The sequence below is a fragment of the Salvelinus sp. IW2-2015 genome, linkage group LG22 (genome assembly GCF_002910315.2).
Source record: "Salvelinus sp. IW2-2015 linkage group LG22, ASM291031v2, whole genome shotgun sequence".
NCBI lineage: Eukaryota > Metazoa > Chordata > Actinopteri > Salmoniformes > Salmonidae > Salvelinus > Salvelinus sp. IW2-2015.
The window spans coordinates 8,768,310-8,840,398 of NC_036862.1; the positions used below are offsets into that span (position 1 = coordinate 8,768,310).

Here is a 72,089-nt window from a genome sequence, read left to right on the forward strand (position 1 = left end):
AATTGTGAAAAACTGAGTTTAAATGTATTTGGCTAACGTGTATGTAAACTTCCGACTTCAACTGTAAATGTTTTATTACAGTATAATAGTCCAATTTGAGTCTATCTCCTTGCAAGGGACATTATCTCTAGAAGGCCACTTGAKTGTGGCTGTGCCAGAACAAATAAGCTGATTTCAGTTTTGAACTGGAGTTGCCATTTCAGARCCAATGCCAATTCTGAAAGAACAAGTTCTCTCTTTAAATTCTGATAAGTAACCCATCACTATGAATTGGGGGAAAAACATTTGTTCAAAGGATGAAATGAGTCCACTGCGGATTCAACCCCATATGAGCAGGACATTGACAGATTTGKGATAGCACAATATTATTCATTCACATGCAAATGAAGAATAACCTGACAGGACAACCTATCATTTTCACATTCTTATCAATTTAATTGAATTAAACAGGAAGGTAAATCATGAGGTTAACAGACGATATAGATTTTTTTATTATGCAGGGTAAAACATGTTTACTTCTAAGCTTTTCTGTTGACCTGCAAGAGTGTGTAAAAAAAAACACATCAAGACTTTAGCTGCGATGTTTCTGCACTGACAATTGCTAAAACATTGGAAAAATGTACATGATCAATAAAAAGTTTACAAAAAAAACATTCCACATTAGTTCTACATATTTCTTCATGTACAAAGTAATGAATCATCCAAACAATATTCCACAAGATCATGATTATTACATTATTTCTCCCTTACTGGAACGCAGCTTGCAGAGTTGTCGACTAACAACATTTTGAGACGGAAGGAACACAACACATGCAAACAAGCYAAGTAAGCTCATACTAAATCAAAATATCACAATAGAAATYGAAAACACAAGAAAATKATCRTGGTTGAACTGTCATGTGGTCTCGCACCAGCTGCATTTAAGTGTTTTCCATATTAAGATGTCTTTGCAATGAKCATGCWCACATGGCTTGGATGTTGGGACTACTGGTAGTGAGGAGCCTATGAGCAACAGAGCTGGTCTAATTTACTGACGTGTACACATCCATTATCCTTATAAAAAGGTACACATATTGAATCCTGGCTCCTGTAATGCGAGCCACGTTTCACAATGCGTGTGTGCGCATGTTTTGGTTAATCTAGCATGGGAACAAAATAATAATGAGCCTCAAATATCATGTTAAAAATAAAAAGGGTGTCAATAACCCCCATAGTGTTTATACTGTACACTGCAATCATGCTTATACACATACTGAAATTAAAAGAAAACCCCCAAATGTTAGATTTCCTTCTTTTTTTTTTACAAGATATCTTTTCAAAGTAGGTCATACATTTATGGATAGTCAAGACAGAAAGTGTTCCCCTCCCCCTCTAGAAATGTAATTTAAAACAATTGCAGTGACATGACTCTGTGCAGTATTTTGTATGAAGTAATTGTTATAGAACACTTTTGTGAATGAACATTGTGAATTAATTGAACTAATACAGCTCCTGTATTTAGCCAACAGCCTTTCTGYTAATCAGTATTTCGTAGCGGTAACCCTGACACCTACAGGGAGCGATCAGAACTTACAACACTGCAACTGGATGCACAGAAATGTAGAATCYAAGTCTTCAGAGTCAACGAAGTCGATAAATATCCATTCATTGAGTGCAATGAATATGTGAATCGYTGTCAGAAATCCATTTCAAAACAAGACATACAGGGCTCCAGAAGGATGGACAGTGTGGTTTCACTTTCTAGGTCCTTTGAGTGTCGTGAGTCACAGCACATTCCAAATAARGTTAGCTACAAGTAACCTTGAATAAGATATGGTATTATTTGTTGAAGTCATAAATACGATGTCTGTTACTGTCACCTCTCAAGTCCCACCTATCCACAATATTCCTCCCAGCCTCCATGTAGTCTTTATTAGTTTCCTCTGGGTGCTTTTATAAAGACACAGTCCCTAGTCAACCATACTGTCTCTGCTGTACTCGGGATATAGGAAGTCAGCTTTAATTAGCATATATATTCCTGGAGGCCGAGGAAGGATGGAAAATTCCTGGGAGTCTGTGGAGACAAACACAAACAAGCCATCGGGTTAGGGGAGCCGCTGTGAATCAGCAGGGAAGGGATATGATGTCCGGCAGCAYTAAAGTCAAGAAGCATTCTCATATCTCCGACTTAACAAACATGCAACGAAGCCTCGTTGGGTAACGCAACACTCTGCAGAGGAAGAGAGCTGGGATGCTTAGCGTCTGACGAGGACCCAGAGCCAGAGAACACCACAAAAGTGAGGTGATCTATGGAGGGTGTTCCCATGGCAACAACATATAGAAACACCCACGGAAGTCTGACTATATTTTCATTACATTTAAGTCATTTACCCCGCTAGGTCATTGGTCAATTTATACATGGGTATATCATGATATGTGAAATGTTGGATTCAAAAGCGTTTAAATATTTACAAATTGTTGAATTTATAGATTTGATGAATTATAGAGCTCCCAAGTTAGTTTGGGGGAGCATATTTACGCAACATAGTCTAGGGCTATACCTCAGCGGTAAGCATGTTTGAGTGTGAGTGAATAACTTCAGTATGACATTCAGCAATACAGTGCTTATTAATTCAAGCAAAATTATAACTAGTATAATTGGATCGAATATTAGCCTCAGGCCTCTATTCAATCTTTATTGCAGAAGTGCAGCGTTACATCGGGATTGACATGTAAAGGCAATGTTCCCGCGYTAGTGGAGACTGCATTCTTGGTAAAYTCTGCATTATGTCAGCTCAATTACCTTCACATTTCTATCACACAATCTGTAATGCTTCCGCGATACAGACTGAATAGATGAAGCGATAGACTGAACAGAATCCAAAATTGAAGCTTACTTAATCTAGCTCAACTTTAAATGGCCCCTATAAATGTTATGATTTGCTATAACTAAAACTATGATGAGAAAATGGTGTAAAACAYTTACAATGTATTGAAAGATAAGAACAAAATACAAACCCTGAGAGCACATAATGATATCATAGCATTGTCATCACAACCATGTTATAGAAAGGTACATTTACATTGTGTGTGTGTGTTCGCTTATATACCCAGCTGCTCCTTGCTCCTACAATTCTCCTCTCGTAGGAGTGACTTGTCCATTTCCCCAGCAACGGCCGGACTATTTCTTGTTGCCTGGGAAGGAAGAGGCATGTGGGCATGAGGTGCCCTGCCTCGGGTCAGAGGYCAGTGCCAATGCAGAAAGCACGGTCTAGTGCTCTGCATGGATGGAAGGAGAGAGAACAGAGGGGAAAGGAGAAGGAGGATGGAATGCTCTATGGGGTGTGATTAAGCAGACTTCAGTCCCCTCTGGGCCTAGGGAGGGAGGAAGTCAAACGTGGTGAAATGCATCTGTTGGTGGAGGGAGCACTCCATGGCCACGTCTCCCCCATTTAACAGCTGTAACTGGCAGGGTCTACATGAGCATTGTCATAGTAGTGTTTCTTTATGAATGTGACATTTATCATATAATACAGTAGAGGATACATGATCACAAGTCTACACACGCTCTCAGGTAACACAGYAAAGAGATTCATCCATTCGAACAAATAAGGAAATGACATGCTTAATGGAATTTTTAAACTCAATATGTAGTGTAGACTTAGTAYGACTGAAGTAATGTTGACTTCTAGAAATAAAGAAACACAGTACATCAAACAAATATGATTATGAATGAACCATCACTCCAAGTTACCCAATTCTAAAAAAGAACTATTCCCTTTAACAGCCAGATGCACAATGTATAGCGCAACAATTCACTTTTTACATGGAGGCGGTAATTAAAAACAAATCTTAAACAGTAAGGGGCAGTTTCCCGGACACAGATTAAGCCTAGTCCTGGAATAAACACTAARCTCAATAGAGAATCTCCATATAATWATTTTTTGTTGTTGTCCAGGATTAGCCTTATTAATTTGTCCGGTGAACCGCGCGCCTAAGTGACATTGCAAACTGGTTCACAAGGTACCTGGGCTTGAGGCTGTGATGACGTTTTGTGGTGTGTAGGAGGACCATCATCCATGGTGGTCAAGGGGCAATAAGTAGTTGACGGGTAGGAGTTGTGTTAGTCAGTTCAGGCACATAATTCGAGCCGTAGACAGTGGGCACCTGAGCCTTAACCAGTCCCATGTCAAAGCACACAGCCGATACAAGGGTAGAAGAAATTCCTATTATAGCTAACTGGGATTCCTCACCTAGTTCATATGAATTTGGCTTCAGAATAATTACAGTATTAAAGTAACTACATAGAGTGGGGATGTATAATTCTAACTTGTTAGCGTTATCTTGAGTTATTGCCAGCAGATACTTATGAAGACCCCATTCAGTGCGATTGTTGTTGTTTATTGTAACAGACAACGGATTAATGTTCCCGCAGGTTTCTGGCTAAGCTCTCTAAGGACCCTGAAAAGGACCGCTCAGAGATGCCATGATGAATCGGTCTCTTGTTTTCATTAACTCTACTGTACAGTGAGATCAGGGCAATTAGCCGGGTGAAGTGACGGCTCAGCCAGACCTTTGATCCTAAATCTCTCAATTTTCAAACTTTTTATTCCACTTCGTTGATTTCAATAAAAATAATGGAATTTTCCATTCAACTTCAAAAAAAGTTTTGTATTTCAAAGCGATGACATGGAAGTTGGCTGTTATAAATMAATTCCCATGCAGTCACTCCTCTCGTCTACTCCTCTCTCCTTCCCCTTTCTCTCTATCAACGAGTGCTGATTAAATGAGGAAGTCACACTCTAAAAATGCACTTGAAGCACTATCTTTGTTCAGAGCAGCTGAGTGCAGCAGGGATCAGCTCTGTTCTGATCACCACAGCGCAACGGGAGGTCAGTGCTCGCTTTAGGAAAGAGAGAGAGAGGCATTACAACTCATTAAAGCCCTGCCGGTTTGACAAGTCTGTCGCCCGACTCCACTGGGTGCATGGGAGACAGCACAGCACAGAACTACTGGGGCTGCTGCCACCTRMACACACTAGTCTACTGAGAGACATTCTGAGGYGAATGTGAGATTCTGCATGCCTGGCACAGCAACTAAAAAACGAATGTTAACCGCAATGGGGTTTCTTATGACGAGAGAACTCACTTGATTGCTAGCTCAACAGCTTGAGGCTGTTGTAGCAGTGGTCTAGTAATGGTGGGCGGCTCAATGATTTAGTGCGATGTAATTGGTGGTTCCGTAACATCAGATAATGTCAGCAGGGGTGGTATAACATCTGATTTGTGCTGACAACTTCATTCACTCATTTGGCTTGTGGGTGACACTGTGTTTCTATACATTTGTCTCACTCATAAACATTAACCACTGCTATCCCACTGACGGCAATTCGACATCTATTCCATGTTGGTTCAACGTCGTTTCATTGAAATGACGTGGAAACAACATTGATTCAACCAGTGTGTGCCCAATAGGATGCCTTCACTGCATAGTTAAACTGGCACAGGTCTACAGCCACTGCAGAACAATGCAGTTCAAATGGAAGAAAACTCCCTACTTTATTGCGTTTTATAAAGTGCTTGGGGAGATTTCTATCACTGACAGGCTGATGAGGACAGGACAGAGCAGTAATGGTGAATGGTAGTGCAGCGGTGCAGCAGTCACAGGAAAGAACACCAGGTACTGGGGGCACTGCCAAGCCTGCCCTGGGCCCCTCCGCTGTCCCCTCTGCCCCACTACCAGCCACCATCTGTCACATATCTCTCCACTGGTCTCCGAGACGATGGCCAGCCACAACGAGAACTGCTGATGATTTATTTCACCCTTATTTAACCAGGTTAGTCTCGTTGAGATAAAAATCCATTTTTCAAGAGAGACCTGGACCAAGACAGCAGCATCAACACATCCATTCCAGACAAACAGTCACATGACATCAACAAGACAAAGATATATGGTGTGGCGTTCTGTTCAGGTTAATAGGCAGAGGGGATCTCACAGCTGTACACTTCCCTAATCCTGTAGGCTGACCTCTGGTGGAAAGCAGAAGGGAGGCTCACTCAGCTGCTTTATATATTACCCACTTCCTTAACTAACTTACCATGTTCATTAGAAAAAGGCACAGCCCACATCTGCTCACTTCACCGTTTCTCATAAAAAAAATGAACAGTGTGAGACATAGGCTTAAGGTAAGATACAGGATGGTAACTACGGAGGGTCGTTTCTCTCATTCCTAGTCCTAGAGAACATCAGTTAAGCCCGTCCCTATATTTTCACTATCATATTCCGTTGACCCTCAGAACAGGGCCTTTGCTTTAATATTATGGATGGACACTTACAAGAGTAAAATGAATACAGGGATAGGTTCAAGAGGAGGAAAGATGGGGCAAGAGGGATGTTCGGCTGTGTGCTTGTAACTAACGGGTCTTAGAAGGCACAGGCGCAAACCACTGCTACCACTACTATGTTGCCGATGGTTGCAATGACGGCTACCCAAAGCCAGATGGCGTCGCTGGAGTACTTGCCCTCCTCTTCCACCTCGGTCGGCCRGGAGAAGTTGGCGTTGAGGTTGGAGGTGGAGGTCTGGAGGGACGTGTTGCCATTGTACGGGGAATCCATGAAGGCCCCACTCACAGCCGGATAATGCTGAGGGACAAAAGAAAAGAGGAGAGAGATGAAAAGATGACTTGGATCAAGGCCAGCATAATAGCATATCAGAGATAGCCCGTATGTACAGCAGCTCTGTAACGCTGTGACCAAAAAAAGCATCTGGAGGGTAACAGGTATCATAAGGTTGATAAAATGGTCCAGAATGCAGTTATTGAAGTACTGAACACTAAATGTGTTTTAAAGGGTATAATAATGAGACACATCAGTGTGACATGTAGACACTTGGGAACATCCCACATATAATGTGAACTGTATGATGTGAACAGAAATACCCTCAGTGCTGTGAACAAGAACAATCAAGAGCATCTGGTTAGTCACTCTTGGGGTTTCTACCCTGTGTTCTATTCTAACGATCACAGCTGCATGACCTATATTATCCAACAGTCAGTCATTGTCTCCCTCTCTCCTATGGGACTCACCAGTGTTTGTATATAAGCTTTACTCAAATCATTTACTGAGTCAAACTATACTCCTCAAAATTAAAACCCATTAACAGTTTAAAGGTGCAGTTTCATGGCCATAAATAATAAAATAAGAATATTTTTGCTGTGGCTTTGTTGATGTGATTCTTGCAAATGTGCAGCTTTGAACTAGCTAAATAACTTACCAGACAAGAGTGTTTCTGTTGTTACACTACATGACCAAAAGTATTTGGACACCTGCTCGTCGGACATCTCATTCCAAAATCATGGGCATTAATATGGAGTTGGTCCCCCCTTTGCTGCTATAACAATCTCCACTGTTCTAGGAAGGCTTTCCACTAGCTGTTGGAACATTGCTGGACCTGCTTCCATTCAGCCACAAGAGCATTAGTGATGTCAGGTACTGATGTTGGGCAATTCGGTGTTCCAATTCATCCCAAAGGTGTTTGATGGGGTTAAGGTCAGGGCTCTGTGCAGGCCAGTCAAATTCTTCCACACCGATCTCGACAAACCATGTCTTTATGGACCTCGCTTTTTGCACGGGGGAATTGTCATGCTGAAACAGGAAAGTGCCTTCCCCAAAATGTTACCACAAAGTTGGAAGCACAGAATCGTCTAGAATGTAACTGTATGCTGTAGCATTAAGATTTCCCTTCACTGGAACTAGCCCGAACCATGAACAACAGCCCCAGACCATTATTCCTCCTCCACCAAACTTTACAGTTGGCACTATGCATTAGGGCAGGTAGCGTTCTCCTGGCATCCGACAAACCCAGATTTGTCCATCGGACTGCCAGATGGTGAAGCGTGGTTCAACACTCCAGAGAACGCGTTTCCACTGCTCCAGAGCCAATGGCGGAGAACTTTACACCACTCCAGCCGACGCTTGACATTGCGCATGGTGACCTTAGCCTTGTGTGCGGCTACTCGGCCATGGAAACCCATTTCATGAAGCTCCTGACGGACAGTTCTTGAGCCGACGTTGCTTCCAGAGGCAGTTTGGAACTTGGTAGTGAGTGTTGCAACTGAGGACAGACGATGTTTGCGCGCTACGCGCTTCAGCAATCGTTGGTCTCGTTCCGTGAGCTTGTGTGGCCTACCACTCGCGGCTGAGCCGTTCTTGCTCCTAGACGTTTTCACTTCACAATAACAGCATTTACAGTTGATCGGGCCAGCTCTAGCAGGGCAGAAATTTTACAAACTGACTTGTTGGAAAGATGGCATCCTATGACGATGACACGATGAAAGTCACTGAGCTCTTCAGTAAGGCCATTCTTCTGCCAGTGTTAGGCTATGGTGATGCATGGCTGTGTGCTCAATTTTATACACCTGTCAGCAACGGGTGTGGCTGAAATAGCCAAATCCACTCATTTGAAGGGGTGTCCAAATACTTTTGCATATATAGTGCATTTGGAGGATTGTTTGGAGGACACGGCCAGGTTTGTTTTCACTCCACGTACTTCTTGGTGTTTTCTGTCTTCTTCACCCCTCTTCACCTTGCCTGGCTTAAAACGCACATCCATTTATCAGCTAAGTCTGAGTTGGCCCACCCTGCTCTAACATATGGCAGGACCAGCCAGACGGGACAACTGCACCCAGTGATGGCCCAATCATTTAGCTGTTCCCTGTCCCCGCGCCTCATTGCACCGCCGGTCTAGATGGAGACATACTCGATCCATCAGGAAGGGACAGGTTCATCATTCTCTTCCTCCCATCTGCTACTGATAAGAAGAGAGAGGAACCAGGAGGAACCACCGTCTACCTCCACTACACCTCCTATCAGGAAGAGTGATCAGGGAGAACTTGGTGTCAAACAAAGTTTCAATTGATCAGCAATTAAAGTTGTGTAGTGTTGTCAAACTGTCAGAAACCGTATCAGGGAAGCTCATCTGCGTGCTGGTCGTCGTCACCAGGGTCTTGACCTGACTGCAGTTTGGTAACCGACTTCAGTGGGAAAATGCTCACCTTGCAGAAGTGTGATCTTCACAGATGAATGTCAGTTTCAACTGTACCGGGCAGATGGCCGAGAGGCTGTATGGCGTCGCGTGGCGTGGGCGAGTGGTTTGCTGATGTTAATGTTGTGAACAAAATGGCCCATGGTGGCGGTGGGGTTATGGTATGGGCAGACACAAGCTACGGACAATGAACACAACTGCATTTTATCGATGGCAATTTGAATGCACAGAGATACCGTGACGAGATCCTGAGGCCCATTGYCGTGCCATTCATCCGCCGCCATCACCTCTTGTTTCAGCATGATAATGCACGGTCCCATGTCGCAAGGATCTGTACACACTTCCTGGAAGTTGAAAATGACCCAGATCTTCCATGGCCTGCATACTCACCAGACATGTCGTCCATTGAGCAAGTTTGGGAAATTGTTGCCTGTTACATTTATATTTTTGTTCAGTGTATCATGTCGAWTTAAAACAGCTGGACATAGTGGTTCWAGTGTTTCCATTACCTATTTAGGCAAATTGCCCATTAATAAATTTGCGACTGCCTGTATGCCCTCCCACCTATCTGTTTCATGTCTCAGGTCTCCCGCATGGATAGAATGCAATAGCTGACACATATTCTAATCATTCTCATGTGTCAACGTATCGCCACATCGGCTGCCTAGGTTAGTCCATGCCATGGTGAAACTTTCACTCCCGTAGATCTGAAATATTTGGATGGTGAAACTTGCCAGYCAACCAGAAAAGCAAGGCGAAGAAATTCAGGCATTCTTGAAAGTCAGGACAATCCTTGTATTGCAAAGAAACATTTTTAGAGTTAAAATTTTTATTTTGCAAGCAGTAGGCATTTAGAATTAAATGTAAAGTGGAGCTTATACAGTAATTACTTGATGACGTGCCCCATGTACCTATCTAAAGTATTCGGCAATCGTAATTCATTTCCATCAAAATTAGTCGCAATAAAGAAAGTTAGGCAAAATAAATCCACCCGTGTCGAACGGATAAAAATGTCGTCGATCTATAGAAAGGGTATCMTATATCCGCCGTTTCCAATACACATGTCGCAATGATTGCTTTTGTCGAATAAACCTGGGTTAATGGAAAACTGCCTAATGTCTCTCAATGGTGAGGATGTGTATAAGGCCCTGAGCTACTGTGAAAAACCTCAGACACAGGCCCRGTGAATGAATGAGACAAATTACTTTGATTGGCTCACAATGAGCTCTGTCTTTCCCTGGAGGCCAATGAGAAACCCATTGAAACAGACAGAAGGAAGCAGCAAATTAAGACTTGAGGTTCATCAATAGCGACCGCTGTTAGGAGTTGTAATTAATACTCTCTAACAAGGCAATGGGAAAAGAGCCAAGCATTCACTGGCAGGCCGGGGAGCCTAACTGACAGGCTTCTGTTTCCTGTCACAACACGAGAGGAGAACCCTGCTAAATAACAACCACGTCTTTGATTATGTCATCCCAGTTTTATTTCAGTGTGCTATTAAACCCCGGGAGGACCACGCAGGGTGTAAGGCCACCAGAGAAGTGTGGTGTCATGACAGGGATGATAAATGTTGAAGTAAATAACATACAGGCCCCGCGGCTGTGTTGTTTTGCATGATGATCACACACACATCAAATGACCAGCTGCCTCCAGCTTTGAGTTGTTTTTTTCCTTTATCCAAATACTGTTCACCAGACAAATGATTACAGTTGGTGGTGTCAGGTGTTTAACTGTGCTGAAATGTGTGCCAAAAGCGTGTTCCACTGAGGTAACTAAAAATGAACTTTCCACTGAAACGTATATCACAGTCAACAAACACCTGGGTCCCAAATAAAGCTCTGGTTGTACTCCACAACATACAGACCCCCTATATAGAATAGGACACTGGATATTCATAGCAAGTCATTTCAGCAAAGTTAATAACCAGTTTAGGTTCCAGGGAGAGTTCTGAAGGTGTCAATCCAACCATACATGTGCTATATGTGGATTGACCAATCACCATGCATACCACGAAGGTCCTAAAGACCTTACACTTTTCCCCACTCCTCGACTTAGTTTAAAAGCAACCAGAGGTGATGTGCCCCGCCGCGTTTGGATGGAAGAGTTGTCTGCGGACGTTGTCACTGAAGTGGAGGCAAGGTGTGAGTTCACCGATCAATTCTTCTTTTAATGATCAGTCTGTCTGATAACGTCTCCCTCACCTCACCRATTYTCAGTGRAGATGACAAAACCTAATCTAAGGCTCGGGTACAGCCCATGGTGTCAAAGCAAAAGTTCTAAACATGGACCTTTCTCACAGTGGAAGATGATTTGTATTATGGAAGATAATATCCAAGACAATATCCAACATTCTATACCCAGATGGTTTAGATATCAATCTTCTGACAGAGAACAGAAAACATCAACTCACATGGTCACACAGAGGAGGCCTGTGTGAAGGAYGAGCGAACATATCTATAAAACATCACAAACGTCATAGTTATTCACGTATGCATAGCAGCACTTAAGTGATCTCTTACCACAGAGGTTCATCATCTGTCTCCRYTCAAGTGTTGTGCTCCAGATAGGGATGACAGGGAAGAAGAAGAACTAAGATGCAATTTAGACTATGAACAATAATGTATGAAGGAGAAAGGAGAAGTTTGCTTTTTTACAACCAAATGTATGTTTTATCACGAGCGATACCTCTCCGTCCGGTCTACAGGTAACTGCCAAAATAAAGGAAACCATTTAGTAAATGAGGGGTCCAGACACTTTTTGTTGTTGTTGTTGCTTTCACTTGTTTTTGAGGAACTTACCCTAACAAGCATTTCATTTCCTAATGAATGGAGAGAAAAAAAAGAAAAAATATATATTTTTTAACGGTCTCCATAAACCTCGTAATATGTATATTTAATTAAAGTGGCAAGATTTTTCAGAGAATAAAGAAAGGCCGTTTAAGAGATCTGAGTGCTTGTAGTTCCCTTTTTGTTTTCGTAGTAWAGACTGAGCCCGACATAAACTATATGTGGTTGTAGTTGAACTATCGAACTATCCTCATTATCACGTATTGTATCGCAAAATCAATGAGTAAGACAGCTAGCAGTTGTGACCTATTGGTCTTGTTTGTTTACATTTTGTATACAAAGTCATGCTTCTAATTYCAAACATCTTAAAACATAGCGATGTGTCAGAATAATTCTGAGAATAACAATTCAAGGTCAACACACAATCCCTGGTCTAATGATTCATTTACCACGTCTTCACTCGCACAGGAGAGAAACGACTGACATAAATGGGAATGTTGTCAACCCAGCAAAAAATKAAAGTGATGGTTATATTAGCCTAAATGTTAATTCCACCATGTAAAGTCCGTCATGAGAGTCAKGTCATTAGTCTACCAGTTTAGAAAGCTAAAAGCCTAGGTCATTTAACCATGCACCATTAACTTGCCAATGCATTTAACAATTCACAATTTACATGCACCAATCGTACTTTGTTTAGCATGTCCCAAACATGCTCTGCCCATGTGTTCTTTCTTCAATGTGCATTACAATCACTAGGCAGAGTGATTGGAAGTGCAAGAGCCGCTTCAAGTGAAACTACACTGTGAACCACGTACGCCACACTGTCAGCAAAACAAGCAAAGTACAAAGTTGAGTTGTGTAGAGGATGCAGGGACAGCGAAAGACAAAGTGTAGGGTCGACCCAGGGAAACGGGTGATGGGGACGACACAATATTTGAGGAGGGGGGGGGGAGTACGAAAAAGAAGAGTGCTGGAGTACCTACTGTAGGCTGTTTCAGTAGACTTCTCTACCACTTGCTGTATCACCGGAGGGCTGCGCTGCGAGTGCTGATTCATCACAGAGAGGGGGATTTAAAAGGAGAGCGCTGGACTCAGACAGCACTGAGCAGCGATTGGACCAGTGCAGAGAGACTCATGACTCTGTGTGTGTGTGTGTGTGTGTGTGTGTGCGTACATGAGGGAGGGGCAAGGGGAGCAGAGGAACAGGGGTGAGTCTATAATTTATCAGTGGGATTTCAGTAAACAGATTAAGGTCAGTCTACAATGATGTTTTCGCTTAGAGCTAACTCTTTGGGAATCTAAAGCCCAAACAGACATAGTCCACCTGGTCCTGTCCGAATCCTGGATCTGCCGTGTGTACAGCCACACTACGTCACCATTTCCCCCAGCCGCCCYCCTTTGCAAATAATATCATTATTCCACTATTGTATAAAGCCTTGCAAAGACAGTTGACACGATAGACTCCTGACATGCACAATGGACATCCTGACATGCAAATTGCTGTAGGCTTTGGCTCTGATGGACAAATAAGGTTAAACTCTCTGTTCCGTTCAGAGAAGAGGAGAGAAGGTGGCTAATCCCACCAAGGAGTGGCAGTTGCATTATGATCTTATGTAATATTACTTAGTTGAGAGGCGATGGAGTCTCTCTTGATCTTTCATCAACCTGAGCCCTCCGAACCAATATCAGAGAAATKACTGTGAATCGGGGATAAAGGGAGATCATCTTGGAGAAGGTGTGGGGTCATACTAATCAGAGATGGGCAGTATTTATGTTGTTGTATTTGAAGTACGTATTTAAATAACTTTAGTATTTTGTCAATTGTATTTCACTGGCGTGAACTACAGTCCAGTGTATTTTGTAACAAGATACTCTGGAGAACTGTATTTTGTATTTTCAAAATGCAAAGTACTTTTCAACAGTCCTGATAGAATATGATATATTTCTAAAATAAGTTGATATTAAAAAAAACGTTGGTGTTCACACATGCATTTGTTCAATTTACAACTGCACAGGATATTTTACTTAAATAGTCCATTCTTTTTTTGGGACTACTTTAAAATGTATTTTCTGTATTTAAAAATGTTATTTAGTTATTTATTTGCATACATTTTGATGTATCTTTTCCCATCTCCAGTCATTCAAATGTGGTCTTGTTTGGGGGTGGAGCTAATTAGAATAAGAATACCATATGGTCATTTTTATATTTAGGTCATTTTGCATCGCGAGCAACTTAGTCAGTGCATTCAGCTAGTAGATAAACAACCACATCACAGTCATAGCAAGTCAAACATTTTTGTTACCATTACTGTTGTTCAGGTTAAGGGGGGAAATTGCTCAGGTATTTTGAAAATAATAGTACTTTTCTTTTATTTAAATACAATACTTTGCAAAAGTATTTTATTTTTGATACATTAGGCTGTGTTGTAATTGTATTTTGTAAATATCTGACACTAATATTTAGTCAGCATCGTGTTTAAAAGAGGAGGAGAAAAAAACAATTAAAGATGAGAGAAAGGAAAATAAGGAATTTGTATATGTAACCACCAGGGTGTTGCGCCTGCATTAACATGAATTATGAATGCCGTCACAAAAGRAGCTAAAATATTCAAGGTACCAATTATGTAATGACATTCTCCGCTGGGAAACAACAGACCAACTCTCTCTCTACTGTCACATGTTAACAGCATCCTCACAGCTCCTTCTACCTCTGTCATACATTTATGACAAGGCAGGTGTTAAAAATACATTGACATCCACAAAAACAAGCCCACTTTGCCACAGTACAGAGAAAGCCCTTTTACCCAGAGCCAACATTTTACAGTGCAATTAGCSATCTCTAAAGTGCTGTTGTGTAGAAGAAATTGCACTCTCTGTTGGCTTGTCTCCACAGCCCCTTCTGAGAAGAGAGGGGGGAAAGGCTGCAGAGCAAGCAGATGTTTCTCCCCTCTGTAACATCTGTCTGAGCGATAGGTAATCAGTTGYAGAACTTTACTGTTTGTCCCATTTTTAGTAGTACACCTCAAAACAACGTGGTGGAACCATTTAAGAGGTAAGAGCATTGGTAGGAGAAAAGGCATCAAGGTCTACAATGGCGTCTCGGGYATACTTATTGTTAAAAAATGAGGAATATAAATATTGTATGTTTCATGCAGCTTCAGCTAAAAAGAGATGAGCCCTGGGGTGGATAGTGTGGTGTTCCGTTGTCTTAACTGTCAATGTGACAGAAAGCATACACAAAACAAATAGCGAAAAGCGCTGACCCAGTTTCCTAMAGATAGATTACTCCAAATGAAAAGTGTAAAGTACTGACACTGACGAATTTCCGACACGGATCTAAACAGATTTTTTGGGGTATTATAACCGTGCATCTAAACGTCCTTGGGGGTGAAAGGTCGTCTTCATGAGGTGACAGACACAACAATGGGCTTTTCTAAATAACACCAGTCTTTCCCTCCACTTAAAGTCCAATCTCACTGATTTGGCATGTCAATGTCTCGCTGTGTATMCTACTCTTGTAGTGAGCCATATTGTCCTCAATATGTTCTCAGAACATTGACAAAAAACGTACAGGAAATAAAATGGACGTGTGTTCTCTTTTATTGATGAGCCCCTAACCAGTTGAAGGGAAATGCACTCTGAACATGACAAGTGGCTGGATTTGGCCTGGAGCGAGGGTAAAAAGGATGGGGAACATAGTGCTTACTGTCTGACTTGTTTTACACCTCTTCTAAAAACTCACTGTGCTCTAGAGTGGACTTACACTGCACACCCATACACACACACACACACACACACACACACACACACACAGAGGTAGTGGTTAATGTAATTAAGTAATGTAATGTAATGTACTTAAGTATTACTTAAGTCGTTTTTCAGGGTATTTGGGGTACAGACTTTTGCTCAAGTAGTAGTTTACTGGGTTACTTTCACTTATACTGGAGTCATTTTCTGTTAAGATATCTTAACTTTTACTCAAGTACGACAACTGGGTACTTATTCAACCACTGCTCAAAGTACTCTCTCTTACACACACACACACACACAAACACCGGTCTTTCCACTCATTTGATCATGCTTGCCCTGAAAATAGTCTATTCGGCTCAATTTGCTCTGTTGAACTGACATGTCAGCACTGTTAAGCTTTTCTACACATGCATGTTCATCATGCTCGAGAAAACAACTGAGCTGAGAACATTGCATCAAACATATTTGTATACGTGTATACATTTAATTGGTGGGAGATAAGGCTGCTACAAAAGCATTGTTTTGAGTTAAAATATTTTTTTACGGAACATTACAGCATTAAAACTAAGTCTCAAATGTTYTGAACATGTAGTCAGAGCAAAACACACATTTGACTGCATTTTTCTTTCACAACTAATATTACAGACAGTCCATCAAAGGGCCCATGTTTGTATTTCTGGTCAGGTGGCATTATGTGTTCAAAAGGAGGATGTGATGATATCCAATGTTTGTTCCATGTGATGGTGTATAACCATGGTGATTATCCTGTACTAAATTAGCTCTCCTTGATTATTGCTGTGTATTTAAACCTATGGTCTGTATTAAGCACTGGTGTAGAATGTCCACAGGCATTCTGAGGGCATCAGATTCCCCTAATTCAACCTCATCTTTTCAAGGCCTGAATAGCTCCCAAATCTTATCTCTTCCCAGTGAACGGCACAAAGCGCTGTGTCCATTACTCCACCGTTGTCAGATTATGTGATGTATGTGTGRATGGATGATCCCTTTCTTCCGTGAAAGAATTATTAACACGGGGGTTTGTCATCTCCTCAAACAGGGCTCTGGGTTGTATAAGCAACATCATCTGCTCCTCTGTGTTATCCCCTATTAATTGGACAGGTTTGTCATGCTATCGACCCTGATGACATGAGAGAGCGCATGCTCCAGTACCTGCAAAACACCAGTCTCAACGTCAACAGCAAAGAGGCGACTCCGGAATGCTGGCCTTCTAGGCAGAGTTCCTCTGTCCAGTGTCTGTGTTCTTTTGCCCATCTTAATCTTTWATTTTTATTGGCCAGTMTGAGATATGGCTTTTTCTTCGCAACTCTGCCTAGAAGGATAGCATCCCGGAGCCGCCTCTTCACTGTTGACGTTGAGACTGGTGTTTTGCGGCTACTATTTAACGAAGCTGCCAGTTGAGGACTTGTGAGGCATCTGTTTCTCAAACTAGATACTAATGTACTTGTCCTCTTGCTCAGTTGTGCACCGGGGCCTCCCATCCCTCTTTCTATTCTGGTTAGAGCCAGTTTGCGCTGTTCTGTGAAGGGAGTAGTACACAGTGTTGTACGAGATCTTCAGTTTCTTGRCAATTTCTCACATKGAATAGCCTTCATTTCTCAGAACAAGAATAGACTGAYGAGTTTCAGAAGGAAGTTCTTTGTTTCTGGCCATTTTGAGCCTGTAATCGAACCCACAAATGCTGATGCTCCAGATACTCAACTAGTCCAAAGAAGGCCAGTTTTATTGCTTCCTTAATTAGAACAGTTTTCAGCTGTGCTAACATAATTGCAAAAGGGTTTTCTAATGATCAATTAGCCTTTTAAAATGATCAACTTGGATTAGCTAACACAACGTGCCATTGKAACACAGGAGTGATGGTTGCTGATAATGGTCCTCTGTACGCCTATGTAGATATTTCATAAAARGTCTGCCGTTTCCAGCTACAATAGTCATTTACAACATTAACAATGTCTACACTGTATTTCTGATCAATTTGATGTTATTTTAATGGATAAAAAAAGGACATTTCTAAGTGACCCAAAACTCTTGAACGGTAGTGTACATGAAAACTTAAGTGGAAAAGTAAATTGTGTGCACTACGTCACTACGCGCGGTTTTTAACCGCAACAAGTGTGTTAGGTGGAAACACACTACTGGTGGGAATATTTGCATATTCTCTTTATTCAGATTTTTCGCATGAAAATCTGTTGCCAATTGGATGGGAATCTAGCTACTGACTCCTCAGATRCAGCTGCAAATTGGTATTGGACTGAAAGAGCGGCATAAGTCGTCGGACACTTGAAAGGAACGGGACATCAAAAAGTGAATGCAGCGTTGACAGAGACAGGTTAGTTTATAAATGTAAACCAATCCATACATTTTAAATGAAGTACTGAATTTGGAAAAGTTGACACTTGTTCCACTGCTTTTAGTTTGTGTGTTTCTTTCTTTCTTTCTTTATTTGTTTGTTTGAGATTCCAATGTTCAAGACCATTTGTTTATTGGGCAGAATAACTTATTGTCTCCTATAATTTAACAGGCTCTGTGTCACGACTTCCGCCGAAGTCGGTCCCTCTCCTTGTTCGGGCGGCGTTCGGCGGTCGACATCACCGGCCTTCTAGCCGAGGTGGCAGAAGGCGACCGCCGACCGTCACCGCAGTGAGGCCATCGGGTCTGGCTCTCGACCCGGAACCTGCCCCTYCGCCTGCCCTGCCGGAAGCTGGGCCTGCGGTTTGTGGGGCCATTCAAAGTCCTGAGGAGACTGAACGAGGTTTGTTATAGGTTACAGCTTCCCCCAGATTACCRTATTAATCCCTYGTTCCATGTGTCTCTCCTCAGGCCGGTGGTGGCTGGAAATTCTCTTGTATTTTGATGACTTTGAGTAAAGTTACTTTTATTTACTCATCTATACTGTCCTGCGCCTGACTCCTCTGCACCAGCTACACATAGATCTTTACACTCTGGCCAGTTGGCCAATTGAAGAGAAGCACCGATTTGCGGGGGCAACTGAAGACATGATGTCTGATGTGGAGACAGACCCAGAGGACCCAGAGGAAAATACTTTGTCAGAAGGAAAACCGTCCACATCCTCTGCAGCCCTACCCAGAACATCTGATTGTGCAATAGACCACAGACAATGCCCACATCATTAAGGAATTAACATRGTCCTCACACACCCAAACAGTTATGAAGAGGGCACAACAGCACCTTCTCCTCAGGAGGCTGAAAAGATTTGGYATGGGCCCACAGATCTTCAAATTTCTACAGCTGCACCAATGAGAGCCTCTTGACTGGCTGCATCACATCTTGATACGGCAACTGCACTGCACCCGACCACAAGGCGCTACAGAGGGTGGTGAGTACAGCCTAGTACATCACTGGGRCCGAGCTCCCTGCCATCCAGGACCTCTATACCAGGCAGTGTCAGAGGAAGGCCTAAAAGACTGCTCTGCTCATGGCCTTGCCGTTGACCAAGCGTGTTGGGGATCTCGACACGCCATCAGTGCAGCCTTCCTGTTTGGAGTTCACACCTGGCGACTCCAAAGTGATGTTATATCCTAATGCAGCTTTTGCTCCTAAGGTTATGCCTATGTTTTAAGGCGTAAGCATGCTTCAGTTCGGCTGTGGCCTAGCTAAACTCGGCTAGGTGAAACGAACGAGTGGGCTCACATACTCCCTTAAAAAGACCGTTGCAAAAAAAACTAGAAAAGCACCAATAGTACGGTTTGTTCATTTTGAGACGCCATAGCCAGTATACACTTGTCCTCAAAACAGAATTAATCTAAGATGATAAGACATCTGTCATTCATTSATTCAAGTTTTTGCCGAGGAGATCTAGGCAATTGTACATCTAAGATTTTTGCTGCAGTATTTCTCGATGAAAAAATKTGCTYATAAAWGAGTTGTCTCTTGTTGAATGACAGACTTTATTGAAKAATCCCTACTGTTTACCAATCACCGACGAAGGGGCGTAGACTTTGSCTACCAACTTTAGCTTGTCTCCAGAAAACTTTGTGTGCCCGAACAGCCCAAAAAACCTTACCGAAGTCCAAAAGGAATAAAGACATCACAAAATGTTGTCATTATATATGCATGAACTCTTCTGAACTGTTTCGGCTGGGAAGCATGCAGGCTCCTTTACAGGTCCCTGGCTTGAGTTGTTCCCTTTCTCACACCCTTCGTTTGCTTCCAGTGAACAAMAGAGGTTGCATGGCCTGTGTCCAGTGCRCCCTTTACACACGTATATAGATATCTGCATTTGTGACCAGCTTTTTGTCTGTTTGCTAATCCACCTCGGGATAGGGTRCTTTCTAAGCAGCATCTTTCTCATTGGATTGATCTCCCTGGAATATGACAGCAAAGGACATGGGTTGCTTAGCGGTGAGTGTGCTCACTCCACTAGAGGTGTGGCAACTTCTTGGGCATTGTTCAGTGGCATGACCATTTGGTGATATCTGCGCTGCAGCGAGTTGGGGTTCCCCACATACCTTTATGAGGTTTTATCGCTTGGATGTAACTGCTCCCAGTGTGGCTCAGTGTTCTTATGGCTGGGTCCGGGAGTGTGTGTTAGGCAGCGTTGCGATTGCATATTTATCTGGGTTACAACAGTTCCCTGTGGGTTTGTGCCTTGGGGTGTGGCAGGGCATAAAGTGTGTATTATCATGGCTACCACAGTTTCCTGTGGGTTTGAGCCTTGGGCTGCCCTGGCAGAGCGCGAGTACACAGTTTCCAGGTTACTGCAGGTTTCCTGTGGGTTTGAGCCTCGGGCTGCCGTGCACTTTACCAAGAGTTCTGTTATTTCAGGCTTGCAAGGTAAGTATTGTTCTTGGAACCGTGGGGTCTATTGGCAGCATGTCAGTGCACATAGCCATGTTGCAGCAGGTTCTGGTTCCCTATATGGGGATCTGATAGTTCAGGCTTCTTGGGTAATTATTAGGGAAAAAGGTGGCTTCTGTAACCACTTTTTGGAGCCGGTGGAACCTGTGTGTGCATGGGCTGCCGTGGGCCTCCTAGTTTGGTACCCTCGGAGCCGGCATGACGCGTGATTGTATATCCCCATAGTATGTTATACCGAGTGACCAACTGAAAGGGCACATRCAGTTATGAATATAACTACTGTTCCCTGAAGGAGGGAACGAGGTTTAACATATTTTGGCCCAGCGCCGTCAAGGGTTTCGGCTAGAAAGACGGGACATCCGAGGGAGGCCTTAGCACCCTTTTTTTGGGGGGTGGGGGGTGAATATGATTGGTCATTGTCTCCCCATAGTATGTTATACCCCGTTCCCTACTTCAGGGAACAGAAGTTGTATTCATAACTGTATGTTTCCGTCAGATAGATTACCCGAATTACAAGTGTAAAGCACAATACTTACTGATGAGTTTCCGACACTGATCTAAACTGATTTTGGGGGATTATAACTGTCCACCTAATCGTCCCTGAGGGTGAAAGGTTGTCTTCATGAGGTGACAGAGAGACACCAATGGGCTTTTCTACATCACACCAGTCTCGCTAGTCCAATCTCACTGATATGACATGTCAATCTATTTCTCGTGTCGTGTGTAGCCTACTCTTGTAGTGTGCAATGTCCTCAATTTGTTTTCATTACATTCATTGACAAAAACTTACAGGAAATAAAATGGAGGGAAAAGGGAAAAGGGAAATGCACTCCAAACATGACAAGTGTGCTGGATTGAAGTCCACTGTGCTCTACAGTGAACTTCAACAGCACACCCATACACACACACTCCTCTCTAACACATGGCGCAGCGGTCTAAGGAACTGCATCTGGTGAGTCAGTGGATAATATACAAGTTTAGACATTTTTCAATTTAAGAAGTCATCTGACCATTTTATCCACTACAAATTCGCTAGATACATTAAACTCTCAGATAACAAACATTTCCCAAAAGGTAGAATATAAAAACGTTGTGTGATTTGTTAGAGAAATATTTTTGGGGAATAATCTTTTGATTGCCGTAAGCSGTTTACTTTTCATTATCATTCAAATTGGAAATGGCCTTGGTTCAGCTCCCAGAAAACAAAGACATTAACCAAATCTTGTTGAAAGTAGTAATGCTCTCTTGCTAAATTTATTAGCATAGGAACATTTGAGTCATTTTGCATGAGATTTGCTTGAGGAAGCATTTAAAGTGCAACCAATTACGTCTTCCATGGAGACTGATGTGTCATTGTCAAAATGGACAATGAAGAATATATATTTATTTTTTTAAGTACGATATTACCACAAATGAACATTTACAATGTTAATGTGGACATTAAACATTTCTATGATCTTGTAAGCCACCCCCTGATGAATTTGTAATAGGTGTTATGACTAACTCAAGAGTGCAGGTTACATGTACCATTAGCATAACAGTAGTTCAACCATTCAGYATCCCAATCCTTCTCAGCTGCAATGTGACTAATTTTGTTACATTATTAAAGCTTTGTCACCCTCTCCAACCCTAGTCCCCCACCCTCTCAATATGCCTCCCATCCAAAAGTCCATGGAGCATAGAGGAATTACAGTCTGGACAGAGGATGTCTATGGTGAAAAACAGGGACGTCTGGTCCAATGCTTGTAAGCCACAATCATTTACTCTCCATCTGCTGTGATGGCCAGAGGACTGAGAACGAAGGACAGAGACAGATGAAGCTGACTGGAAGTTCACATAAACCCGAGAGATAAGGCCACACTGAAACATACTTATCCTCACTGTTGCTTTCTTTTTTGCTCTACCTCATTCAYATACAGTGCATTTGGAAAGTRTTCAGACCCCTTGACTTTTTCCACATTTTGTTACYTTACAGCCTTATTCTAAAATGGTTTACATCGTTTTTTTCTGCTCATCAATCTACACATAATACCCCATAATGACAAAGCAAAAACAGGTTTAGACATTTTTGCTACTTTATAAAAAAAATTAAACTGACATATGACATTTACATAAGTATTCAGACCCTTTACTCAGTACTTTGTTGAAGCACCTTTGGCAGCGATTACAGCCTCAAGTCTTCTTGGGTATGACGCTACAAGCTTGGCACACCTGTACTTCGGTACTTTCTCTCAAGCTCTGTCAGGTTGGATGGGGAGCTATGCACAGGCATATTTTCAGGTCTCTCCAGAGCATGTTCGATCGGGTGCAAGTCTTGGCTTTGGCTGGGCCACTCGTGGACATTCAGAGACTTGTCCCCAAGCACTCCGTGACTGTCTTGAAGTGTACTGAAAAGGTCATTTTCCTGTTGGAAGGTTAACTTCACCCAGTCTGAGTCGCTGAGCACTCGTGGAGCAGGTTTCTCTCTGTACTTTGCTTCATTCATCTTTCCCTCAATCCTGACTAGTCTCCAGTGCCTGCCACTGAAAACATCCCACATCATGATGTGCACCACCATGCTTCACTGTAGGGATGGTGTCAGTTTCCTCCAGACGTGATCTTTGCTTTCAGGCCAAAGAGTTCAATCTTCGTTCATCAAACCAGAGTTGTTTAGGTGCATTTTGGCAAACTCCAAGTGCTGTCATGTGCCTTACTGAGGAATGGCTTCCGTCTGGCCACTCTACCATAAAGGCCTGATTGTTGGAGTGCTGCAGAGATGGTTGTCCTTCTGGAAGGTTCACCACTCTCACAGAGAACTCTGTCAGAGTAACCATTGGGTTCTTGGTCACCTCCCTGACCAAGGCCCTTCACCCTGATTTCTCAGTTTGAAAAAGGAGTCTTGGTGGTTCCAAACTTCTTCCATTTAGAGATGATGGACGGCCACTGTGTTTTTGGGGACCTTCAATGCTGCAGACATTTTTGTTACCCTTCCCCAGATCTGTGCCTCGACCAATCCTGTCTCTGAGTTTTATGGACAATTCTTTGACCTCCTGGCTTGGTTTTTGCTTTGACATGCACCGTCACTGTGGACCTTATATAGACAGGTGTGTGTGCCTTTCCAAATCATGTCCAATCAATTTAATTTTCACAGGGGAGCCAATAGTTGTAGAAACATCTCAAGGATGATCAATGGAAACAGGATGCACCTGAGGTAAATTTTGAGTATCATAGCAAAGGGTCTTGTTTACTTATGTAAATAAGGTATTTCTGTTTTTTATTTGTAATACATTTGCAAAAATTTCTAAAAACCTGTTTTCGCTTTGTCATTATGGGGTTCAGTTTTTTATTTGTAATACATTTCCAAACATTTCTAAAAACCTTCCCTTTGTCATTATGGGGTATTGTGTGTAGATTGATGAGTAAAATGTTTTATTTAATCAATTTTAGAATAAGGCTGTTATGTAATAAAATGTGTAAAAAGGGAAGGGGTCTGAATACTTTCTGAATGCACTGTATGCTCTTCACTCTCACTCACATGCACTTACTTGGTCAAATACATGTACATACACACACAAACGCAAGCACATCTATGCACGCATGCACATTCTGAAGGGGATTGTTGGCCTGTGACAGTGAATCTCTTGAGAGAGGATGACCTAGTACATTTCAAGTGCACTTCAGATGACCATGATTACAAGCTCAGTGGAGTCACTGTCAGCTACCAACGTCCTCCACTTTTATCCACTGTGTGCCTTGTGCAATAGACATTATGGTTAAACTATTTTGCTCAACTAACTCATTCTTTCCTTCTATCACACTTAAGCATGATGTAACGATCGTCGTCCTCGTCTGATGAGGAATAGGAAAGATCGGACCAAACTGCAGCGTGGTACGTGTCCATGTTAAATTTATTACAACTGAACTCTGAATACAAAATAACAAAAGTGAAACAACGAAAATCGAAACAGTCCTATCAGGTGACACAACACAAAACAGGAAACAMCTACCCACCAACACAGGTGGGAACAGGCTACCTAAGTATGGTTCTCAATCAGAGACAACGATAGACAGCTGCCTCTGATTGGGAACCATACCGGGCCAAACACATAGACATAGAAAACATAGACATACAAACATAGAATGCCCACCCACATCACACCCTGACCAAACAAAAATAGAAAMATACAAAGCAGTCTATGGTCAGGGCGTGACACATGATCTGTCAATACAAGCACGATCTGTCAATACAATAACCATGCCATTGTTCCTGGTGTGCACACATGAAAAAAAAACATGGAAAAAACTAAAAACGGGGAGAAACATTTAATCACTTCCAGTTCAAGAATGAGAACCATATACTAAATAAGTTTGAAATTGTGTCTATAGACATTTAATAAGCATAGCACTCAATGGCTTTTACTGTCAAACGTGTGTTTCTATAATTATAGCAGCTTGGCAATGGAGCAGATGCGCAGTACATGCAAGCCTGTGCTCTACTTAAGGCATCTCATTAACATTCTGCCACTTGATTAAAAACTGCCCAAAGAAAGAAGTTGTTTAAACTATTACCAGCTGCTTATGCCCTTCCATCAAGTTTACTCAGGTGTAAAATAATCCAAACAATGGAGGAGATTGCTTTAGTTTATATGCCTTAACTTTTGAAATTTCTAACTTGAAACTTTAACATAGTGATTATTAAAGGGGAAATTATTTCGAAAGAGGAAGCAAAGTACTTTAAGCATATGTTCACTTTTCRGTCTCCTCCATTTCCACTAACTGAAGTTAACTGTAGGGATTTGTTTTTATAATAATAGTGTAAAATTAACAGCTGTACAGAAAGACTTGTGTGAGGGCCAAATTGCAGGGGAGGAACTTCTTGATGCAATTAAAGCCTTTAGGCCAGGGGGAAACTCTAGTGCTGGATGGCATAGCAGTTGAGGTATATGAAGAAAATAAATCTACTCAAAGATCCACTATTAGCAAGTTTGAACCACTCCTATAAAAATGGTAAACTATCAGGTAACAGCGARAAGGTTTGATTTCACTATTACTGAAACAAGACCCAGGTGGTAAGTACAAAGATCCAGTCTATCAAGAAAACTAGAGGCCCCTTACACTTCAGTGTTGTGATGCAAAACTCCTAGCAAAATGCATAGCACATAGAATTTAAAAATATTATTCATCCTGATCAGACAGGTTTTTTTACATGGAAGATACATTGGAGATAATATCAGACATATTCTTGAAACAATAGAATACTATGAAAAATCTAGGAAACCAGGTCTGGTATTCATAGCAAATTTTGAAAAGGCTTTTGATAAAGTACGACTAGAATTTATATGCCTGGACTATTTACATTTTGGAGAATCTCTTATACAATGGGTTCAAGTTATGTATAGTAACCGCAAGTGTAAAACACAAAATAATGTCTACTTCTCAGAAAGTATTACACTGTCAAGAGGAGTAAAACAAGGTTATCCACTGTCAGCATATCTATTTATTATGGCCATCAAAATGTTAGCTTTTAAAATTAGCTCCAACAATAATATACAGTAGAGGGGCTAGAAATCCATGGTTTAAAAACAATGCCGTAATTGTACACCGATGACTCAAATTTTACCTTAAATACGCAATCTGGATCATATTTTTTCTAGCCTCTCTGGATTAYAGCCGAACTATGATAAGGGTAAGTACCATATTACGTATTGGAGCTCTAAAAAAAAGAAAACTTTTACATTACTGTGTAGTTTACCAATAAAATCGTCTGACGGTGAAGTGGACATACTCTGTATTTGTACCCCTCAAGAAATAAAATAACTTACAACAAATTATAACAGAACGTTAGCAAAAATAGATAAGATCTTGCTACCATGGAAAGGTAAATACCTGTCTATTTGTGGGGGAAAAATCCCCCTGATTAATTATTTWGTCATATCCCAGTTTACCTACTTAGTTATGGTCCTGGCTATGCCGAATGACTTGTCTTTTAAATTACTTTTGCAAAAAATTACTTTATTTGGAATTGCAAGCCAGACAAAGTAAAACGTGCTTATTTATATAATGAATCTGAKTTCCGGTGGCTAACATTATTAAATATTAAAGGATTAAACCTCTCACTAAATGCATCAGTCATACAAAAGTTATAATYAAACCCAAAATGGTTCTCCAGTAGATTAGTAAGAATGGCTCATCCCTTGTTCAAAAATTGCCATTTTCCCTTTATCCAGACTACAACCTCTCACTTCCAGTTAATTGTAAATGTAACCTTTTTTTTTTTAAACATCRGCCTTTCTAAAACAATCCAAACAAAGCTGGTTGCAATTCCAGTTTCATCCTCCAGAAAATACAACAAATATTACAAGAAATAATATGGTTAAATTCATATAAATATGATAAATATGAAAATATGATATCATGAATAGGAAAGGTGGAGTTGTCACATGTGCTGTTAACAAACATACGGAAATGTTTTCTCTATCCAAAATTACAACCAACCGATTGCACCATTACAGCAAAGAAAATAAGGAATGGGGAGAAGGTGTCACGTTCCTGACCTGTTTTCTGTTAGTTTTTGTATGTGTTAGCTGGTCAGGACGTGAGTTTGGGTGGGCAGTCTATGTTTTCTGTTTCTATGTTGGTTTGGGTACCTAATATGGTTCTCAATTAGAGGCAGGTGGTTTTCATCTCCTCTGATTGAGAATCATATTAAGGTAGGTGGGGTCACATTGTTTGTTTGTGGGTGGTTGTCTCCTGTGTTAGTGTCTGTCTATGTTGCACCATACGGGACTGTTTCGGTTTGTTTGTTCATTTTGTTCGTTCGGTTTTTATGTAGTCATTTCCCTGTTTGTGCGTTCTTCGTGTTACATGTAAGTTCTTACGTCCAGGTCTGTCTACATTCGTTTTGTTATTTTGTTAGTTAATTCAAGTATAGTTCGTTTTTTGTCTTCGTTGTTTTGTCGTGTCTAAATAAATATCATGTCTAAGTATCACGCTGCGTCTTGGTTCAATCCATGCTCCTCCTCTTCGGATGAAGAACCGTTACAGAAGGTAGGGAACTTGTTTGTTTGCCATTTATTAAAGATCATATTTGGCAAAAATAATTAATTAATTGTCATAAATTAAACAGCATTCAGAATGTATGTGGAACATCAAAGCACAGTTAAACAGTACATGGCACATGGAAATCATAAGAGGGTGGTTTACAGAGATAGATGGGATAGCCTAGGGGTGGTTTACGGAGATAGATGGGATAGCCTAGGGGTGGTTTTAAATGCTCATGTTCTACAATAGTTATGACAGAAAACACGATTTATAATGTATAAGTACTATCTAGATGTAATGCATATCAAAATAGTTTATTCTTTCTATGTAACTACTGTAAAATATATATATATATTGTTTAAGTGCCATGTATGTAAAATGTGTGTAGAACCCTAAATGTAACAACAAAAGAAAAAGCTTTAAAAACAAAGTTTATTTTTGTCCTCCGAAGACAGGGGTACGTGTGCCTTTCTGTCAGKTTAGATAGAAAGCCTTAGCATCTAACACGAAATGTGAATCAAAGTWAATAATTGAGAATGATATAGGCCTGTCTGTCTTTAAAGGGGCAGTGCAGTCCATTTAAAAAAAATATATATATTTCCGCACTAGGTATAAATAACACTGAAATTGTGAAAATTATGATAATGCCCTTTTCATGTAGGAGCTTTTTTTACGCCTGGAATATCAGCCTGTTCAGTTGGGATGGATTAAATTACAATCTGATTTGATTATTCTGAATCATGACCAGGTCTTTTATTTACGTATGTATCCTCCAACTTTGAAGGGGTTAGCGGGGTAGCGGTCTAGAGTCTAGATGATCATATCGCCAATCAGGGCTGTGTACGTACAGTTGAAGTCAGAAGTTTACATACACCTTAGCCAAATACATTTAAACTCAGTTTTTTCAATTCCTGACATTTAATACTTGTAAAAAATTCCCTGTCTTAGGTCAGTTAGGATCACCACTTTATTTTAAGAATGTGAAATGTCAGAATAGTAGAAGAGAGAATAATTTATTTCAGCTGTATTTCTTTCATCACATTCCCAGTGGTCAGAAGTTTACATAAACTCAATTAGTATTTGGTACATTGCCTTTAAATTGTTTAACTTTGGTCAAACGTTTCGGGTAGCCTTCCACAAGCTCCCACAATAAGTTGGATGAATTTTGGCCCATTCCTCCTGACAGAGTGGTGTAACTGAGTCGGGTTGTAGGCCTCCTTGCTCACACACACTTGTTCAGTTCTGCCTACACATTTTCTATAGGATTGAGGTCATGCTTTGTGATGGCCACTCCAATACCTTGACTTTGTTGTCCTTGTGCCATGCACATTTTGTGACCATTTGCGACCAGCTTACTTTGCTGATGGCTTGAGATGTTGCTTCAATATATCCACATATTTTCCTACCTCATGATGCCATCCATTTTTTGAAGGCTGCACAGTCCCTCATGCAACAAAGCACCCCCACAACATGATACTGCCACCCCCCTGCTTCACCGTTGGGATGGTGTTCTTCAGCTTGCAAGCATCCCCCTTTTTCCTCCAAACATAATGATGGTCATTATGGCCAAACAGTTCTATTTTTGTTTCATCAGACCAGAGGACATTTCTCCAAAAAGTAGGATCTTTGTCCTCATGTGCAATTGCAAACCGTAGTCTGGCTTTTTATGGTGGTTTTGTGGCAGTGACTTCTTCTTTGCTGAGCGGCCTTTCAGGTTATGTCGATGTAGGACTCGTTTAACTGTGGATATAGATACTTTTGTACCTGTTTCCTCCAGCATCTTTACAAGGTCCTTTGCTGTTGTTGTGGGATTGATTTGCACTTCTCACACCATAGTACGCTCATCTCTAGGAGACAGAACGCAGTACGCTCATCTCTAGGAGACAGAACGTCCTGAGCGGTATGACGGCTGCGTGGTCTCATGGTGTTTATACTTGCATACTATTGTTTGTACAGGTGAACGTGGTACCTTCAGGCTCCCAAGGATGAACCAAACAGGTGGAGGTCCACAATTTTTTTTCTGAGGTCTTGGCTGATTTCTTATGATAGTCCCATGATGTCAAGCAAAGACGAACTGAGTTTGAAGGTAGGCCTTGAAATACATCCACAGATACACCTCCAATTGACTCAAATTATGTCAATTAGCCTATCAGAAGATTCTAAAGCCATGACATCATTTTGGGGAATTTTCCAAGCTGTTTAAAGGCAAAGTCAACTTAGTGTATGTAAACTTCTGACCCACTGGAATTGTGATACAGTGAATTATAAGTGAAATAATCTGTCTGTAAACAATTGTTGGAAAAATTACTTGTGTCATGCACAAAGTAGATGTTCTAACCAACTAGCCAAAACCATAGTTTGTCAACAAGAAATTTGTGGAGTGGTTGAAAAACGAGTTTTAATGACTCCAACCTAGGTGTATGTAAACTTCCGACTTCAACTGTAAATATATAACAATTTATATCAACATGCCCACACAATCAGACTGAGCATTTCAATGACAAAAGGGGGCTCAGGGAAATAAGTGATAAAAAAACATATCTGGAGTTATTTTCATGAAATATACAGTGATWATTTAAAAACTCAATTTAAAAGACGGCATGGGGGCTTGAAGAGCTGGAATGTTTACCCTTAAAGGGATACTTTGGGATTTTGGCAATGAGGCCCTAAAGTGGAGTACTTTTTTCAGTTCTTAAGGAAAGTCATATTACAGATTCATATATTGAGAGACGAATAGCGAGGTGTAAGAAAAATTGAAAATATATAACTCTCAACTTTGATCTGATGGTCCTAGAGCAATGCACGATTCAGAATGCCCCATGGTTCTGCAGACGTGGAGAGATGTGATAAGAACTCGGACGGAGACTCCAATAACTACTCTCAAGTGTTGCTCTGAAAGACCTGTGCTGGATCATGCCTGGAGGCGCATCCTAAACTTCAGCCGTGATGTGGATACTGGATATACTTATGACGTTTGTCTCTTAACCCATCTCTCCTCACTCAAAATCAGTGGTCTAAGGAAGATATCTAAATGGGCAATTACTACAGTCACGCCACTCACAARTTGGGCTAATGTAGTTAAACTAACAATGTGATACTGTAAGTTCTAAAAATGTCACAGTTTGTCCAGCCTAATGTTTTGGTCCAGTCCCGTCAATATTGGTTGCCTTCATGAAAGTTAGACACAACTTAGACACAGTTCCACTGTATTTACGTAAAAGGCCCCATGAAATGTTCCATGGGGACACGGGCAAGACACATTCTGGGAACTATTTAGAGATTCTCGTGGGTGAAACACTTGGGCAATTGCTTAAAATATTACTTGAAGATGAGTTGACAAGAGGTATCGGAGCAAATTGCTCAAAAAGATGTGAGCAACTGCTTTCTCCTAAATKCAAGGAAATGACTCAGACAAACTATGTAGATCCTTTTATCATGTGTTTGGACAGTGTCTATGAGGGATATGATTTTACGATTTGTCATGTTTGTCTATGTACTTTATTTTTCTCATTTTCAAACTGCTAAGTGTGTGTGTATAGATGTGCTACCTGGTCAGATGGAGTATATTATACTGAACAAAAATATAAAGGCAACATGTAAAGTGTTGGTCCCATGTATCATGAGCTGAAATAAAAWAAAWAWATAATGTATATGCACAAAAAGCTTATTTCTCTCAAACTTTGGGCACAAATTTRTCTACATCCCTGGTAGTGAGCATTTCTCCTTTGCCAAGATAATCCATCCACCTGACAGGTGTGGCATAACAAGAAGCTGATTAAACAACATGATCATTACACAGGTGCACCTTGAGCTGGGGACAATTTGTAAGTCGCTCTGGATAAGAGCGTCTGCTAAATGACTTAAATGTAMATGTAAAAAGGCCACCCTAAAATGTGCAGTTGTCACACAACACAATGCCACAGATGTCTCAAGTTTTGAGGGAGCGTTCAATTGGCATGCTGACTGCAGGAATATCCACCAGAGCAGTTGCCAGAAAATGGCATGTTAATTTCCCTACCAAAAGTCGCCTCTGTCATTTTACAGAATTTGGCAGTACGTCCAACCAGCCTCACAACCGCAGACCACGTGCAACCCTTCCAGCCCAGGACCACCACATCCGGCTTCTTCACCAGCAGGATCGTCTGAGACCTGCCACCTGGACTGCTGATAAACTGTGGGTTTGCACAACCCGAAGAAATTCTGCACAGACTGACTGTCAGAAAACGTCTCAGGGAAGCTCATCTGCGTCCTCGTCGTCCCCACCAGGGTCTTGACCTGACTGCATCAGCATTGTAATAGAATTCAGTGGACAAATGCTCACCTTTGATGGCTACTAGCACACTGGAGAAGTGTGCTCTTCACGGATGAATCCCGGTCTCAACTGTACCAGGTAGATGGCAGACAGCGTGTATGGCGTTGTTTGGGCAAGCGGTTTGCTGATAATGTTGTGAGTGCCCCATTGTGACGGTGTGGTTATGGTATGGGCAGGCATAAGCTACGCACAACAAACAATTGCATTTTATCAATGGCAGTATGAATGCACAGGGATACTGTGACGAGATCCTAAGGCCCATTGTCATGCCACTCATCCGCCGCCATCACCTCATGTTTCAGCATGATAATGCACAGCCCCATGTCACAAGGATCTGTAAACAATTCCTGGARGCTGAAAATGTCCCAGTTCTTCCATGGCCTGCATGCTCACCAGACATGTCACCCATTGAGCCTGTTTGGGATGCTCTGGATCAACATCTATGACAGCGTGTTCCAGTTCCCACCAATATCCAGCAACTTCACAGAGCCATTGAAGAGCTGTGGAACAACCTTCCACATTCAACAGCCTGATCAACTCCATGCGAAGGAGATACGTCACGCTGCATGAGGCAAATGGTGGACACACCAGATACTGACTGGAATTTCTAATCCACGCCCCTACCTTTTTTTTAAAGGTATCTGTATTCCCAGTCATGTGAAATCCATATATCAGGGACTAATTAATKTATTTCAATTGACTGATTTCCTTACATGAACTGAAATTGTTGCATTTATATTTCTGTTCAGTGTATTCACCTTTCAAAAAACTATCAAGTGGGTAATGTCAAATGTTGCAATAACAGCAAGATTCCAGGAAACCTCTCAACTTCAAAAGGCATAATGCACAGTACAGTGCATTCGGAAAGTTCAGACCCCTTCCCTTTTCCACATTTTGTTACGTTACAGCCTTGTTCTAAAATGTATTAAATTAAATTAAAAAATCAATTTATACACAATTCCCCATAATGACAAAGTGAAGAAGTTGAGAAATTTTTGCAAATTATGAAAAATAAAAAACAGAAATACCTTATGAACATACAGCTTCCAAACACTTAGGTTGGAGTCATTAAAACTCGTTTTTCAACCACTCCACAAATTTCTTGTTAACAAACTATAGTTTTGGCAAGTCGGTTAGGACACAAGTAATTTTTCCAACAATTGTTTACAGACAGATTATTTCACTTATAATTCACTGTATCACAATTCCAGTAGGTCAGAAGTTTAAATACACTAAGTTGACTGTGACTTTAAACAGCTTGGAAAATTCCCCAAAATGATGTTATGGTTTTAGAAGCTTCTGATAGGCTAATGGACCTCATTTGAGACAATTGGAGGTGTACCTCTGGATGTATTTCAAGGCCTACCTTCAAACTCAGTGCCTCTTTGCTTGACTTCATGGGAAAATCAAAAGAAATCAGCCAAGACCTCAGAATGTTTTTGTTAGACCTCTTACCCTGTCTCTTATACACATCTAGATGTGTATAAGAGACAGTTGCTATGAGACTCGAAATTGAGCTCAGGTACATCCTGTTTCCATTGATCATCCTTGAGATGTTTCTACAACTCGACTGGAGTCCACCTGTGGTGAATTAAATTGATTGGACATGATTTGGAAAGGCACACACCTGTCTATATAAGGTCTCACAGTTGACAGTGCATGTCAGAGCAAAAACCAAGCCATAAGGTCGAAGGAATTGGCCTTAGAACTCCGAGACAGGATGGTGTCGAGACACAGATCTGGGGAAGGGTACCAAAAAATGTCTGCAGCATTGAAGGTTCCCAAGAACACAGTGGCCTCCATCATTCTTAAATGGAAGAAGTTTGGAACCCCCAAGACTCTTCCTAGAGCTGGCCGCCCGGCCAAACTGAGCAACCGGGGGAGAAGGGCCTTTGTCTGCGAGGTGACCAAGAACCCGATGGTCACTGACAGAGCTCCAGAGTTCCTCTATGGAGAAGGGAGAACCTTCCAGAAGGACAACCATCTCTGTAGTACTCCACCAATCAGGCCTTTACGGTAGAGTGGCCAGACGGAACCCACTCCTCGATAAAAGGCACATGACAGCCCACTTGGGGTTTGCCAAAAGGCACCTAAAGGACTGTCTCTTATACACATCTAGATGTGTATAAGAGACAGTCCTTAAGCTGTTTCTACAACTTGACTGGAGTCCACCTGTGGTGAATTAAATTGATTGGACAGATTTGGAAAGGTACACACCTGTCTATATAAGGTCCCACAGTTGACAGTGCATGTCAGAGCAAAGATCACCATGAGGTCGAAGGAATTGTCCGTAGAGCTCCGAGACACGATTGCGTCGAGGCACAGATCTGGGGAAGTGTACCAGTATTGAAGATCCCCAAGAACACAGTGGCCTCCATCATTCTTAAAGGGAAGAAGGTTGGAACCCCCAAGACTCTTCCTAGAGCTGGCCGCCCGGCCAAACTGAGCAACCGGGGGAGAAGGGCCTTTGTCTGCGAGGTGACCAAGAACCCGATGGTCACTGACAGAGCTCCAGAGTTCCTCTATGGAGAAGGGAGAACCTTCCAGAAGGACAACCATCTCTGTAGTACTCCACCAATCAGGCCTTTACGGTAGAGTGGCCAGACGGAACCCACTCCTCGATAAAAGACACATGACAGCCCACTTGGGGTTTGCCAAAAGGCACCTAAAGGACTCTCAGATCATGAGAAACAAGATTCTCTGGTCTGATGAAACCAAGATTGATTCAGATTCAGAATATGTTAATGCCCTCAGAGAGGCAATTCATCTTGCAGCAGTCATAAAACATATCACATAAAAAAAATTAATAAATAGCAAAGGATATTTACAAGCAATTAGGCAGGGTAAGTGCAGTTTCATAGTGCAAGTGCTAAGTGTAATTAGTCCAATATTTTGTTAAGTTGCAGAATTGCATTTGGAATAAAAGAGTACTTGGCCCTATTTTTTAACCTTWGGTAGGCTGTACCTGCAGCCAGAGGGAAGGAGCTGGAATTCAGGATGGAGTAGATGGGAAGAGTCGACCGCTATTTTATTCCCCTTAAGGAGGGCTCTGCCCAGGTAGAGAGAGGACAGTTCTTRCTGTTGCTGCCCCATGATTCTTCCGCATGTCCTGACTATCTTGCCCAACCTATTTTTCTGTGCAACCTTGATATTCCCAAACCAACAGGTCATGCAGTAGGACAGAATGCTCTCAATGAATGATTTATAAAAGAGAACCATGATGGTTAGATCAACATTAAAAAAAAGTGCAGTTTCCATAGGAAATACAGTCTGTTGGCCTTTCTTAAAAAGAGCGTCAGTACACTGATCCCAGGACAGATTGTTGTCAAAGATTAGACCAAGGTATTTGTACTCTTCCACTATTTCAATGGGCTCACCTTTTATCAGTGAYGGTGTGTGCATGGTAGCGTTGGTAGTGAACTCTTTGGCCTGAATRCCAAGCGTCATGTCTGGAGGAAACCTGGCACCATCCSTACGGTGAAGCATGGTGGTGGCAGAATCATGCAGTGGGGATGTTTTTCAGCGGCAGGGAGTGGGAGACTAGTCAGGATCAAGGGAAAGATGAAGGGAGCAAAGTACATAGAGATTCTTGAAGAAAACCTGCTCCAGAGCGCTCAGGACCTCAGACTGGGGCGAAGGTTCCCCTTCCAACAGGACAAYGACCCTAAGCACACWGCCAARACARYGCAGGAGYGGCTTCRGGACAAGTCTCTGAATATCCTTGAGTGGCCCAGCCAGAGCACGGACTTGAACCCGATCGAACATCTCTGGAGAGAMSTAAAAATAGCTGTGCAGCGACGATCCACATCCAACCTGACAGGGTTTGAGACGATCCSYAGAGAAAAATGGGAGAAACTCCCCAAATACAGGTGTGCCAAGCTTGTAGCATCATACCCAAGAAGACTCGAGGCTGTAATCGCTGTCAAAGGTGCTTCAACAAAGTACTGAGTAAAGAGTCTGAATACTTATGTAAATGTGATATTTCTATTTTTATATACATTTGGATACATTTCAACAAAACGGATGTTGCTTTGTCATTATGGGCTACTGTATGTAGATTGCTGATGGGGGAAAAAACGATTTAATCCATTTTAAAATAAGGCTGTAACAAAATGTGGGAAAAGTCAAGGGGTCTGAATACTTTCCCGAATGCACTGTACACACACTGTTGTCAGTGAAAGGTAAATGCAGTGACAAATCTGCATGATCATTAGGCTATAATTTCCATCTGATTATAAATGTATGCTTATCCTTATTATTAGGCTGTTATGAGTAGTAGTGATGGTAGTTGAGGTATGCTAGTAAAAGTAGTAAGTTGCCAGGTTTATACTCAATAAAAATGCACAATATCCCAGATGGAACAATTTGCCAGAGGTGATCATTTTCCCGCAGTCATTCATTAACCGACAGCAAGAAATAGCCTAATCCCTTTTGAGTCCGCTGCTGCACCTGATAGCCTACCTAACACTGCATATCATCTCAGTCACCTGTCTGCATCCAAATGTCATTCACCTGTCCCGAAGTAAGTGAGACACTGCAGACTACTGTTGCCCCACACGTGCTATGACGTAGGCTGCATTGAAAAACAGCCTATCCGAAATCTCATAACAACTGTTAACTACATTACTTTGATTGGCGTAATTGTAGCCTGAACACCATGATGTCATTGAGCTCTAAAATATTACAGTTACAACGGAAGGTTTCTTACCTGCGCTGAAATCAAGGATAACTCCATCATTAGGTATGTGGGGTTCAGAAATCGGCAGACTGTTAGAAAATTCAATACACTAACAGGGTGTAAAATGTACGATTGAGTAAAAGGGAMGCTTCGTATTCAGCGAGGTCTCACCAGTGTTGAACACTACTACGCTTCCCTGGCACAGCGCGCTCTTGATTCGTCATAACGCACTTAATGGAATAGCTTTTTTCCCTCTGCCGGAGTGGATTTGTGCTGCAGGCGCGCAAGGCAACCTTGCAGAATTATTGATGCAASTTTGCCTTTGACAGTTAATAAACTCGTTTGACACCTCTACCCCCTACATCTCCTTCCTCTTTTCCTTCAGATGATTTTGAGGGGAGGACATTATACTGGAGATGGATTGACATTATGGAGATGGATTGACATTAAATAGGCAAGCTCTGTTATTCCCATTGTAACTCRGATTGGACTGGCCATTTGGCATTTCGTGCAAATGCCAGATGTGCTGGTCCATTTGTAGCCTAGTGGGCCTGTCTTCACTTGGGTTTTTTGCGAAAATAAATTATAATTATCTGGCTAATAATCGGGGCCTAAAGGAACAAAAAATGTTGCCAGTGTGGGGGCCTTGAGGGGGRAAAAATGCCATAGATTATTACTGGTACCAGTCCGGCCCTGCTTCTAACTCAGACATAGAAAACATGTTGATGGGGTCATTTTAGGCATGAGTTTTAAGAGGGATATTAACCAGATTTACCCTCCTAGACCTGTGGTAGGCTAAAGTCATACGTGGATTAAGTCATTGTTGTTTCATGAAGACCTAGAAACAAGAGAATCCCAGTGGAGAGACGGGAGCCGGCCAGGCTCTAGTGCCTTGCCGTTCACCTTCACACCCCTGGGCCAGACTACACTCAATCATAGGACCTACTGAAGAGATCAGTTTTCAGTAAAGACTTAAAGGTCAAGACCGAGTCTGCGTCTCTCCCATGGATAGGCAGACCATTCCTAAAAAATTGAGCTCTATTTTGCTTCAAAATTCGAGGAGCAATGAGGTGGCCTGCATCTTGTGACCGTAGCGTACGTGTAGGTATGTACGGCAGGAYCAAATCRGAGAGATAGGTACTGTAGGAGCAAGCACATGTAMTGCTTTGTAGGTTAGCAGTATAACCTTGACAATCAGCCTTAACCTTAACAGGAAGCCAGTGTAGAGAGGCTAGCACTGGAGTAATATGATAAAATGTTTTGGTTCTAGTCAACAATCTAGCAGCTGTATTTAGCACTAAATTAAGTTTATTTCGTGCTTTGTCCAGGTAGCCGGAGAGTAGAGCATTGCAGTAGTCTAATCTAAAAGTGACAAAGGCATGGATTACCTTTCTGCATAATKTTTGGACAAAAGGTTTCAGATCTTTGCAATGTTATGAAAAAAGCTGTCCTTGAAAAATTCTTGATATGTTTGTCAAAAGAGAGATCAGGGTCCAGAGTAAGGCCGAGGTCCTTCACAGTTTTATTTGAGACGACTGTACAACCATCAAGATTAATGGTTAGATGCAACAGCAGATCTCTTTGTTTCTTGGGACCTAGAACTAACRTCTCTGTTTTGTCTGAGTTTAAAAGTAAAACATTTGCCACCATCACCCTTATGTCTGAAACACAGGCTTCCGGGGTGGGCAATTTTGGGGCTTCATCGAAATGTATCTGTGTAGCAGTGAAATTTTGGCATTGTGTTTCCGCATGAYATCACCAAGAGGTAGAATACATAGTGAAAACAATGTGTCTGAAGGAAGGWCTCTGCCTACCCGGCTCACCGTCCCGACTCACTGTCCCTTTTCCCTCCCTCCGCTGAGAAAAGGGGACACAGTCTTCCAGCTGATGGCAAAACTTAAATCGCAATCATTAACTTTTGCTGTCATCAAGGCAAAGGAGTTTTTTGGTTTGCTGCATGATTCATATGTGTTATTTCATAGTTTTGATGTCTTCATATATTTAGTCTACAATGTCGAAAATAGTAAAAAATTAAGAAAAACTTTGTAAAAGAAAACATATATATATATGTGAGATGAACTCAGCAAAATAAAATGTCTCTCATGTCACATGCGTTTATTTTCAGCAAACTTAACATGTGTAAATATTTGTATGAACATAACAAGATTCAACAACTGAAACATAAAACTGAACAAGTTCACAAGACATGTGACTAACAGAAATGGAATAATTGTGTCCCTGAACAGAGGGGGGCTCAAAATCAAAAGTCCCAGTCAGTTATGGTGTGGGCGGGCACCAGCTGCATTAAGTACTGCAGTGCATCTCCTCTCATGGACTGCACCAGATTTGCCAGTTCTTGTGTGAGATGTTACCCTCACGTCTCTTCCACCAAGGCACCTGCAAGTTCCCGGACATTCTGGGGGAAATGGCCGAGCCCTCACCTTCCGATCCAACAGGTCCCAGACGTGCTCAATGGGATTGAGATCCCGGGCTCTTCGCCTGGCCATGGCAGAACACTGAATCTTGCAGGAATCACGCACAGAACGAGCAGTATGGCTGGTGGCATTGGCTTGCGGGAGGTGTCATGTTCAGGATAGAGCCTGCAGGAGGTGTACCACATGAGGGAGGCAGGATGTCTTCCCTGATAAGCACGCGTTGAGATTGCCTGCAACTGAAACAGCTCAGACCAGATGATGCTGACGAGTTTGACACACCGCCCCACAGACAAGACGGACATATCACCTCAGATCCCGCGACTCCAGAGTAACAGGCTCGGGTTAAGCTCATTCCTCTTTGACGATAAACGGACGAATCCAACCATCACCCCCTGGGATGAGACAAAACTGGCGATTCGTCAGTGGGAAGGAGCGAACTTTTTGCCAGTCCTGTCCTGGATCCAAGCGAGGTAGGGTGGTGCCCATAGGCATGTTGTTTGCCAGGTGAATGATTCTGAGGTTTGAGGACCTGCCTATACAACAGGCCTAACAAATAGCCCTCAGTCGTAGCCTCTCTCAGCCTATTGCGGACATCTGAGCCCTGATGGGATTGTGGTTTCTGGTGTAACTCGGGCAGTTGTTTGTTGCAATCCTGTACCTGTCCGCAGGTGGTGATGTTCAGATGTACCAGACCCTGTGCAGGTGTTGTTACACGTGGTCTGCCATTGCGAGGACGATCCGCTGTTCCATCCTGTCTACCTGTGGACGCTGTCTAGGCGCGTCTCACAAGTACGGACATTGCAATTTATTGCCCTGGCCACATCTGCAGTCTCATGAGCTCCTTGCAGCATGCCTAAGGCAATCGTTTCACAGCAGATGATAGCAGGCCGCTCAGTGGCATCTTTCTTTGGTGATTTTATCAGAAGTTCAGTTGAAAGGCCTCTTTAGTGTCCTACGTTTTCATAACTGTGACCTTAATTGCCTACCGTCTGTAAGCTGTTAGTGTCTTAACGACCGTTCTACAGGTGCATGTTCATTAATTGTTTATGGTTCATTGAACAAGCATGGGAAACAGTGTTTAAACCCTTTACAATGAAGATCTGTGAAGTTATTTGGATTTTTACGAATTATCTTTGAAAGACAGGGTCCTGAAAATGGGCCATTTCCTTTTTTTGCTGAGTTTATATACACACACACACAGAACAAAAATATAAACGCAACATGTAAAGTGTTGGTCCCATGTTTCATGAGCTGAAATAAAAGATCACAGAAATTTTCCATATGCACAAAAAGCTTATTTCTGTCTCACATTTTGTGAACAAATTTGTTTGCATACCTGTTAGTGAGCATTTATCATTTACGAAGATAATCCGTCCACCTGACAGGTGTGGCATATCAAGAAGCTGATTTAAACAGCATGATCGTTACACAAGTGCACCTTGTGCTGTGGACAATAAAAGGCCAACCTAAAATGTGCAGTTTTGTCACACAACATGTCACGATTGTCGTCGGGAGAAGGAGAGGAGGACCAAGGTGCAGCGTGGTAAGTGTTCATTATTTTTAATCAAATAAACTGAACACTGAACAGAAAATAATCACCCACAACTCAAAATGGGAAAACAGGCTACCTAMGTATGTCTCTCAATCAGAGACAACGATAGACAGCTGCCTCTGATTGAGAACCATACCAGGCCAAACACATAGAAAAGGAAAACCTAGACCTACAACATAGAATACCSACCCACATCACACCCTGACCAAACTAAAAATAGAAACATACAAAGCAATCTACGGTCAGGGCGGAACACAACACAATGCCACAGATATCTCAAATTTTGAGGGAGCGTGCAATTGGCATGCTGACTGCCACATGTCGCAAGGATCTGTACACAATTCCTGGAYGMTGAAAATGTCCCAGTTCTTCCATGGCCTGCATACTCACCAGACATGTCACCCATTGAGCATGTTTGGGATGCTCTGGATCGATGTGTACCAYAGAGTGTTCCAGTTCCTGACAACATTCAGCAACATCGCACAGCCATTGAAGAGGAGTGGGACAATATTCCACAGGCTGCAATCAACTCTTTGCGAAGGAGATGTGCCGCTCTGCATGAGGCAAATTGTGGTCACTCCAGATACTGATTGGTTTTCTGATCCTCACCCCTACCGTTTTTTAAAGATATCTGTGACCAACAAATGCCTATCTGTATTTGCAGTCATGTGAAATCCATATACTAGGCCCTAATGAACTTAATTTGACWGATTTCCTTATATGAACAGTAACTCCAAAAAATCTTTGATATTGTTGGGTTTATATTTGTTCAGTATATATATATATATATACACATGCAATAGACATATTTTATTATTATTATTATTGAAATCAAAGTACTACTCATATGACAAAGTAAGTGGTAAAGCTTCATGTGGCACCAATTTTGGTTTTGTAGCATCTACAGATGAAACATGATGGCGTCTTAAAGAAGGCCTGGGTAAGGCCAAAATGTAATAAATATGCAAACTTTGGTAATTTCTCAATTATGCTTTTAGATACAACATGTCAGATATATGTCAACAATCCTACTTCCAATGGACTATGCTATGCATTAAATTGTGAAAATCCCCCAAATCATTCTTTTGTTGTCTGGGTTTTGTACGGAATCACACTTTATTCTAAGATTAGAGAAATATATCCTTTTGAGTATAGAAAACAAGCTTTCACCTGTTGGTGAAACGATTACATGCAGAGAAGATTCAGAAACATGTCACCCTTTCAAAACAGATTTAACTTTAGGGTATTCAGTGGTCTTATTCAACATTTCMATTTGGGAATGTAATTGTTTTAAAAGACAGAATTTCTTGACGCCTTGAGTAACTTACRAAGCTAGGCGTGACATCTGTCCATTAACTTTCAGGAATTGAAATTATCACTGCATGAACCWACGCCTAAATATAGTCATTTTATTTAATTTTTTGTTTTCACCCTCTTGGCACTTGCCTCCATGTTAGATAATAATGATGGCCACCTTCCCCGAAGCCCTGATGCCCAGTGTACARCTTTCAGTGGCTATTCTTTACCCATTCACTCCCCTTAGTTTTTAATTTCAATAGAGAATTGGTTATTAAAAGCCTCTCAGTTTTTTGACTAAAATGTTTATTGCATGACTCCTATTATTTTCCACAGGGAAACTGGTGACTGCTTCAGTCATTTTCAAAAACAAATCTGTCTATCTAGCGCGCAATGACATATTAGCAGAGATTCTCTTCACAAAGAGCTTACGCCTCTGGCCATGTATGTCTCCCCTCAATAAGTCGTACCTTTTGATTGATGTTTGGATTTGGATAAACATTGACTGATTTTTGATTATGAGAGGAGGATGTTGCAGAGGAGCCTGACTGAATCTATGAACAGAACATTATTCAACGGCCAGGAAACTGTTTTTATTGGCAGATAGATTGCCTCTCTCACTTCCAAATGAGATGCTTCTCCCACAAGAATACATGATAATCAAAAACAAACATTAAGCTGGTCACTGACGTGTGATGTGTGAATCCCTCCCTTTGGCATTGGTAGAAAGGTCTGGAAGGTAATGTAGCATGTTATCCGAACTACTGTAGCTTCAATGACCTGACTCCCGGTAGGCATAGTTTGGCTTGGTGACATGCCACTATCTATCTCCTCGTKCCAGGTAAGGTTCATGATGTAGCTCGACAGAATCTCCACACTAGATCACTCGATTCACGATGATGACTGAATGGATTTGGCCTAGTTAGTTTCGCAGGTTTAGAGTCACCGTCATTCCTTTGTTCGTGTGGGCGATGCTCTACTGAGCAAATACCAGGAACAACACACATTGAAGTTACWCTCCCCTACATATTTATTAGGACGGTGAAGCTAAAACTTTTAATTTGTYTCTATACTCCAGCATTTTGAATTTGAGATCAAATGTTTCATATGAGGCGACAGTACACACATTGAAGTTACACTCCCCTACATATTTATTAGGACGGTGAAGCTAAAACTTTTAATTTGTCTCTATACTCCAGCATTTYGAATTTGAGATCAAATGTTTCATATGAGGCGACAGTACAGAATGTCACTTTTTTAGTTATTTGAGGGTGTTTTCATGCGTATCTGTTTTACGCTTTAGAAATGAAAGCACTTTATGTTTCTAGTCCCCCCATTTGAAGACGTCATAAATATTTTGACAAATTCACTTAGATGTGTATTAAAGTAGTCTAAAGTTTAGTATRTGTTCCCACATTCCTACGTATGGGAGCATATGTCAAACTTGATTCTGGCGTCAACACATCCAAGTTCCCATTCTTTGTTGTTGCAGTTGCAACGAGTGTGGCTGTCTCAAATACTATGCCGCAACTTTTTTGTTCAAGCAATTGACTTGTTTTGTTCACTTTGTGGATTATCTTAAAACCCTTTTGAGTTGGGTTTGTACTAGATTCTTCTGACAGGACCCCTCTACCAAACCTCATCCTATTCACATGTAACACACTCTGCTGCTGCTTCTAGTCTTGACATCCGACTGAAGTACAGTATTTTCTAATTGCTCTGCCAATGTGTAGATACTTGAGACAGAGTCTGTCTGAGAGTGTTTCAGCCACAGCCTTAGACCTTTTCTCTTACCATCTTCTGTATCTCCCTTTCTGTCTAWGATGAATGGGTTTYGGGTCAAATTCATTAAAACCTGAATCGATATCCGTCCTAAAGCTCTGTGCCAAGGGCACTGTATCCCTAAAGTAGGAGTGAGCGTCACAAAGCAAATCAGGAGAGACTTCCCCTTTGGCAAACAGTAGTATTCCATATATACTATTTGTTTAGTTTTCAWTAGTACATATTCCTCATTGAGTCAAACACATTGTTACAAACACCAATACGAATAAGCTACTACTATTAGTACTACTGTAGTACTATAGATAAYGTGTACCAGTGCTACTCCTTATGTGCTATTACTACACATATTATCATATTATCATATTATCAATATGACAACAAATACCATCTCTCTTCTCTCTACTGTATGTTCTGAATTACTCGACTCCAAGGGGATTGACCTCACTGCCCTCTATCACAGTCACAGCATTCATAATGGTACTGTGTGGGGTGTGTGGCGGCTCAGCAGGCATACAATTAAAGGCATACATTGGCAGGCGAACCGTAATAGTTATGAACATGCCTCAACCGCCCCACACTCCCTTAGCCGACAGATGATTAACCTTTCACTGCAGTGGGCTAAATCAGGGTCACACAGAGTGTTTCTTGGTAGTCTTAAATCTACTTTAAAACAGAAGAGTACACATCACACAGATGGTAATGGTCTTTAAAAAAGAAGACACCTGTACCATATCAGATATAGAGTTAAAATGTATAATACTGTATGTTGATTTTGCATCCCAGTATTACACTTTATATACATCACAGAAGACCGTTTGATATAGAAACACCAGATTTTTGGCTGCTTTTTTGGAAAGAATGTATATTCATTATGAAAAATATGAATAACGTTCCACCCATGAGGCCACTAGGTCATTTGACTGCAGGAGAGGGCTATGCCTTCTCATGCGTGTCTGGGCTGGGACAAGTGCTTGAGGAGGTTCCCATGCTGACCGTGACCACCATCCTACTGTACCCAGCCCACTTGTGTCATCATAGCCAACATCACCATGAGCTCCCCAACCAGAGCAGGATCCAAAGTGATTTGAGAAGGAGGAATATGAGGGGACACTTGGGAAGGCCTGATATCTTTATGTTGCATTGAACAGTGTTTAGCTCCAGCTAGTGCCATAGTGTTGCATGGCTGGAGATCAAAGATGAAAAGAGTGTGTTGTACATTACCATTACATTGTCTTAGTTATTATGTACTGAAAAGGCATCAGTTGGAGCTGACAAACTCCTTAGGGTGTGATTTTGCTCAAGAAAATGTACAAGGAGGGACGCATATAGTTAAATGGAGTCTTTGTAGTTCAATAGAAAATGAACTGAAAGATTCTGTAAACAATTGTTGCTGTCTTGTAGCCAATTCTAACATTGCCAAGCTGATAATGTTATCGATTTCTCTGTCCAGAGATGCGCAGCTATTGACGATCTTCCTACGTCCTGCTGTATCCACCCACATCCCAATTTCCCATTCCTTGCAGCTGGGGGGGATCAGAGTACAGCGTGGGTATGCGCCTCTCGAGCAAGGGTTATTTTCATTTTGGCTCGCAGGCCAGCTGAAGTCACAAAACCACCCGTGGCGGTGTACTTTTGTGTACGTTTCTGAGAAAAGCATGATGCTCGCTGTAATTCGCCAGTCAGCGTGCGTCCTAGTGACGTTGTTTTGTGTTTTGTTCGTGTTGCATTAGCAGCTCATGACAATGCTTACAGTAATGTAGCTATAGCATGCGGCCGGGAGAGTGCATGGAGTCTTGTTCAATGGAATGAGAACATCATGGGGGCTGATGCTGACTAATGTATTGTGGATGTGCTGAGTAGCTTGTGACGTCCACTYGCACATCTGTAGGATTAGTTGCAAACATCACAACAAGTACACTCAGCAGAGCCAAACCCACTCATGTTGATTAATAGCCTCTCCAAAATAGCTGGAGACCGGTTAGTTTATGGGATATCCCAGTCACTGTACTGATGAACTTCACGTCACTCCTGACAACAACTCTGTGTGGATGGCTTTCTCTTCAAACCTCAATATGTCCGCCATGTTATGGGCCTCTTCTTACTTCCTCAGTCATGCCTTCTCCTTCAGTCCTTGCAGTGAATGCACAATCTTTAACAATTTTAAATTGTGATTCTCAGTAGCCCTCTCTTTGATTCTGCACCTTAACCCTCTAGTTCGGTGGTCTACTTCAAGGCATTCCTAGTCGATCACCAAACATTTCTGTAGAAAAGCCAATGATAAGGGCATAAAGGCTTGTGCTCCTTTTCATTTTGTGTTGCGCAGTTGACTGTATGTSCACTYGATTCAGAAGCACTGCGCACCGGGTAGGCAAAGTGTTCCCATTTTGAACCATTTCATTAGTCAAARAAAATAAAACATACTCCGCCTACAYKGCRGACCTTAGAACCTACTGCTCTGACCAATCGGATAGCTCAAATCACGACCTTGGCCACACCAAAGTTTGATACTAGCCTATGTGAGGTTTCATAACTTTTAAAACCATGACCAGAGAGAGACTGATAAAGAATACAGCAAAGGGATGCTGTTTTTATGAGTGAGTTCATGTCTGACTAAGTTTTTATTCAACACTCACTGTTTTTATTCAAGAGAATTACAAAATTCTCTTCTGCCTACATCCACTTGCGCTGCAGCTGCAATGAATGAGTAGCCAAGTGTATCGATAGCCTTTGCTTTTAAAAATTATTATTATCAGCTCGTGTCTATTTTAATATCGAGGAATATTTCAYTTTCTCTGGTCAAAGAAACATGAATGTTCCCTAGTGCCCCGTTGTCCTGAAAGCAGCATGRCCATCAGATGCAGGTACCATCAGTCCAGTAACATAAAAAAAGCACATGTGCTAATTATTTCAATTTATGCTCAGCTGTGCCTCGCAAATGCTACACCAAATGATCTATTTAATTATCAAAGCTTGAGTTTTGAAATATAATATGGTCTGAGAAGAACAATATTGGTAGGCCAGGCATATAGCCAATATGCTGTGATAAAGTATTAGGCCTACTGCACAAACCTCATTCCTACAGAACGTTTTTTATTAGCTTATTGTTACATTTTTGAAGTCACGTTTAAAACAAATTCTGAGCGGTAGATCTCGGCTCGCGTTTTGACTGCGAAAGTGATCTTGACTCAGAAAAGGTTGGTGACCACTGSTCTACTTTGTTCACTCAACATTAGGTATTCTCTCGTTCAYTTTGCCAAGTTCATTTATCACTTTGARACCCATTAATGCTACAGTGCACATGTGCTATGGCGTGTTTGTCCCTTTCACATAGGWAAAGCCATTGTTGGAGAGATGGATAGCACACTGTTGCTAGGTCAGTTAGGRCATGTTTCTCCTCTTCTGGTAGTATTATACACCATTTTATTGGTAAAGCCATGCAAATTCCTGATTTTGCTCTATTAATGGGCAAAGAACCTCAAATAGAGCTTATTACGGATTCTGCTTATGGGAGGGATTTTCATATGGGGTAATGGAGCCAAATAATCTTCTGAAACTTGCCCTAGGTCTTGAAAACGAAGATAATACAKTGCAATTTTGCATTTCTCCTCAAAAAACAACAAACAAAATTAAAAAGTGGTGTACTATGAAACACATTACACATCTGGCATTCTCAAGTTCATATTGTGTCATTAATCTATCAGGTTCGAATTCATAATGAMATGGGAAAATATGAATTTACTTTGCATGTTACTTCAAATGGAAGTAAGACTTTTAAGGTCACCWTTTTTTKGGGATACCTCTGAGCCATTTTAAAAATGAATACATCTCAAAATAGCGAACAAGGTGAAAGAGCTCAAGTGTAATGCTCACAGCAGCATAGGACTAGCTGCTCTTCTTATCACAAAATAAGACACTATTTGGTGGTTAACAGATGATGCCTCGGGATGACAAGACAAAGTAACCTCCCCGTTTCTCTTTACACTTCCAAGACGATAACTGTGCTGTGYAGAATGTGCAGTTTTGAAAGCCAGTTATGTCACAGCTCTCAATTAAAGTGCACCCACTGGCAAAGTGGCATATATTGTCAAGAGAAATATAACAAAACACAATGTATGTTTTAGCTGGCATTATACATAAACATCAAACAGAATAAACTTTTCAGTGCCCCTAACTTCTGGACTAGCACTTTTTGGCGCAGGGTTGAAGCAAGGTCAGGTTTCCAGTAGTAGTTGTGAAAGTAGCATCATGTTTTCTCTGAGCCTTAAAAAATAACTCCCCCTTTCTGGCACAGAGTGTGAATGTACCCTATTACTGATGATGTTGCTGGTTCTGTGAAAACGGTTGCTGTTCATGAAAACATTAGGAACACCTGCTCTTTCTATGACAGTCTGACCAAGTGGAAGCTATGATCCCTTATTGATGTCACTTGTTAAATCCACTTCAATCAGAGTAGATGAAGGGGAGTAGACAGGTTAAAGAAGGATTTTTAAGCCTTGATACAATTGAGACATGGGCTGCAGTCCAAACTCAAAGTAGACATCCCTCGTCCCTAAAACTTCAGACCTTGAATGTCGTTTTAAATCGTCACATCCTAGTGTACCTTAAATGTCCCTTGCCCAAGCGAGGGAGAGTGATGATTGGAGAGGCAACGTCCTTGGTGGAAATCTTGAAGTTTTTTATTTATTTATTTTTTATTTTACYGTTATTTTACCAGGTAAGTTGACTGAGAACACATTCTCATTTGCAGCAACGACCTGGGGAATAGTTACAGGGGAGAGGAGGGGGATGAATGAGCCAATTGTAAACTGGGGATTATTAGGTGACTGTGATGGTTGAGGGCCAGATTGGGAATTTAGCCAGGACACCGGGGTTAACACCCCTACTCTTACGATAAGTGCCATGGGATCTTTAATGACCTCAGAGAGTCAGGACACCCGTTTAACGTCCCATCCGAAAGACGGCACCCTACACAGAGCAGTGTCCCCAATCACTGCCCTGGGGCATTGGGATCTTTGTTTAGACCAGAGGAAAGAGTGCCTCCTACTGGCCCTCCAACACCACTTCCAGCAGCACCTGGTCTCCCATCCAGGGACTGACCAGGACCAACCCTGCTTAGCTTCAGAAGCAAGCCAGCAGTGGTATGCAGGGTGGTATGCTGCTGGCAAGTTGAGCTTAAAAGACCCAAACCTCAAAGCTATTAATGTACTGAGCAACCTAACAGAGCTAGAAAGCACTCCTGTCAGGTAGCTAGCTGCTGTTACCCATAGCTTGGTCATTTATTCAAATACATTTCAGAATTCTCAAAAATATGTTTATGAAGCTAGCTATGTTTTATGAGCTCCTCACTACAAGACTAAGTGAATTTGCCAACGTTAAAATCAATGTCATCTTGATTGATGATTTGGGATGAGTTGGACCGCCGAGTGAAGGAAAAGCAGCCAACGTGTTCAGCATATGTGGGAACTCCTTCAAGACTGTTAGAAAAGCATTCCTCAAAGCAATCCTCATGAAGCTGGTTGAGAGAATTCCAAGAGTGTGCAAAGCTGTCATCAAGGCAAAGGGTGGCTACTTTGAAGAATCTGAAATATAAAATATATTTTGATTTGTTTAACACTTTTTTGGTTACTACATGATTCCACATGTGTTATTTCATAGCTTTGATGTCTTCACTACTGTTCTACAATGTAGAAAATAGTACAAATATAGAAAAACCGTGGAATGAGTAGGTGTGTCCAAACTTTTGACTGGTATTATATATTTTTTAGCAAGCTAGCGTCATCATTTTGTCTAACATGCCGAAAATGCAGAAGTGTTGATTAAATGTGACACTTCGCGGCCACCAGAGTTTGACACATGACTATAGTTTGCATTGATTTGTGGGTCATATTAACCCCACAAGTGATCAAAGTTCTTCACTCACTCCCTCAAGCTCTGTCAGGTTGGATGGGGAGCGTCGCTGCACAGCTATTTTCAGGTCTCTCCAGAGATGTTCGATCGGGTTCAAGTCCGGCCACTCTTGAACATTCAGAGACTTGTCCCAAAGCCACTCCTGTGTTGTCTTGGCTGTGTGCAAATGGTCATTGTCCTGTTGGAAGGTGAACCTTTGCCCCAGTCTGAGGTCCTGAGTGCTCTGGAGCAGGTTTTCATCAAGGATCTCTATGTACTTTGCTCCGTTCATCTTTCCCTCGATCCTGATTAGTCTCCCAGTCCCTGCTGCTGAAAAACATCCCCACATCATGATGCTGCCACTACCATGCTTCACCGTAGGGATGGTGCCAGGTTTCCTCCAGACGTGATGCTTGGCATTCAGGCCAAAGAGTTCAATCTTGGTTTCGTCAGACCAGAGAATCTTGTTTCTCATGGTCTGAGAGTCCTTTAGGTGCCTTTTGGCAAACTCCAATCGGGCTGTCATGTGCCTTTTACTGAGGAGTSGCTTCCGTCTGGCCACGCTATAAAGGCCAGATTGGTGGAGTGCTGCAGAGATGGTTGTCCTTCTGGAAGACTCTCCCATCTTCACAAAGGAACTCTGGAGCTCTGTCAGAGTGACCAGCGGGTTCTTGGTCACCTCTTGGTCACCTCCATTATGGTGTATTGTGTGCAGATTGATGAGGGAAAAATAATATTTAATCAATTTTAGAACAAGGCTGTAATGTAACAAAATGTGGAAAAAGTCAATGGGTCTGAATACTTTCTGAAAGCACTGTAGACCTCCTGGGGGACTATATTGCCTGTATGTTGCTGTTGCGCCCTCAGATCAAGTTAAACTCGTTGTGAGAAATTTATGTTTTTCAAAGCAGAACCATAGGGACCTTCCAAGACAATTGGGAATAATTTGTATTAGCTTAAATGTAATGCTTCCACATCTCTGGGTTAATCTGCACTCAAATGTCATTACACTGGCATGACTGTTACAACTCGCCAGATATCCTGCAGCAAAACAATGTGAAATCCTCTCAAAGTGATGGCCTGTTAGGATTGTTTTTTAAAGACAAATTCACAATGCTTAATGGCCCTTTTTATTTCAATATCAAATCACTTCTAGGTAACAATTCAGTACTTTACTATGATGCGTTTCCATAATTTAAAAAATAAAATAATAAACAATCGCTTTTAAGCAAAAGATCCTTTCTCGAACAATCATTTTGCTGGGACTGTCTGGGAGTGGTGTAAGAGATTTGTAGGGATTTGTAGGGATACTGTATGTTACCTGAAAACTAGCATTGGTAGAGAGGTTTGGAACACATTGTTTCATGTTTTTAATTTGAAAAAATATATTTTACCCCCATTTTCTCCCCAATTTTCATGGTATCCAATTGCTGGTAGTTACTGTCTTGTCCGCACGGACTCGGGAGAGGCGAAGGTCGAGACCCATGCGTCCTCCGGAACACAACCCAACCAAGCCGCACGCACTGCTTCTTAACACAGCGCGCATCCAACCCGGAAGCCAGCCGCACCAATATGTCAGAGGAAACACCGTACACCTAGCGACCTGGTCAGCATGCACTGCGCCTGGCCCACCACAGGAGTCGCTAGTGTGCGATGAGACAAGGATATCCCTGCCGGCCAAACCCTCTCTAACCMGGACGACAGAGCCTAGGCTCRAACCCAGAGTCTCTGCCTTAGACCACTGCGCCACCCGGGAGGCCCCTTTGTTTCAAGTTYTCATGTCACATGCACAGTGAAAAGCCTTTGTTGCAAACTCAAAACCCAACAGTGCAATAATCAATAACAACGTATTGCTACTAAAAAAAGATTAGAAATAAGAAGAAATAAAGTAAATATGTAAGTGAGCATATCATATACCCTCCTCCTTTGTTATTGGTCTATGAACTTATACTGCCTGGTGATGTCACCAGGTAAGCCAAAACTCCATCCATGCAAAACCTGCTGATTAGAAGGTCCTGTGTATATTGTATTTTCAACCAGAAAATAAGTGATCATATTTTTCCACACTTTAACAGTGTTAGTTTCATCAGCAATATGATACAAAACACTGGATATATCGAATTTTGACTGCACAGTAATAATTTAAGAACACTGCACAGTAATAATTTAAGAACACTGCACAGTAATAATTTAAGAACACTGCACAGTAATAATTTAAGAACACTGCACAGTAATAATTTAAGAACACTGCACAGTAATAATTTAAGAACACTGCACAGTTGGCGCTTTCCATTGACTTTGCTTTTCTTACTGTTGTCTAAAACAAGTTACCTTGTCATCTTAAAACATTTTTGGGCCTGAGTCCAATGGACCATAGGTTTGACTGCAGGGATGTTACTACCTTTAAAGTGCTCAGCAGGTATTCCCTTTTTTAAGCTTTTATTCTTTAGAAATGCACCTAGTGCACCATAGAGACTGTAGAAAATAAATGGGTATACTATACGTTTATGCAGGGCAGGAGCAGAGAGACCAAACTGGTACTTCTGACCTGAGTCAATGACCACTGGGTGTTTAGACCCATGACAATCTGGAGATTTTTTTTTAACCTCTTGTGCATGTCACACACCCTGATCTGTTTCACCTGTCTTTCCGATTGTCTCTACCCCCCTCCATGTTTCGTCCATCTTCCCCAATATCCCCTGTGTATTTAAACCTGTGTTCTCTGTTTGTCTGTTGCCAGTTCGTCTTGTTTGTCAAGTCAACCAGCGTTTTTGTTCTCAGCTCCTGCTTTTCCCGGTCTCTCTCTAGTACCATTAACCAACCTCTGGTTTACTGGCCCCTGCCTCCCTTGACTTGTCTATTGCCTGCCCCTGTTGGATTATTAAACCTTTGTTAATTCGACATGTCTGCATCTGGGTCTTACCTTCATACCTGATAGTGCATCCAATTTAGTGTGTCCTTAGACTTACTCATTTCCCACCGTGCTCATGCACCCTCAAGTAAGCTGACCTCCCAAATATGTCAGCAATGTGGGTAAGGATAGATATGACAGCTCCAGAAGACACTTGGCCAGGCTAACATGTTAAAATGCATCTCTGGTTGGACATCGAACCATCCAAAATGGCATGAATCATTAAGCAAGGCTGGCTGAATGCTATCCCTAAACATCCATGCTACGGATCTGTGTGCTCGCTCAGTGGGCACCAGTACACATGAAATCAGACATTCCATGGACAACCTATTGCAAACACACACACTCACAAACAAACACACCGCAATTTAGAATGCTACCCATCTGCATGTTAAAACTGGTTCAGACTCAGACTCATTTAGCCTTCCTGACGATGAGGAACTATCACGTTATGCTCTCCACATGCCCACCAGGAGGCTCCAAGATGGGGGTATATCCCTCAACATACTGGAGAGAGGGACACATATGCCCAAGGGCAGTATTTCACTGTAGTGCAAAAGGCACACACACACACACACCACACACACACACACACACACACACACACACACACACACACAAACACACACACCACACACACACACACACACACACACACACACACACACACACACACACACACACACACACACACACACACACAGTGAGACATACACAAACAGAGTCACGCACTCATACAGTATACCCACACAAAGAGATAAAAAGAGCCTCTAATGCTGAGCTGCACGCAATATCTTTCACAGATGAGCTGATGCTCCCTCCCCTCTCTCCTACAATGGCTACGGTACAGCTCCAAACTCTGTCACTAACATTCACGTCATACAAACATGCACAAAGCACTGATCCCAGGTCAGGTCCTATACAATGAAACAGTCCAGGGTGGTACCAGGGTGGTCAGACAATAGACACCCTATTACAGTACATGACATTGGTTGATGAAGACGAAGCACGGTGGTTTAGGGTCAAATTTGTGACAAGCAGGGTCTATGATGGTTGGGGGAGAGTGTGAAACTATAACCTCACATGCATTGTTGGTTAGATTGCAAGGCAGAGAGAATGGAGGGGACAAAGAGGAGGAAATCAAGTCACGTTGTGCTGTTTCATACCTGAGGAAGGAGTTTGTTCTTCTGCCATTTTGTCTTTTTAATAGTCTGTCTTAGATGAGTTAGAGGCTACAGAATATGCTGAAACAGTGCKTTCATGTGCTGTTACTGTGAATGGAGAATTGTCAAACGAGGCTATGCAGGTGGGAAATTAGGGTCAGTGTTCATAACGCTCACTCCAGTGTCACAGAACATGAGCATGAAAATAAATGAATCTGAGAATGAGACTGATTCATCCAGATCCCTTCATTTAACATTTACCAAAGCGAAGTAACACTGCTCACTTTAAAATGCAATATATCAAGCAAAATTCCATTGCATATCTCTTCACAAATCTACACAGGGAAAAAAATGGAATGGCTTCCCTCTATTCCTGCCAGTAGTCATTTAGTTGGTTGGTCTGTGAGCCAGAGTCCTAGTCTTCCTGTATAGTTAATGTACTTTGTTCCCAGCGAGGGGAGAGGTGGAAAGGATGGGGATGGGGCAGCAGAAAGCGAGAACAGAAGATGACAAGCTTTAGTAGCATCCAGGGTCAGCTCTGTGCCCCCGGTCGTGGCAGTCGGGCTACTGTACAGACCACCCGGGCGGACGGAGGGAAGGCCGTGCTGCCATGAGCCTGGGGGTCTCAGTGGAGCAGAGCATCATCATGTAGCTCCAGTCCCCTGAGCAGCCGCTTGGCTCCGTCTGTTATTGCTGGGGCCGCCCCACCCCGTACTCGCACATCGTTGTTCCCAACGGAGATCCAGCACCCTCCGTCACCCTGATCTGTGCCCACTGAGCCCTGGCAGGGCAGGCACCCATGGAGGGGGGGTGGGATGGGTGCCGGTAGAGATAGTGGCTGTGTGACAAGTACTGAGGCCATGAAGGGACAGGGATTGACAAAGACCCTGGCACTCAAAAGGTCAAACTTCACCAACCAGTAATAAGATGACTCACATGCAATGAGATGCATTCAGGACTTCTGATTTGTGCAAGGCCACAGAGAGACAAAATACTTGTTTTAACCACGGCTAGTGGTCGAGGGGTTTTGAAAACTCTCTCAGTGAGAATAACCTCCTACGTAAATAAAGATGAGGCATGCATTTACAAGTGACCTCATTTGACCTGCCCAAAACGCCCCATCATCTCATTGCATTACATAACTAATGGATGCAGGGGGTGACGTAATCTACAGCTGTGGGAGGTTTGCAGCGCATCACAAACGCTGCTATCAGAAACAGGTGGAAACAGAATAGGACCTTTCTAAGAGTTAATAGAACTCCCTCTCTCACTTTTAACATACTCAGAATCCATCAGGATGAGCCCAATTGGTGGGATGAGGTCAACACATCTCACGGACCATCCACCGCCTCACTGATAAGCAATGTGAGGAAGAGCCATCCAACTGACTTACCTGTCAGCTAAAATTATTAGTTGCCAACCCAAAGTCTACCAGATTCTCTCTTTCACACACACACGCATGTACGTACACATACCTTTTTCCGTGCAGTTCAAACCTTCAATTCAAATTCTCTGACCAGCAGAGGGCAGGCACGCATTGTGTGTCTTCATCACGGAAACTTGGAATAACTTATACATGGTTGGTTAGACGAGAATTTTGGAATGGTGGATGTTGATTTCTGGAGGCTGCCATCAAGGAAAAGAGTAAAAAAACAAAAAAATCTGTTAATTCACTTCAACGAATCACAACCCGCCATAGGATATCAACAGTGACAATGGTTAGCTGCTATTTAAGTAATAGTTTGACTGTCAAATCCATGTGTTGGTGTGTGGCCAGCAACTTTTATAGAAGGGAATTATCCGTGCCAGATTTGAGTTCGAAAAATTAACTCTGTGTTCTAAGTTCTAAGCCTTCTAAGTCTAAGTTCTAACCCAGCTCGTGACAAAACCAACGGTACATCATCAAAGATATTGATCCGTTTTAAACAATTGATCTTATGTCAGTGATGAATGTAAACTTTTATACAAACATCACCAATCTGAGGTTAAAAGGATGTGTAATTCCCCTCAATTTGATGTGTTCAAAACGTGAGCTTGTGTAATGTAGAAACAGTGTCCACATCAAGGAAAGTAGCCTAAATACAAATTAAATATGGAAAAAATTATTACATATTTTAATTTAGTATGATAGTAAATTAAGCAAACTAGCAAACTTTTACAATAATCACATATTTCACTAGTTTAACCATTTCGAAAGTTTAAAAATGCTCTTATGCACAATTTAACCGGGTGCTCTAGAAAGAGTTGGGTAGCCTACATTAAGGGAACATGTTGTTCTGCTGTTCTCAATTGTTGCTCATATGATAAGCAGGTATTTGTTACATGAGAAATATAAGGAGAGCTATTATTGCCACCATAACAGGCATTGTGAAAAACACAAGACTCGTCGTTAATGAATTGCGTGGTTTCTGTTGGCAGTTTGATGTGCGTGAGTGATGTAGTGATGTCCCATTCCCTAGGCCTTATGGATCTCTCCCTACCACTAGTTGTGCTGTTTTCGGTGCCACTCCCCCACCAAGGAACACACGTAAACAAGGGGGAGRGTATTGAGATTGAGTCCAAGTGCTCAGCAGGTAGCCCCTTATGAATGCACTTAGCGGACCCATAGAGACTGTYGAAAGTAAAGGGTGTACTGTAAGTTAATGCAGGACAGGAGCAGAGAGACCAAACTGGTACTTCTGACCTGAGTCATTGACCGCTGGGTGTCTAGACCCATGACAGTCTTGTGAATTTGTTTCCAGCCTCTCCTGCACATCCAATTAAAAGTGTCCTTAGACTGACTTGTTCATTCCCAATGGTGTTCATRCACCCTCAAGTAACCTGACCTCACAAATATGTCAGCAGTGGGGGTAAGGATGAACATGACCTGAACACACTTGGCCAGGCTAACATGTTAAAATGGATCTCTGGTCGGACATCGACAAATGGCGTGACTCATTGCCTGCAAGGCTGGTTGAATGCTATCCAACCTAAACCCCCCCCCCCACGCCCGCCCCAAACACACAACGCCCTCCGTCCACACATTAAAACTGATTCATACTCAGTTCCTCGTCATCAGTTGAGGAATCACTTTGTGATTTCTACATGCCCACCAGGAAGCTCCTAGATTGGAGGATATCCCTCTCTCTGCCCTGTGATATGATTTATTTATCCATAACAACATACTGGAGAGAGGGACGCACATGCCCAAGGTGCAGCAATTCCTCAGTAGCGTACAAGAGGCCACACACACACACACACACACACACAAACACACACACACGTGAGAAATACACAAATACTGAAAATCACACACAGAAAAAGGCACTCTGCTAATGGTGAGCTGCACGCAATATCTCTCACAGATGAGCTGCTGCGCAGGTATAGCTGCCTCTCCTTAAGCCTGCTCTCGTAGGAAGACGCTGTAGACCGCCAAGTGCTAAAAGTCAGTATTCAAATCAAAATCAAATCAAATCAAATGTTATGTTTCACATGYGCCGAATACAACAGTGAAATGCTTACTTACAAGCCCTTAACCAACAATGCAGTTTTAAGAAAAATACCAACAAAAATAAATAAATAAAAGTAACAAATAATTAGAGAGAAGCAGTAAAATAACAATAGCTATATAGGCTATATACAGGGGGTACCGGTATAGAGTCAATGTGCGGGAGCACCGGTTAGTCGAGGTAATTGGGGTAATATGTACATGTAGGTAGAGTTATTAAAGTGACTATGCATAGATAATAACAGAGAGTAGCAGCAGCGTAAAATAGAGGTGTGGGGGCAGTGCAAATAGTCTGGGTAGCCATTTGATTAGATGTTCAGGAGCTAGACCTGGCGCTCTGGTACCGCTTGCCATGCAGTAGCAGAGAGACTACCCTCTGTAGTGACTTGCGGTCGGAGGGTGAGCAGTTGCTCTATTTGGACTACATGTGTGAAATGTTGTGTGTTGAGTGAAATATTGACTCGTTGTCATCGAGCTGTCCACTCAAAACCAAGCTCCAAGCTGTAACCAGTGCCTGCAATCTGGTTCAAGTTTTCAGTCAACCTACCAGGGTATTTACAAACTGAACAGGAACCAAATCATCACATCTTTACTTATGTTGTGTTGCAGAAATCTGCTCTAAAGCAGCATCCACACCCATCGGATGTAGTGATCATATAATAGCCATATCTTGACAAACCAAAGTTCCAAAGACTGGACCTAAAATTGTTTATAAATGATCATACAAAAAGATTTGCAATGTTGATGTGTGTAATGAGGAACATCCTGACGCTGCACTTCTGAAATGATTCAGACCCCTTGACCTTTTCCACATTTTTTTAAGTTACAGCCTTATTCTAAAATGAATAAAAAGAAAAACGAATTCATCAATCTACACACAACACCCCAAAATGGAAAAGTGAAAACTGGTTTTTAGACATCTTTGCAAATTTATAAAAATAGCACAGAAATACTTTATTTACATAATAATTCAGACCCTAAGCTATGACACTCGAAATTGAGCTCAGGTGCATCCTGTTTCCATTGATCATCCTTGAGATGTTTCTACAGCTTGATTGGAGTCCACCTGTGGTACATTCAATTGATTGGACATGATTGGAAAGGCACACACCTGTCTATATAAGGTCTCACAGTTGACAGTGCATGTCAGAGCAAAAACCAAGCCATGGGATCGAAGGAATTGTCTGTAGAGCTCCAAGACAGGATTGTGTCGAGGCACAGATCTGGGGAAGGGTACCAAAATATTGCTGCAGCATTGAAGGTCCTCAAGAACACAGTGGCCTCCATCATTCGTAAATGGAAGAAGGTGGGAAACACCAAGACTCTTCCTAGAGCTGGCCGCCTGGCCAAACTGTGCAATCGGGGGAGAAGGGCCTTGGTCAGGGAGGCGACCAAGAAGCTGATGGTCACTCTGACAGAGCTCCAGAGTTCCTCTGTGGAGATGGGAGATCCTTCCAGAAGGACAACCATCTCTGCAGCACTCCACCAATCAGACCATAATGATAGAGTGGCCAGACGGAAGCCACTCCTCAGTTAAAGGCACATGACAGCCTGCTTGGAGTTTGCCAAAAGGCACCTAAAGGACAATCATCCCATCAGAAACAAGATTTTTTGGTCTGGCAAAACCAAGATTGAACTCTTTGGCTTGAATGCCAAGCTTCACGCCTGGAGGAAACCTGGCACCATCCCTACGGGGAAGCATAGTGGTGGCAGCTTCATGATGTGGGGATGTTTTTCAGCAGCAGGGACTGGGAGACTAATCAGGATCGAGGGAAACGGAGCAAAGTACATAGAGATCCTTGATGAAAACCTGCTCTAGAGCGCTCAGGACCTCAGACTGGGGTGAAGGTTCACCTTCCAACAGGACAATGACCCTAAGCACACAGCCAAGACAATGCAGGAGTGGCTTCGGGATAAGTCTCTGAGTGTCCATGAGTTGCCCAGCCAGAGCCCGGACTTGAACCTGATCGAACATCTCTGGAGAGACCTGAAAATAGCTGTGCAGTGACGCTCCCCATCCAACCTGACAGAGCTTGAGAGGATCTACAGAGAAGAATGGGACAAACTCCCCAAATCAGGTGTGTCAAGCTTGTAGAGTTATACCCAAGAAGAGTCAAGGCTGTGTTTGCTGCCAAAGGTGCTTCAACAAAGTACTTAGTAAAGGGTATGAATTGTTTTAAATGTTTAATACATTTGCATAAATGTCTAAAAACCTGTTTTTGCTTTGTCATTATAGGGTATTGTGTCTAGATTGATGAGGGAAAAAACTATTGAATCCATTTTAGAATAAAGCTGTAACATAACAAAGTGTGGAAAAAGTCAATGGGTCTCAATACTTTCCGAATGCACTGTATGAAACTGCTTCCTCCAGTTACTGATGGGCATGCGCCTTCAAGAAACTGATTTATATGATATAGCCTACAGTATGCTGGGTATTCAATGCAGGTCTACATTGCATGAAACTTTTAAAAACGTTTTTACATTATTTACATTTGAGTAATTTAGCAGACGCTATTACCCAGAGGGTTAAGTGACTCGATCAAGGGCACAGACATATTTTTCACCTAGTCGGCTTGGGGATTCGTTCCAGTGACTTTTTGGTTACTGGCCCAATGCTCTTAACCACTAGGATACCTGAAGGGCTTGACATAAATTAATGATTTACCATAGGCCAAATAGGTGACTGTAAATTTCATTGTATGTTGCAAGAAACCACTTTGCAAAATACAATTCATTATTATTACCATACAGAGAATCAGACAATGTAGACTACCCCTCTATTGGCCTATTTGCATATTCAAGCCTGTTTTAAAATGCAGCACTGTCAGTGAGTACTGTCTGACTCGCTTTTCAAAGACTGCTTGAAATGTAGCCTACACATTTTGTGCTATTGTAGGAAGCAGTAACTCCCCATTGCTGGCCTGTACTTATCTGTAACTGGGTAAATTACTTGATCACTAGCAAAGAATATCAACAAAATGTGCACCCGCTCTGGCTCTGCCTACAACAAAATCACAGACTCAATCTTGCAAAGTTAGATTTGTTTTGGTTTCTTGCATTGAAGAAGGGCTGATATAATGTTGATTCGATAACAGAAAAACTTTGATTATATAGTGCAAACTAACGTGGCGAAGTTCAATCTTGCATATTTTCACGGATTGGCATTATCTGCGCTGCACTTGCGCAGATTAGAGGGAACATTGCTCATCTGTACAACACAAGACATGCAACCAGAGGTCTCTTCACAGTCCCCAGGTCCAGACAGAGTCTGGGAAACGCACAGTATTAAATAGAGCTATGACTAAATGGAACTCTGCCACCCCAGGTAACTCAATCTAGCAATAAAGCCAGATTTTAAAAAAACAACATAAAAACATATATATATTGTATTGTAATTTGCACTGTACTATGTATTAGACTTTGATATTGATATATTTGATATAGATATTGTGTGCATGTACTGATATGTAGGCTATGTGTGACGTTTTAAATGTATGTACTTCAGTCCTTGACAAACAATGTTCTGTACTACGTATTATGTCATGTTTCATGTGGACCTCAGGAAAAGTAGTTGCTGCTTTTGCATCAGCTGATGGGGATCATAATAAATACCAATACCAAACTCTGTCACTACCATTCACATCATACCGACATGCTCAAAGCACTGATCCCAGGTCAGGTCCTATACAATGAAACAGTCCAAAGGTACCAGGGTGGTCAGACAATAGACACCCTATTACATGACTGAGTGGTTGATGAAGATGAAGCAGGGTGGTTTAGGGTCAAACGTTTGACAAGCAGGGTCTATGATGGTTGAGGAAGAGTGTGAAACTATAACCTCACATGCATTGTTGGTTAGATTGCAAGGCAGAGAGAATGGAGGGGACAAAGAGGAGGAAATCAAGTCACATTGTGCTGTTTCACACCTGAGGAAGGAGTTTGTTCCTCTGCCATTTTGTCTTTTTAATAGTCTTGTCTTTAGATGAGTTAGAGGCTACAGTATATGCAGAAACAGTGCTTTCATGTGCTGTTACTGTGAATGGAGAATTGTCAAACGAGGCTATGCAAAATCAAATCACATTGTATTTGTCACATGCGCCGAGTACAACCTTACCGTGAAATGCTTACTTACAAACCCTTAACCAACAACGAAGTTTTAAGAAAAACATTTCCTAAATAAACTAAAGTAAAAAATAAAAGAGCAGCAGTAAAATAACAATAACGAGTCTATATACATGGGGTACCGGTACCGAGTCAATGTGAGGGTGTACAGGTTTGTCGAGGTAATTGAGGTAATATGTACAGTAGCAGTCAAACGTTTGGACACATCTACTCATTCAAGGGGTTTTCTTTATTTTTACCATTTTCTACATTGTACAATAATAGTGAAGACATCAAAACTATGAAATAACATATATGGAATTATGTAGTAACCAAAAAAGTGTTAAACAAATCAAACTTTTATTTTATATTTGAGATTCTTCAAAGTAGCCACCCTTTGCCTTGATGACAGCTTTGCACACTCTTGGCATTCTCTCAACCAGCTTCATGAGGTAGTCACCTGGAATGCATTTCAATTAACAGGTGTGCCTTGTTAACAATTAATTTGTGGAATTTCTTAATGTGTTTGAACCAATCAGTTGTGTTGTGACAAGGTAGGGTTGGTATACAGAAGATAGCCCTATTTGGCAAGAACAGCTCAAATAAGCAAAGAGAAATGACAGTCCATCATTACTTTAAGACATGAAGAGGTGTCAAGAACTTTGAAAGTTTCTTCAAGTGCAGTCGCAAAAACCATCAAGCGCTGTGATGAAACTGTCTCTCATGACGACCCCCACAGGAAAGGGAAACCCAGAATTACCTCTGTTGCAGAGGATAAGTTCATTAGAGTTAACTGCACCTCAGATTGCAGCCCAAATAAATGCTTCACAGAGTTCAAGTAACAGACACATCTCATTCTCAACATCAACTGTTCAGAAGAGACTGCATGAATCAGGTCTTCATGGTCGAATTGCTGCAAAGAAACCACTACTAAAGGACACCAATAAAAGAAGAAGAGACTTGCTTGGGCCAAGAAACACAAGCAATGGACATTAGACTGGTGGAAATCTGTAATTTGGTCTGATGAGTCCAAATTTGAGATTTTTGGTTCCCACCGCCGTGTCTTTGTGAAACGCAGAGTAGCTGAATGGATGATCTCAGCATGTGTGGTTCCCACCGTGAAGCATGGAGGAGGAGGTGTGATGGTGTGGGGGTACTGGTGACCTTTGCTGGTGACATTGTCAGTGATTTATTTATAATTCAAGGCACACTTAACCAGCATGACTACTAAAGCATTCTGCAGCGATACGCCATCTCACCTGGTTTGCGCTTAGTGGGACTATCATTTGTTTTTCAACAGGACAATGACAACAACCAAAAAACCTCCAGGCTGTGTAAGAGCTATTTGACCAAGGAGAGTGATGGAGTGCTGCAACAGTTGACCTGGCCTCCACAATCACCCAACCTCAAGGCAATTGAGATGGTTTGGGATGAGTTGAACCGCAGAGTGAAGGAAAAGAAGCCAACAACTGCTCAGCATATGTGGGAACTCCTTCAAGACTGTTGGAAAAGCATTCATCGTGAAGCTGGTTGAGAGAATGCCAAGCTGTCGTCAAGGCAAAGGGTGGCTACTTTGAAGAATCTAAAATATATTTTGATTTGTTTAAAGCGTTTTGGGTTACTACATGATTCCATATGTGTTATTTCATAGTTTTGATGTCTTCACTATTATTCTACAATGTAGAAAAAAGTAAAAATAAAGAAAAATCATTGAATGAGTAGGTGTGTCCAATCTTTTGACTGGTACTGTACGTGTAGGTAGGGGTAAAGTGACTATGCATAGATAATAAACAGCGAGTAGCAGCAGCGTAAAAAAAGGGCGGGTCAATGCAAATTGTCCTAGTAGCCATTTGATAAGCTGTTCAGCAGCTTATCAGATGTGACACTCCAGTGTCACAGAACATGAGCATGAAAATAAATGAATCTGAGAATGAGACTGATTCATCCAGATCCCTTCATGTAACATTTACCAAAGCGAGGTAACACTGCTCACTTTAAAATGCAATAAATCAAGCTACATTCCATTGCATATCTATTCACAAATCTACACAGGAAATGTAACATGTTGTGGCTTCCCTCTATTCCTGCCAGTAGTCATTTAGTTGGTAGGTCTGTGAGGGGGATGGCCTTTCTAGGAACCACGAGAACTCTCTCTCTACTCAGAATCCATTTTTCCATTGACCTCGTTCACTTCTCTGTCAGTGTTCTCCTGTGGCTGCCTACTGCATTCGCTATGATGTAATTACTTAAATGTTAGTATACTCAAATCAGGATGAGCCCGATTGGTGGGATGAGGTGAACACATCTCAGGGACCAATCCACCTCCTCACTGATAATGTGAGGACAAGCCATCCAGCCGATTTACCTGTCAGCTAAAATGATTAGTAGCCAACCCAAAGTCTAACAGTTTCTTTCGCACACACTTTTCCATACAGTTCTCATCACAAACCTTCACCAGCAGAGGGCAAGCATGCATCGTGTGTCTTTATCAAAGCCAATTTCACTAATTTCATGTAATGCATTCTTCATTACTAACACTAGAGGGTGCAATGGCCAAATTTAAATGCCAAGTATTTGTACTGACTAAAGTATAACCATGCAGTACTGTAATAATACTCATACACACACACACATGCTTCAACATACAAGGCACTTTACTGCTAAACTGATCCTGTTCTCCAACCTCTCTCTCTGTTTGTGGCTCTGACGCTCGTCAGATGTGGCAGGGCCTGCAAACCATTACAGACTACAAAGGGAAGCACAGCCGAGAGCTTCCCAGTGACACGAGCCTACCGGACGAGCTAAACTACTTCTATGCTCGCTTCGAGGCAAATAACACTGAAACATGCATGAGGGCACAGGCTGTACCGCAAGACTGTGTGATCACGCTCTCCGCAGCCGATGTGGGTAAGACCTTTAGACAGGTCAACATTCACAAGGCTGCAGGGCCAGACGGATTACCAGGATGTGTACTGCGAGCATGTGCTGAGTGTCTTCACTGACATTTTCAACCTCTCCCTGTCCGAGTCTGTAATACCAACATGTTTTAAGAAGACCACCATAGTCCCTGTGCCCAAGAACACTAAGGTAACCTGCCAAAATGACTACCGACCCGTATCACTCACGTCTGTAGCCATGAAGTGCTTTGAAAGGCTGGTCATGGCTCACATCAACACCATCATCCCAGAAACGCTAGACCCACTTCAATTTGCATACCGCCCCAACAGATCCACAGATGATGCCGTCTCTATTGCACTCCACACTGCCCTTTCCCACCTGGACAAAAGGAACACCTATGTGAGGATGCTATTCATTGACTACTGCTCAGCTTTCAACACCATAATGCCCTCATAGCTCATCAATAAGCTAAGGACCCTGGAACTGAACACCTCCCTCTGCCCCCAGGTGGTACGGGTAGGTAACAACACATCCACCACGCAGATCCTCAACACAGGGGCCCCTCCTGTACTCCCTGTTCACTCATTACTGCACGGCCAGGCACGACTCCAACACCATCATTAAATTTGCCGATGACACAACAGTGGTAGGCCTGATCACCGACAACAACGGGACAGCCTATAGGGAGGAGGTCAGAGACCTGGCTGTGTGGTGACAGGACAACGACCTCTCCCTCAACGTGATCAACACAAAGGAGATGATTGTGGACTACAGGAAAAAGAGGACCGAGCACGCCCCATTCTCATCGACGGGGCTGCAGTGGTTGAGAGCTTCAAGTTCCTTGGTGTCCACTTCACCAACAAACTAACATGGTCCAAGCACACCATGACAGTCGTGAAGCGGGCACGACAAAACCTATTCCTCCTCAGGAGACTGAAAAGATTTGGCATGGGTACTCAGATCCTCAAAAGGTTCTACAGCTGCACCATCGAGAGCATCATGACTGGTTGCATCACTGCCTGGTATGGCAACTGCTCGGCCTCCGACCGCAAGGCACTACAGAGGGTAGTGCTCACGGCCCAGTACATCACTGGGGCCAAGCTTCCTGCCATCCAGGACTTCTATATCAGGCGATGTCAGAGGAAGGCCTAAAAATTGTCAAAGACTCCAGCCACCCCCCTCCCCTCTCCACACCACTGCCACTCTCTGTTGTCATCTATGCATAGTCACTTTAATTAACTCTACCTACATGTACATACTACCTCAACTAACCTTTGCCCCCACACATTGACTCTGTACCGGCACCCCCCTGTATATATTATTATGTTTTACTGCTGCTCTTTAATTACTTGTTACTTTTATATCTTATTCTTATCCATATTTTTTTAAACTGCACTGTTGGTTAAGGGCTCGTAAGTAAGCATTTCACTGTAAGGTTGTATTCGGCGCATGTGACTAATACAATTTGATTTGATTTGTGTGTCTCTCTCTCTCTCTGTGTGTGTGTGTCTCTCTCTCTCTGTGTTTGTGTGTGTCTCTCTCTCTCTGTGTGTGTGTGTGTCTCTCTCTCTCTATGTGTGTCTCTTGGCAGGGTTGGAACAAAGGAAAACATTTCAAATAGACTTTTGTGAGGTGAATGCTTCCATGTCTGCACACGTGCCTGCTTGAAAGCATGTGCGTACATGCATGCGTCGCTCGGGTTGGGATGATTGGGTTGTTATGCCTGCAGCTTACTAAAATGAAAACCTCCGTCCCATCTGTTTTGGTCCTGAGCTATAATTCACCCAGACAACTTTATGCTAATCAGTGCCATTGTAAACAGTCTGTCACATCAACTGATCCTCTGGGTCAGACGATCTATCCTCTCACACTCAAAATTGTTTTCAAACTGATGATCCCCAGACATTCATCATATAATAGTGAAAACTATTGCGGTTCTTGAGGATTGATTACATCTTCAATGCTTATTTAGATGGAGAGATCAGTGAGCTGGCCAAAATGAAGGAAGGAATGAAAGGAACGATGTGATGACGCCATTGGGCAGCCCACTGAAGTGCTGCATACACAGTGACCTCATGTGACCAAAGATCATGACCTCCACAACTATTCCCTCCCCTGAGGGGCTAACCCTCCGTCAGTGAAACGCCTCCACAGCTCTTCCATAATAGTACAATTACCCCTCTTCATTATATAAACTGGCACAAGTCATATAAGCTTTTCTATATGTGTAGTTCTTGGCATGCAGTGAACTACAGATCTAAAGGGTTAATGATCTCAACATTATGTTTCAGTACTGTTTCTGTAGCATCTTATACATACTTTTTGCCTCTAGTCAAATTAAATCTCTCAAAGATTTCGGGTTCTGTGAAATGACAGGGATTCAACACATGATAAATCCTGCCCACCTGCTCCTCTCATAGGGTATCTGAGACATCCATCATGATGGGAATAGAACCTGACCTCCCTGTGTCTAGGGTTTGCTCTCACCACCATAGCCAGTCACAACTAAGCTGACAAGTGTATTCAGATAGGCAATCAGGGTGGCTTTAGCCTCATGGTAAAGTGCACAAAGGGCATTCTATAGGCCAGTAAGCTGTGACAGGTCCACATAGCAACTCTGGACCACTAACAATTGGAAGAGAGAAGGGGGCTCTCCCATTTACTTTTCCCAAATTCTCTGATTGTCAACAGGCTCCTTGGGGATTTATGGATGTGACAGACAGACAGAGATCTGTAGCAGCTCTGTCATGCATTGACCAAAGGAGATAAAGTCTTTATGTTGAAATCAATGACATGCAATTTTCTATGGTGATAGACACGATGCACAAGACACAGGGCAAATGCCTAAAAGCACACAGACCTCCGTCTCAAGGCCCGGAATGGAACCGTAGCTATTTCACTGAACACTTATTAGTGGTACCAAGTTTTTGTGCAAAACATTTTTTTTTGTGGACTCCAGCTTTGAGAGAGAGATCATTTTCACGCACACGAGTTAACTATAGATAACAGTTAGGGACAACAAATCAATAGAGGCACAACAAGGGGAACTCGAATAAACATTTGCTGAAGACGGATGACGGAAAAGAAAGGAAAAACAGATCACACAAGATAAATCGGTCAGCTCTTGAGTGGAAGTACGATAGCTCTAGGGGTGGGGGCACAGGGTGCCTTCAATCATTTTTCAACTCGAACTAGCTAGCTAACATTAGCTAACTAGCCAACTCATTTCAACTGGCACAATGATATTGACAGCTAACTAACCCAGATTTGCAAGTCGGGTAGCTAGCTAGCCGGTTACGTGAATTCCATCCCAGAAAAGTGGTAGTATGTTTGCTTTTGATCAGATGTGACCATCCTGATTAAAGTGTCCTCTAGAGTAATGGAGGACACATTGATCAGGTAGGTAACACCTGATCTGGTCAAAGGCAAAACATACTACCACTTTTCTGTCCTGGAATTCACCTAACCATCAGAGATGTAATCAGTGCTGTGTGTGTTTGTATGCATGTGTCTATGTTGTAAGGAGGTGCCCCCTTCCACAATCCCTTGTAAATTAGGTGTGAATCATATGTACTGATGTGTGCGACTGGTGGATTCTGCTGGGTGAGAATGTGATATAGGGAAATTAAAATTGAAATGTAAGACAAGTTGCTGACGTGGAAACCATTAAGTTGAAACTGTAAGCAGGAGGCAACTCCACACGATTCCAGGCATGACTGTTGCATCTTACCTGACGAACCCCATAGTGGGTGTTAATGTAACAAAAAGGCCTGGAAGTTCAAGAGATTACAGGTTACCCCAGGAAACACATTGCGGGTGGTAACTGTAGACAACAAGATAGCTTTATTTACGTCAGGGGAATTTAACGAACAAGAATGCTGCGTTCACACCAGGGGAACATAGCAGGGGTGAAACTTAGGTGCATACGATATTATATATGGCTCTGTTCACGCCAGGGGAGCAGAGCAGGAGTTAACAACTTTGGTGAAAGTCCACATGGTTTCATGTGTTGCACTTGCATTTAGTAGAGTCTATGAATCACATAATAGGGCATAGTAATGGCGTCAAACGGAAGAATCAAGGACACGGATGGTTCCTGATGTTGTGAGATTCTCTCCGGTGTTTACAGAACTGGTGCTGTGAGATTGGGATATCAGGATTCAAGGTTGCTATGAGATTAGGATATTAGGACCTGCTTAGACAAAGCAAGTGTAACAGTACAGCAAAGAATGCAATATATGAAAAAAAATGAATGGCTGCAGTATTTCCATTATAATGAGTAAATGATGCTTGGAACTCTAAAGCATAAATATATGAAAGTGTGTATTCTTATTTTAAAATGTATATAGTTCTGTCCTTGTGCTGTACCTGTCTATTAATGTTATGTATTATGTTTTGTGTGCTGCTTTAGCTAATGAGAATCCTAATAAAATACTAAATCATGACCAGTATCTGTGAAGTGAGGGGCCTGGAGCTGATCTACACTGCCATGCTCATCAGGCACCTGACAAACACCTGAAAAGAGACAACAACTAATAAGACAGTACATCACAAGTGTTTAGTAATATCAGAATCCCATTTATTCACCAAATACATTTGCATGGAGTTCTCCGACTGAAAGACAGGTTGATGCTGTCAAAAGGGAGGGTTAGGGGGGTGTCTAGTGTCGGAGGCGGCTCTGGTGCCGGGCGAAGAACCCGCTCATCCCGCGGATCCGCCAGCATCGGGGGCGGCTCTGGTGCGGGACGAAGAACCCGCTCAGCTCGCGAATCCGCCAGTTTTGGTGGCGGCTCTGGTGCGGGCCAAAGAACCCGCTCATCCTGTGGATCCAGCCATGGACCCGGGCTGAATACTGTGCCTGGACTGGACCTCGGTGTCAAGGAAGGCTCCTGCCATGGAGTGGGACTGGACACCAGATCTGGACTGGACATCAGTGCAGAGGAAGGCTCCTGCCATGGATCAGGACTGGACGCCGTATCTGGACTGAGCACCGGCACAGGAGAAGGCTACGGCCATGGAGCTGGACTGGACGCCATGCCTGGACTGGGCATCGGCGCACGGGAAGGCTCCCGCCATGGAGCGGGACTGGACGCTATGCCTGGACTGGGCACCATCGTAGAAGAAGACTCTGGCCTTGGAGCTGGACTGGACGCCGTGCTTAGACTGGGCATCGGCGCAGGGGAAGGCTCCGGCCATGGAGCTGGAGGTTTTGGACCGTGGACCGTCTCAGGAGGTTCCGGACTGTGGACCGTCTCAGGAGGTTCCGGACCGTGGATCGTCTCAGGAGGTTCCGGACTGTGGACCGTCGTTGGAGGTTCCGGACTGTGGACCGTCGTTGGAGGTTCCGGACTGTGAAACGTCGCCGGAAGCTCTGGACTGGGAACTGTCGCCGGAAGCTCTGGACTGGGAACTGTCGCCGGAAGCTCTGGACTGGGAACTGTTGCCGGAAGCTCTGGACTGGGAACTGTCGCCGGAAGCTCTGGACTGGGGATCGTCGCAGGAAGCCTGGTGTGTGGGGCCGGCACTGATGGTACCGGACTGGTGACACGCACCTCAGGGCGAGCGCGAGGAGCAGGCACAAGACGTACCGGTCTGGGGAGGCGCACTGGAGGCCTGATGCGTGGGGCCGGTACAGGTGGCACCGGACTGGTGACACGCACTTCAGAGCTAGTGCGGGGGGGAGGCACAGGACGTACTGGGCTGTGAAGGCGCACCGGAGACCTGGTGCGTATAGCCTGCAACAATGGTACCGGTTCGATGACACACTTCGCATGGCGAGTGCGAGGAGCTTGCACAGGACGTACTGGGCTGTGGAGGCGTACATCTGGGCGAGTGCGAGGAGCAGGCACAGGACGTACCGGACTGGGGAGGCACACCGGAGGCCTGATAAGTGGGACCGGCACAGATTGCACCGGACTGTTAACACGCTCCTCCAAACGCCTGCGTTGCCGCATACTCCTCGCCAACTCCATTCTCCGGTATCCCTCCTCGCACTGTTCCATTGACTCCCAGGCGGGCTCTGGCACTCTCCCTGAGTCAACCGACCACCTCTCTACCTCCTCCCATGTTGTCACTGGTTCACACCTCGGCTCCGCCGACCACCCCGTGTGCCCTCCCCCCCCAAAAATGTGGGCTGTCTTTTGGGCTTTCCTTGTGGCCGCAAACCACGGCATCGTCGCTGTTCTCCCTTCTCTCCTTGCGTCTGCTGTGACTCCTGCCAAGGAAGGATCTCCTGTCCTTCCATTATTTCCTCCCAGGTCCAACTTATTTTCCCCATTGTAGCACGCTGCGTGGTCCTGGTGTGATGGGATATTCTGTCACGTTCGTTTGTAGAAATGGACCAAGGCGCAGCGAATGTTGAGTTACACATCATTTATTAATAGTGAAACTTAACAAAAATAATAAACAATAAACGAACAACGAACCGTGACTACAGAGGTGCTACATACACTTTCTCAAAATACAATATCCCATAAAACACAGGTGGAAAAAATGCTACTGAAATATGATCCCCAATTAGAGACAACGATTACCAGCTGCCTCTAATTGGGAATCATACAAAATCTCCAACATAGAAAAACAAACCTAGAACCCCTCATAGAACTAATGAACTAGGCTAACCCCCCAGTCACGCCCTGACCTACTCCAACATAGAAAATAAGGACTCTCTATGGTCAGGACGTGACACCTAGTTACCAAACATTTCTGACATGCAGCAGATAGGAAGATAAAGGTGAAGCAAGAGCGTTTACTCCGCTTAAAAAAACTGTTCACGAAAAATAAGTCCACAAAGTGAGGAATTTTTGTATTTGAGCAAATAGAAGTTCCGTAATGGTAAGGTTGTTAAGAATGCACTGATATAAGTAGACTTGTGGCATTTCCATTTTTCTTTAATTAATAACTGTAAACTGACTAAAAAATCTAAAAAATCAAACTCCCTCTTCTTCAGTCCTTCACAAATCCATATCTCCCTTCTTAGGCTCCGAAGCCTGAGAGGGTGGTACGGCTCGTGCTCCACGTAGCTCCTCCGCCGAGAAGTCTTCCAATCCCGGAACCAGTCTTCCGCAACCACAATGATGTCCATCTTTCTGGACTTCCTCTCCACCTTGGCAATGCCATTAATCACAATAGCTATAAAGGCGACACCATGGTCTCTTCAGGAGGACCATTCGAACCCTCAACCCTTTTAACAGCTGCTGCATATGAAATGCTCTCGACAGCCCTGACTTCGATCGCCTCGTTTTCTTTCACCCTCGTCGGGCAATAAAAAGATGTGACTTCATGGTTAAAAAATAAAAAAAGTTCATATGGAAGTGTGCCAGTTGTTCACACGCGTATCGACCCTCTTATTGGCTAGAATGTTCCCACCTGATCTCGCCTCCCATCCATCTTTGAGGACGTGTATTTCCATTGTTAGACCGGTCACTCTAATATCTTGTCAATATCATTATAACTGTCACCTGTCCTTTCTGAACCAGTGTGCTATATAAAAACAAGGATAGCGTGTAGCGATAACTTGACCCCTAGACCCTTTTTAAATTTAGAGAAAGTATAAATATGCACAACCCCAGCAAAAAGCAAAGCACTTTTAAAAGATAATATTAACCCTTGTGTGGTGTTCATGTTTTAGTTATTCACCCAATGTTCGCTGGTCTGATGGACCCACAACATTATTGGGTTTTTAAAACAATACAGCCATAACAATTTACGTAAAAATACTTAATACTTAGATGTTGACCTATATCAATTACAAGCTATATGGACAGCATGCATGCTTAATATTTGCCATTTACCTCTGCTAGATCACATTTATCAATAAAAGCACTGTTTTTTTTATTTTTATCAAATGTGATTTTTGAAAACAAAAATCAATTATAATCAAGACATAGTATTTTTTATCTTGAAAATATATAAATGAAACAAGGTTTTCATCACTATTGATGTTTATTGCTTGGAACTGAAGAAATTGACACATTTTACATACAGTATTTTATGGAAATGATAAATGAGCCCCATTGAACACAAATTACACACCGCATGAGGGACAGAGTTTTACCGTGTGTGTTGGGTCCACACACATCGCAGCGCTTCTTCTTGTTGCTACCGGCTGCAATCTAGAATGATGAAAACACTTAGTTCAGGAATTTTACTAACGTCTCACTCACTCACTCACT

At 42.5% G+C, this 72,089-nt stretch overlaps 1 protein-coding gene across 2 annotated transcripts; it reads right to left on the minus strand.

Annotated features, from left to right (window-relative positions):
• Positions 1-473: 473 nt before the first annotated feature.
• LOC111982517 (uncharacterized protein C14orf132) lies at positions 474-36,592 on the minus strand. 2 transcript variants are annotated; one of them, XM_070434002.1, is made up of 3 exons: positions 36,435-36,592; positions 4,007-6,621; positions 474-2,053 (listed from the first exon to the last, which is right to left on the minus strand). In XM_070434002.1, exons 1-2 carry the CDS (start codon positions 36,462-36,464, stop codon positions 6,403-6,405), a joined length of 249 nt encoding a protein of 82 aa, XP_070290103.1. In that variant the 5' UTR covers positions 36,465-36,592; the 3' UTR covers positions 474-2,053; positions 4,007-6,402. The 2 variants fall into 2 exon arrangements, 1 of the variants encoding a protein (XP_070290103.1); XR_002879771.2 differs by lacking the exons at positions 474-2,053; positions 36,435-36,592 and adding an exon at positions 12,792-12,897 and having other exon boundaries at positions 6,535-6,621.
• Between the last annotated feature and the right edge of the window lie 35,497 nt (positions 36,593-72,089).